The sequence below is a fragment of the Leptodactylus fuscus genome, chromosome 9 (assembly GCF_031893055.1).
Source record: "Leptodactylus fuscus isolate aLepFus1 chromosome 9, aLepFus1.hap2, whole genome shotgun sequence".
NCBI lineage: Eukaryota > Metazoa > Chordata > Amphibia > Anura > Leptodactylidae > Leptodactylus > Leptodactylus fuscus.
This window is the reverse complement of record NC_134273.1, coordinates 48,516,669-48,588,757: the sequence shown is the minus strand read 5'-3', so window position 1 is coordinate 48,588,757 and position 72,089 is coordinate 48,516,669. Positions and strand designations below refer to the sequence as shown.

General features: G+C 43.1%; 1 protein-coding gene across 1 annotated transcript; it reads left to right on the top strand.

The window, feature by feature from the left end:
- Positions 1 to 26,036: 26,036 nt before the first annotated feature.
- Positions 26,037 to 70,753, top strand: FAM234B (family with sequence similarity 234 member B). Its single transcript, XM_075286337.1, has 13 exons — positions 26,037 to 26,097; positions 35,566 to 35,961; positions 44,074 to 44,169; positions 44,415 to 44,603; positions 47,218 to 47,348; positions 48,824 to 48,971; positions 57,686 to 57,827; positions 59,834 to 59,977; positions 67,860 to 67,941; positions 68,360 to 68,515; positions 68,628 to 68,748; positions 69,090 to 69,319; positions 70,342 to 70,753. Exons 1-13 carry the CDS (start codon positions 26,037 to 26,039, stop codon positions 70,354 to 70,356), a joined length of 1,911 nt encoding a protein of 636 aa, XP_075142438.1. The 3' UTR covers positions 70,357 to 70,753.
- The last annotated feature ends 1,336 nt before the right edge of the window (positions 70,754 to 72,089 follow it).

Sequence of the window (72,089 nt, the reverse complement as noted above, 5' to 3'; positions counted from 1 at the left end):
CAGATTTAGATGTTTGGTATCTGGACAACGTCATGTTTGCAGAGCCTCTAAGATGCCAGAAAAGTTGAATCCCCTAGGGAGTGACCCCATTTTAAAAACTGCACCCCTCAAAGAATTTATCAAGAGGAGTAGTGAGCATTAGTATCCCTGACATGAATGTACAGCAGATGGTGTACTGAGTACATTGGGAATACTAAATTCTCTACTATTTCCCCAGTAGCTCCTTTTATTGGGAAAATGGTCACTCTTGGGGTCAATTCTGGTGTCTTTTCTCCGGTAAGCCCTATATCTGGTTTGTACACTGATATACGCTTGCACAGCTTATACAGTACATTCCCCTTCTGACACAGCCAGATTTGTTCTAATGATTTGACGACTTTTGGGGTTTTTGTCTTCACATTATTTAAGCTATATTTTTTTATTTTTCTGGTGATGTAACCGTATGTGGGCTTGCATGTTTGCGGGATGAGATGTATTTTGTAATGACACCATTTTTGGGTACTTATAACTTATTGACTATTTTTTTTATTACCATATATACTCGAGTATAAGCCGACCTGAATATAAGCCGAGGCCCCTAATTTTACCACAAAAAACTGGGAAAACTTATTGACTTGAGTATAAGCCTAGGGGGGAAATGCAGCAGCTACTGGAAAATTTCAAAAATTAAAATGGTCTGAATTTTTGGGTGCAGTAGTTGCTGGGTACTATAGATACTTTTTTTGAACGTCCTGCCCTAATTGTTTACAATGGGAGGCAGAATGAAGGAAGAATCAGCTGGTTGAATGGACTGTGATAACTGTGTAAGCACTGTGACCCCATTCTCTGTTTATACAATGTCGTTCATCTCATAGAGGCTATGTAATGTAACTTCAGCCTCATCCTATACACATCTATGTAACAAGGCTGGAATTACATCACACGGTCACTATAAATAGACAGCGTGTGATATAAACAGGCACAATAGCACCTTCACATAGCTGGTAAGTGAGAAGTCGTTGAGGATAGATCATCCATAAAAATGATCTGGAAAACTCCTTAAAGAGGACCTTTCATCAGATCGGGCACAGGCAGTTCTATATACTGCTGGAAAGCTGACAGTGCGCTGAATTCAGCGCACTGTCAGCTTTCCCGATCTGTGCCCCGGGTAAAGCGCTATCGGTCCCGGTACCGTAGCTCTTTACAGTCAGAAGGGCGTTTCTGACACTTAGCCAGGGACGCCCTTCTGCCCAGCAGCGCCTACCGCGCTGTAGAGTGTGTGCGGGGAGGAACGTCCCCTCCCTCTGCTCACACAGCTCGTCCATAGACGAGTATTATCAGGAGGGGAGGGGGGAGTTCCTCCCCGCTCCACAGCACAGCGCGATAGGCACTGCTGCACAGAAGGGTGTCCCTGGCTAACTGTCAGAAACTTCCTTCTGACTGTAAAGAGCTACGGTATCGGGACCGATAGCGCTTTACCCGGGGCACAGATTGACAGATTGGCATAGAACTGCCTGTACCCAATCTGATGAAAGGTCCTCTTTAAGCCTAAGACCCCATGTGGCATCCTGCAGCAAAAAAGCACTGCAGGACAAACCGCGGCACTGATACATCATGTTTCTTCCTGCAGCCCTTTGGTTCAATTATATCTAAACTGCCGTTTCCATAGGTACGTATGCTACAGTTTCCAAAACCGCAGCTGTTTTGGAAATCACAGCGTGTATTTTATTTTACCACAAAGTGGTGATGGGGCTCCACGAGGTGAATACACCATGGGAAACAAACCCAGCATTTTATAGTTCCTGCAACTGAATGGGATTGTAGCAATTCCCATCCACACATTGTGGAAAAATATGCGCAATGGAAATGCTCCGATTTTCAAAATTGTTTTTCGGTTTTGGAAATTGTAGCATGTCAATTAGACCTACGACAACACCGACAGCTTCCCTATAGGTATAATAGATGCAAAAAGTCCACACCCTCTGCGGACCTTCTGTAAAAAGCACTGCGGGAAAAAAAAACAATGCGTTACTGCCGCAGTTTTTCCTGCAGTGCTGTTTTGTTGCAGCTCACTACATGGGGCTTTAGTCTTAATAAAGCCCAAGCGTCAGCTTAGATAAATTAATTGTCCCCCTCATAGTATGCCCCTGATTTCCTCTGACAAAAATACTGCATCCCTAATGGTCCCTTATATAAATAACCTTCCCCCTTGTATTCATAATAATGCCTCCTGATAACTCTTATATAAATGAGCCATCCCCTTTTTTTCCTCCAACCCCCCCCCCCCCCCCGGCAGCACCCCACACAATCAGTACCCGGCAGCTCGGTGGGCCCCCTCATGAACTTGGGGCCACTGCACTTGACTGGATTTGCCAGGTGCTGACGCCAGCACTGACTGGGGCACCTATCAGCCCGGGGTCACTAGCCAGACCATAGTCTGCAGAAAATGCATCAGGGCAGCCCCCCCCCCCCCCACCACAGGGAGTACCACGTGGGCATTATTATTGTGCAACAGCTTGGATGTTGTGGTAAAACGTGGAGCTCCGACCAGGAGCAAAAGGCAAATTCATTAGGAGCACAGTGGCAATCAACTGAAGTATGTCATTTAGCATTTTATACTTGGTGACTTTTTAAACCCTAGATGATAATACCACCATAAAAATACTTGGGCCTAAAGGTAAACCGCCATTCTATTGCAAACAGTATCCAGCACCAAACGTGACGTTTTCTTTAAAACTTAGCTTTTATTTTAGGCATTTAAAAAGCCATACATCATCGCATCTTTCGGTTAGTACATATCATATCAGGAACTATTCACTGACGCGTTTCGAGGATGTATGATCCTCTTAGTCGTAGCCTGACACAATACCACATAAGCCTCCATTATAAAGGCCTCAGGCTATCCGAATTAAATCAGAAACACCTGAAGCCCCAAATGGAGCAATACAATGAAACCTAAAAAAATGTACTAAACTGATGATAATATGAATAAAAACAACAATAAAAAGAACTTTCACCCAAAAGAGGAAAACGGAAAAAAAACGCTAATAGCCTATGAGATTGTATACATACGGCGTTATGGTAAAAGAAAAAGAAAACCCATCTGCCCTTGATAAAGATGGCTCGCAAGTCTATAACAAATGCACTACGCATGCACTAGAGGAATCCCCTGGTTCCGTATAATTCATAACAAAAAGGCAACTCCTAACACCTATTTGCCCTCAATAAAGATGGCTCCAGGAGACTCAAAAACTACATAGCGCATGCGTACCTAAAGATCGCCCATACAAACTAGCTGGAGGGACAGCACTCATATCATCTAGCCTCATAACTACTACTATCCAGAATCCAAAACCGGACACACAAGACAGGTAAGTTGAAATAAAAATAATAAAGAAAAAGAAAACTTCAAAGCAGAAAACATTAACATCAATCATACCAATACCAGACTGGTTTAGTATATATATGCCAAATCATTCCTCCGGTTTAGACCTGCAGGTTGTCTGGTACCTAACTTGAAGATCCAGAAAGCCTCTCTGACTCTAAGTCTATGCTCCCAATTGACCCCTCTAATTGGTTTGTGTATCTTCTCAATCACTTTAAATGCTAGTGAGGTACAATCTCCCTGATGTTCTTGTATAAAATGTTTAGATACTCCAGTAGCTTTCCCAGATTTAGGATTATGTATGCTCTGAATATGTTCGGATATTCTCGTTTTGACGGGTCTGGTTGTGCTTCCCACATAGTGCAACTGACACCGAGTACATGTTATCAAATAAACAGAAAATTCTGTGTTGCAATTTACAAAATCTTTGATGTCATATTTATGTAAACCAGCTGCATCCATGAAGAAGTTACTCTTCTCTGCATATTTACACATTCGGCACCTGCTCGCCCCACATCTAAAAAAACCCCTTGAGATGCAACCATGTATCAGACCTGGAAGTGATGTTACTTAAATATAGACTGGGGGACAGATGATTCCCTAATGTTTTACCACGTCTACCCACAAAATTACAGCCACCTGACAGCATCTCATATAATTCATCATCTTGATATAAGATGGGCAAGTTCCTTTTAATAATTCTTACCACATCCTCATAATCTTGGCTGTATCTAGTGGAAAAATATAGGGGTGACTCCTTTCCAGATGTTTTTTTTATATTGTTATTATCCAAAAGCATAGCTTTCCTATCCGTATCCATAGCTATACGCTTTGCTCTCTTTAGCGACCAATCCGGGTATCCCCGCTGTTTAAGTCTCCCCCAAGTCTCCTGTGCTTGCATCTCAAAATCTGCCTCATCTGTGCATGCTCATCGTACTCTCTTGAATTCACCAACCGGCAGAGCTTTTAGAGTGTGTCGAGGATGTGCACTGTGAGCATGAAGAATCGTGTTGCCTGCAAGTTCCTTGCGGTACATGCATGCTGACACCCTTCCACTCACACAATCCCCTGTGAGTGTGACATCAAGAAAATTCATTCTCTGTCTTTCTGTCTGATACGTAAATTTTAAATTAAGAGGATTGTTGTTAATGTAACTAACAAATTCTGGAATTGATGATTGTTCTCCGGACCAAACAATAAGAGTATCATCAATGTACCTGCAATAATGGGCTATAGCCTCTTTAAATGGATTATTATCACTAAACAGGTATCTCTCCTCCCACCATGCCATAACTATATTCGCAAGAGATGGTGAGAATTTCGAGCCCATTGGGGCACCACAGATTTGAATATAATAATTGCGATCAAACATAAAATAGTTATGTGTGAGGAGGTATCTAATAACAGTGATGATAAACTCGCATTGTTCGTCTGTCATTTTTGAATATTTGACCAAGTGATATTCCACCGCTTGCTCTGCCACCTCATGCGGTATCATTGAATACAGGGAAACGACATCACACGAAAGCCAGGTGTACTCCCCCCTCCACCGGAAGTCCTCAAAAATTCTGAGGACCTCCTTGGTGTCCCTTATAAATCCAGGGACCCTAGTGGCCAAGGGTTGTAAAATTTTATCAACCCATTGGCAAACTTTTTCGTTAAGGGAATTAATCCCAGATATAATCGGCCTAAGTGGAGGGGGGAGCACACCTTTGTGGACCTTCGGGAGGCCGTGGAACAGGGGCACTACAGGTGACTCATTTTTTAAATGTTTTAAATCCTTTTCCGAAAACATACCAATGTGTACTCCTTCAAGCAATAATTTATCAAGTTTTTTTGAAAAAACATCAGTAGGATCAAACTGAAGCAATCTATAAGTTGATACATCATTCAAAATGTTGTAAACTGCTCTCTCATAATCAGAGGCGTCCAGGACGACAACCAACCCCCCTTTGTCTGCCATTTTTATTATTAAATTAGAATTTTCCTCTAGTTTTTTAAGACTCATTTTCTCTAAACTCGTCAGATTATTTTTTAACTAAACTGTAGATTTTTGACTATAAAGTCTAATTAGTTCTTTTTCCACGGCATTTTGAAATTGTTCTATAGGTGTCGTCCTGGAAGCCAACGGATAAAATCTAGGGTTGTTCACGTCAACACTCGTATCTATATCAATTTGATATTCATGTTTGTCATCCGACAACATTTGCAACATTGTTCTTTAAATGAAAATTGGTTGAAGTTGCTATTGTCAGTTGATGACAAGCCTTGACATCTGATTTTTTGCACTACCATAGAAATGTTTTTTTTTTTTTAATGTAGATTGTGAGCCCCACATAGAGCTCACAATGTACATTTTTCCCTATCAGTATGTCTTTTTTTGGAATATGGGATGGAAATCCATGCAAACACGGGGAGAACATACAAACTCCTTGCAGATGGTTTTTTGCCCATGGCGGGATTTGAACACCAGGACTCCAGCGCTGCAGGGCTGCAGTGCTAACCACTGAACCACCGTGTGGCCCCACCATAGAAATGTTTTTTGACTGTCATATTGTGAATAAATTTATTCAAATCCAGAAGAGTGCAAACAGACTGAAATTACTCCAGGGAACATAACTTAGACCCTTTGATAATAGAGAAATGTCACTTTGCGTAAGTTGAAAGGATGATAAATTAAGTACACTTGCACTATCTGTGCCTATAAATTTATCACTTGAAAAATTTTCACGATCTAGATCCTGTTGTTCCTGCGAGCGTGATAGCGAGTGTATCTTCTTGTTATGTTTACGTCCTGCTCTGTGTCGTCTTCTTCTATTTTTTTTTGCAAGTTTGTTTGTAATTGTTGTGGACGTGATTCCCTTATGTCCCTCGATACTTTTTTTGGGTTCCGCGTGCCTCTAAAAAACTTCCCATGCTGGTATTGGGATCCCCGTCCGACATATCTGTATCGTATTCGGTTGAACTAAAAGACACCCTTCTATCCATGCGTCTATTATTGCGTTGCCGCTTGCGGCTAGAAAAATTCTTTAAAATAGATCTTGGAGTAGATGAAAAGTCTTGATTCCACCTGTAAACTTGTTTCTCTAGATAATCTTGTTTATCAATTGTTTATTAGGGGCAGATGGGTTTTCTTTTTCTTTTACCATAACGCCGTATGTATACAATCTCATAGGCTATTAGCGTTTTTTTCCGTTTTCCTCTTTTGGGTGAAAGTTTGCATGGTAACATGTATAATGGTCATTTTCTCCTTTTTTCTTCTTTTTTTCAGAGATGATTATTCTATTGGATTTTTTTTTTTAAAGTTATTTCCATACACATACAAAAGAGACACATTTTTGCAATTATAGCACTTATCTTTCAGGTGAATGTAAAATATATATGTACTAGCTGTAGAGATGAGCGAACACTAAAATGTTCGAGGTTCGAAATTCGATTCGAACAGCCGCTCAATGTTTGTGTGTTCGAACGGGTTTCGAACCCCATTATAGTCTATGGGGAACAGAGACTATAATGGGACAGAACTCGTTAAGGGGGAAACCCAAATCCGTGTCTGGAGGGTCACCAAGTCCACTATGACACCCCAGGAAATGATGCCAACACCTCTGGAATGACACTGGGACAGCAGGGGAAGCATGTCTGGGGGCATCTAACACACCAAAGACCCTCTATTACCCCAACATCACAGCCTAACAACTACACACTTTACACACTCAATACCACCTCTCTGACAGTAGGAAAACACCTTGAAACATGTGTATTTGGCACTTGCAGTGAGGAGAGCTTGTCACCAGCAGTGAATTTGGCCCTTGTAGTAAGTTAAGGTTGGCACCAACATTTGTTTTGAAAATCAGGGTGGATTGAGCCTCTAACCAGCAGAGTTTGGGCAAATTCATGGTGGAGGGAGCCTCTAAAAACCCCAGTTTGGACCAATTCATGGTGGAGGGAGCCTCTAAAAACCCCAGTTTGGACCAATTCATGGTGGAGGGAGCCTCTAAAAACCCCAGTTTGGACCAATTCATGGTGGAGGGAGCCTCTAAAAAACCCAGTTTGGACCAATTCATGGTGGAGGGAGCCTCTAACCAGCCCAGTTTGGGCAAATTCATGGTGGAGGGAGCCTCTAACCAGCCCAGTTTGGACCAATTCATGGTGGAGGGAGCCTCTAACCAGCCCAGTTTGGACCAATTCATGGTGGAGGGAGCCTCTAAAAAACCCAGTTTGGACCAATTCATGGTGGAAGGAGCCTCTAAAAAACCCAGTTTGGACCAATTCATGGTGGAGGGAGCCTCTAACCAGCCCAGTTTGGACCAATTCATGGTGGAGGGAGCCTCTAACCAGCCCAGTTTGGACCAATTCATGGTGGAGGGAGCCTCTAACCAGCCCAGTTTGGACCAATTCATGATGGAGGGAGCCTCTAAACAGCCCAGTTTGGGCAAATTCATGGTGGAGGGAGCCTCTAACCAGCCCAGTTTGGACCAATTAATGGTGGAGGGAGCCTCTAACCAGCCCAGTTTGGGCAAATTCATGGTGGAGGGAGTCTCTAAAAAACCCATTTTGGACCAATTCATGGTGGAGGGAGCCTCTAAAACCCCAGTTTGGACCAATTCATGATGGAGGGAGCCTCTAAACAGCCCAGTTTGGGCAAATTCATGGTGGAGGGAGCCTCTAACCAGCCCAGTTTGGGCAAATTCATGGTGGAGGGAGCCTCTAACCAGCCCAGTTTGGGCAAATTCATGGTGGAGGGAGCCTCTAACCAGCCCAGTTTGGACCAATTCATGGTGGAGGGAGCCTCTAAAAAACCCAGTTTGGACCAATTCATGGTGGAGGGAGCCTCTAAAAAACCCAGTTTGGACCAATTCATGGTGGAGGGAGCCTCTAACCAGCCCAGTTTGGACCAATTCATGATGGAGGGAGCCTCTAACCAGCCCAGTTTGGACCAATTCATGGTGGAGGGAGCCTCTAACCAGCCCAGTTTGGACCAATTCATGGTGGAGGGAGCCTCTAAAAAACCCAGTTTGGACCAATTCATGGTGGAGGGAGCCTCTAAAAACCCCAGTTTGGACCAATTCATGATGGAGGGAGCCTCTAAACAGCCCAGTTTGGGCAAATTCATGGTGGAGGGAGCCTCTAAAAACCCCAGTTTGGACCAATTCATGGTGGAGGGAGCCTCTAAAAACCCCAGTTTGGACCAATTCATGGTGGAGGGAGCCTCTAAAAACCCCAGTTTGGACCAATTCATGGTGGAGGGAGCCTCTAAAAAACCCAGTTTGGACCAATTCATGGTGGAGGGAGCCTCTAAAAAACCCAGTTTGGACCAATTCATGGTGGAGGGAGCCTCTAAAACCCCAGTTTGGACCAATTCATGATGGAGGGAGCCTCTAAACAGCCCAGTTTGGGCAAATTCATGGTGGAGGGAGCCTCTAAAAACCCCAGTTTGGACCAATTCATGGTGGAGGGAGCCTCTAAAAACCCCAGTTTGGACCAATTCATGGTGGAGGGAGCCTCTAAACAGCCCAGTTTGGGCAAATTCATGGTGGAGGGAGCCTCTAACCAGCCCAGTTTGGGCAAATTCATGGTGGAGGGAGCCTCTAACCAGCCCAGTTTGGGCAAATTCATGGTGGAGGGAGCCTCTAAAAACCCCAGTTTGGACCAATTCATGGTGGAGGGAGCCTCTAAAAACCCCAGTTTGGACCAATTCATTGTGGAGGGAGCCTCTAAACAGCCCAGTTTGGACCAATTCATGATGGAGGGAGCCTCTAAAAACCCCAGTTTGGACCAATTCATGGTGTAGGGAGCCTCTAAACAGCCCAGTTTGGACCAATTCATGGTGGAGGGAGCCTCTAACCAGCAGAGTTGTGGGAAAGCAGGGTGGAGGGAGCCTCTAACCAGCAGAGTTGGTGGAAATCAGGGTGGAGGGAGCCTCTAACCAGCAGAGTTGTGGGAAAGCAGGGTGGAGGGAGCCTCTAACCAGCAGAGTTGGTGGAAATCAGGGTGGAGGGAGCCTCTAACCAGCAGAGTTGTGGGAAAGCAGGGTGGAGGGAGCCTCTAACCAGCAGAGTTGTGGGAAAGCAGGGTGGAGGGAGCCTCTAACCAGCAGAGTTGTGGGAAAGCAGGGTGGAGGGAGCCTCTAACCAGCAGAGTTGGTGGAAATCAGGGTGGAGGGAGCCTCTAACCAGCAGAGTTGGGGGAAATCAGGGTGGAGGGAGCCTAGTATTAGCAGAATTGTGCAACGCTTATGGTGGATGAGTATGAGGATGCGGAGGAATTGGAGAGGTTGAGTACAGACATGGAGTTTCATGTTGGGGTGCTTTACACAGGTGGGCACAAAAATGAAGGCTCTATCCAGTGGTGGTTCATTTTTATCAAAGTGAGCCGGTCGGCACTCTCAGCTGACAGATGGGTGTGCTTGTCAGTGATGATGCCACCGGCTGCACTGAACACCCTCTCAGATAGGACGCTGGCGGCAGGACAGGACAGCACCTCCAAGGCATATAGGGCAAGTTCAAGCCACAGGTCCAACTTCGACACCCAATACGTGTAGGGCGCAGAGGGGTCGGAGAGGACAGGGCTGTGGTTGGAAAGGTATTCCCGCAACATGCGCCTATACTTCTCACGCCTGGTGACACTAGGACCCTCCGTGGCGGCACTTTGGCGAGGGGGTGCCATCAAGGTGTCCCAGACCTTAGACAGTGTGCCCCTTGTTTGTGTGGACCGGTGAGAACTTGGTTGCCTACTGGAGGAACTGCCCTCCCTGCCGCCAACGTCACATGCTGGAAACATCTCCATCATATTCTGCATCAATTGCCTGTGGCAAGCATTGATGCGATTGGCCCTCCCCTCTACCCCGGAATAAAAGACGAGATGTTGTTTTTATACCGGGGGTCAAGGATAGCAAAGATCCAGTACTGGTTGTCCTCCATGATTTTGACAATACGCTTGTCGGTTGTAAAGCACCCCAACATGAACTCAGCCATGTCTGCCACAGTGTTAGTTGGCATGACTCCTCTGGCCCCACCGGAAAGTTCAATCTCCATTTCCTCCTCATACTCCATGTCTACCCATCCGCGCTGCAACAATGGGACGATTCGAAGTTGCCCGGAAGCCTCCTGTATCACCATCACATCATCGGACAACTCTTCTTCCTCCTCCTCCTCCTCCTCCTCCTCCTCCTCCATTAAACGCGATGAAGCGGACAGATGTGTGGACCTACTCTCCAGCTGTGACGGATCGGATGCTATCCCTGACTCCTCTGTGTGATCTGAGTTATCCCTGATGTCAATCAGGGATTCTCTCAGAACACACAAGAGCGGGATTGTAAGGCTCACCATCGCATCCTCAGAGCTCACCCTCCTTGTGGACTCCTCAAAGACCCGTAGGATGTCACAAAGGTCTCTCATCCATGGCCACTCATGGATGTGAAACTGAGGCAGCTGACTTTGTGGCACCCTAGGGTTTTGTAGCTGGTATTCCATCAAAGGTCTCTGCTGCTCAACCACTCTATTCAACATCTGAAACGTTGAGTTCCAGCGTGTGGGGACGTCGCACAAAAGCCGGTGTTGTGGCACATGCAGGCGTTGCTGGAGAGATTTTAAGCTAGCAGCGGCTACTGTCGACTTGCGAAAGTGGGCGCACATGCGCCGCACTTTCACCAGTAGCTCTGGAACATTGGGGTAGCTCTTTAGGAAACGTTGCACCACTAGGTTGAAGACGTGGGCCAGGCATGGAACATGTTGGAGTCCGGCAAGCTCCAGAGCTGCTACCAGGTTCCGGCCGTTATCACAAACGACCATGCCTGGGCCCAGGTGCAGCGGCTCAAACCATATTGCCGTCTCATCGAGGAGGGCATCCCTCACCTCGGAGGCAGTGTGCTGTCTGTCCCCCAAGCTGATCAGCTTTAGCACAGCCTGCTGACGTCTACCAACGCCAGTGCTGCAACGTTTCCAACTCGTAGCTGGGGTCAATCTAACAGCGGAGGAGGAGGCGGTGGCGGAGGAGGAAGCGGTAGAGGAGGAGGAGGAGGGGGGTGTTCTTCTCGTGTCCCTGCCAGGAATGTTAGGCGGGGAGACGAGGTACACCAGGCCAGTTTGGGAAGCAGTCCCAGCCTCAACTACATTCACCCAGTGTGCCGTCAGTGAAATGTAGCGTCCCTGTCCGCATGCACTTGTCCACGCGTCGGTGGTCAAGTGGACCTTTGTGCAAAGCGCGGAACTAAGGGCCCGCCTGATGTTGAGTGACACGTGCTGGTGCAAGGCGGGGACGGCACACTGGGAGAAGTAGTGACGGCTAGGGACGGCATAGCGAGGTGCCGCAGTTGCCATCAGGTCCAGGAAGGCGGGAGTTTCAACAAGCCGGAACGCCAACATCTCCTGGGCCAGCAGTTTAGCGATGTTGGCTTTCAAGGCTTGCGCGTGTGGGTGGTTAGCAGTGTATTTCTGCCGCCGCTCTAATGTCTGAGAGATGGTGGGTTGTTGTAAAGAAGCCTTTGATGGTGCAGGAGAAGGAGATAAGACAGGAACGGGGAGGATGAGGAAGAAGTCAACAAAGTGGCGGAGGCAGATGAAGTGGTGTCCTGGCTCGTCCTCTGGAGTGCATCGCCAGCACAGTCAGCAGTGGCAGTGGCAGAGGCAGTGGCGTGAACGGCAGGCGGCCTTTGTTGCTGCCTGCCACTGATTCCAGTGCTTGGATTCCAAATGACGGCGCATTGAAGTGGTGGACAGGTTGCTCTTCTCAGAGCCCCTAATCAATTTCGAGAGGCAAATTGTGCAGACAACACTATATATCTGTCCTCGGCGCATTCCTTGAAAAAACTCCACACCTTCGAGAAACGTGCCCTCGAGGTGGGAGTTTTTCGGGGCTGGGTACGAACTGGAACATCTTGGGAGATTCCGGGTGTGGCCTGGCTTCGCCTAAGCTGCTGACCTCTGCCTCTGCCTCTAGCTACCCTTTTTGGTGCTGCACCTGCCTCAACATCCACACTACTTTCCCTGCTTGACATCCCCCCTGTCCAGGTCGGGTCAGTGTCCTCATCATCCACCACTTCCTCTTCCAACTCCTGTGTCATCTCCTCCTCCCGCACAATGCGCCGGTCAACTGGATGCCCTGACGGCAACTGCGTCACATCATCGTCGATGAGGGTGGGTTGCTGGTCATCCACCACCAAATCGAACGGAGATGGAGGAGACTCTAGTGTTTGAGCATCTGGACACAGATGCTCCTCTGTTAGGTTCGTGGAATCGTGACGTGGAGGGGCAGGTTGAGGGACAATGAAAGGAGCGGAGAACAGCTCTGGGGAGCAGGGACAGTTGGGGTTATTGTTCTGTGAAGCTTGGGAATTTTGGGAGGAAGGAGGACAAGACTGTTGGGTAATAGGAGGAGAGGAGGCAGAGTCTGAGAAATGAGGGTATTTATAACCCCAATATATTCTTTGAATTACCAGTCAGAAACTGGCACTATATACCAGTAGCAAGAAATGAGGGTATTTGTAACCCCAATATATTCTTTGAATTCCCAGTCAGACAATGGCACTATATACCAGTAGCAAAAATTGTGGGTGCACGTAACCCCAATATATTCTTTGAATTACCAGTCAGAAACTGGCACTATATGGCAGTAGCAAGAAATGAGGGTATTTATAACCCCAATATATTCTTTGAATTACCAGTCAGAAACTGGCACTATATACCAGTAGCAAGAAATGAGGGTATTTATAACCCCAATATATTCTTTGAATTCCCAGTCAGACAATGGCACTATATACCAGTAGCAAAAATTGTGGGTGCACGTAACCCCAATATATTCTTTGAATTACCAGTCAGAAACTGGCACTATATGGCAGTAGCAAGAAATGAGGGTATTTATAACCCCAATATATTCTTTGAATTACCAGTCAGAAACTGGCACTATATGGCAGTAGCAAGAAATGAGGGTATTTGTAACCCCAATATATTCTTTGAATTCCCAGTCAGACAATGGCACTATATACCAGTAGCAAGAAATGAGGGTATTTATAACCCCAATATATTCTTTGAATTCCCAGTCAGACAATGGCACTATATACCAGTAGCAAGAAATGAGGGTATTTATAACCCCAATATATTCTTTGAATTCCCAGTCAGACAATGGCACTATATACCAGTAGCAAGAAATGAGGGTATTTGTAACCCCAATATATTCTTTGAATTCCCAGTCAGACAATGGCACTATATACCAGTAGCAAAAATTGTGGGTGCACGTAACCCCAATATATTCTTTGAATTACCAGTCAGAAACTGGCACTATATGGCAGTAGCAAGAAATGAGGGTATTTATAACCCCAATATATTCTTTGAATTACCAGTCAGAAACTGGCACTATATGGCAGTAGCAAGAAATGAGGGTATTTGTAACCCCAATATATTCTTTGAATTCCCAGTCAGACAATGGCACTATATACCAGTAGCAAGAAATGAGGGTATTTATAACCCCAATATATTCTTTGAATTCCCAGTCAGACAATGGCACTATATACCAGTAGCAAGAAATGAGGGTATTTATAACCCCAATATATTCTTTGAATTCCCAGTCAGACAATGGCACTATATACCAGTAGCAAGAAATGAGGGTATTTGTAACCCCAATATATTCTTTGAATTCCCAGTCAGACAATGGCACTATATACCAGTAGCAAGAAATGAGGGTATTTATAACCCCAATATATTCTTTGAATTCCCAGTCAGACAATGGCACTATATACCAGTAGCAATAATTGTGGGTGCACGTAACCCCAATATATTCTTTGAATTCCCAGTCAGAAACTGGCACTATATACCAGTAGCAAGAAATGAGGGTATTTGTAACCCCAATATATTCTTTGAATTCCCAGTCAGACAATGGCACTATATACCAGTAGCAAGAAATAAGGGTATTTATAACCCCAATATATTCTTTGAATTCCCAGTCAGACAATGGCACTATATGGCAGTAGCAAAAATAGTGGGTGTATATAGCCCCAATTCTATTGCTAGGGGACTTGCAGGGTATTTCTGGGGTGAAGGTGGGGGGGCACACCGTTGGAACGGGGATTTGGGGTGTATATATGGGGTATACGGGAATACACTGTCAGTGTATTCCTTTCAGGATCCTGGGAAAGCTGGGTTGCGGCGATTGAGCCTGTCAGTGCCATGTTACACTGACAAGCTTCTCCCTGGAATTTAGCTCTTATAAGAGCTGTTGGTTGTCTTCTCCTTCCTATCCTAGCCTGTCCCTGCCTACCCAGAATCTAAGCCCTAGCTAACTGGACGGAAACCTCCGTCCCCAGTGAATTGCAAGCTCAGAATGACGCGAACCTGGGCGGCGCTGTTCTTTTAAATTAGAGGTCAAATGTTTTCGGCAGCCAATGGGTTTTGCCTACTTTTTTCAACGTCACCGGTGTCGTAGTTCCTGTCCCACCTACCCTGCGCTGTTATTGGAGCAAAAAAGGCGCCAGGGAAGGTGGGAGGGGAATCGAGTAATGGCGCACTTTACCACGCGGTGTTTGATTCGAACATGCTGAACATGAGTTCGATAGAACACTGTTCGCTCATCTCTAACTAGCTGGTACCCGCGACTTCGTCTGCGGTGATTGTAGAAGTGGGTATATACAGGCGTGGGTAAGGTTTTCGTACTGTGTATAAGGGATGGGATATGAAATGTAAGTTTGTATCTTGTTTTTGCTCTAATTCAGAGAATATGTGAGACTTTTGTGTTGAAGTTAACTTGTATTTGAGCTGCTATACGGTGTCGTGAGAAACTTTACATAGTGACTTTGGGACAGAAGTATTTTAAGTTAACCCTTTCCCGCCGATGGCATTTTTTGATTTGACTCCCCTCCTTCCAAACCCCATAACTTTTTTATTTCTCCGCTCCCCGAGCCATATGAGGTCTTAATTTTTCCTGGGACATATTTTTCTTCCTGATGCCACCATTATTTATTCTATATAATGTACTGGGAAGCAGGGAAAAAATTCAGAATGGGGTGGATTTGATGAAAAAATGCATTTCTGCGATTTTCTTACGGGCTTTGGTTTTACGGCGTTCATTGTGCAACCAAAATGACATGTCCCCTGTATTCTGTGTTTCGTTACGATTCCGGGGATACCAAATTTATATGGTTTCATTTACATTTTGACCCCTTAAAAAAAATCCAAAACTGTGTTAAATTTTTTTTTTTTTTTTGAAAAGTCGCCATATTCCGACAGCCGTAAGTTTTTTATACGTGCGTGTATGGGGATTTATAGGGTGTCTTTTTTTGCGGGGCCGGGTGTACTTTGTAGTTCTACCATTTTCGGGAAATGTTATTGCTTTGATCACTTTGTATTCAAATTTTTATCAGAATCAAAACAGTGAAAAAATGGCGGTGTGGCACTTTTGACCATTTTTCCCGCTACGGCGTTTACTGAACAGGAAAAATATTTGTATAGCTTTGTAGAGTGGGCGATTTCGGACGTGGGGATACCTAACATGTATGTGTTTCACGGTATTTAACTACTTTTATATGTGTTCTAGGGAAAGGGGGGTGATCTGAATTTTTAATCCTTTTTAATTTTTTTTTATATTTTTTTACTTTTTTTAAACTTTTTTTTTTGCATGCATTAGACCTCCTAGGGGTATTGACATGGGTGGGCAGTGTCGCGGATTGTCAGAGCGGTGGGGGTCGGCAAACATGGCTGCTCCGGAGCGTTAAAGAGAGCCTCCTGGAGTATCTTTAAGGTGAGGGGTAAAGTGGTAAAGTATCTGTATATGTGATTGTGTGGGGTTAGGGGCTAAGCTGTAGAGGGTAATAGGAATTTTGGGGCTTGCTATGGTCCAAAGTGTGTGAGATTGCAGAGATGGTGGTGTGAGTTTGGGTTTTGTGGGGGTCCTGGCACAAACATATGTGCACTATTGTGACGAAAAGTAGCCTATTGCGCAATTGGGTGTATTAGCTATGTTTGTGGAAAATTTCAGCCAAATCGGTGGAGCGGGTTTTGCGTGATTGAGGAACAAACATCCGAACATCCAAAACTCACAAACCCACAAACTTTCACATTTATAATATTAATAGGATATAAGAAATGTACAACATTATTGTGGATTCTAGGATTTTTCTTTTTATTGTTTTTATTCATATTATCATCAGTTTAGTACATTTTTTTAGGTTTCATTGTATTGCTCCATTTGGGGCTTCAGGTGTTTCTGATTTAATTCGGATAGCCTGAGGCCTTTATAATGGAGGCTTATGTGGTATTGTGTCAGGCTACGACTAAGAGGATCATACATCCTCGAAACGCGTCAGTGAATAGTTCCTGATATGATTTGTACTAACCGAAAGATGCGATGATGTATGGCTTTTTTTTTTTTTAAATGTAGATTGTGAGCCCCACATAGAGCTCACAATGTACATTTTTCCCTATCAGTATGTCTTTTTTTTTGGTCACATTTAAAAGGATAGGTTGGTCACAGTATGGCTTTTTAAATGCCTAAAATAAAAGCTAAGTTTTAAATAAAACGTCACGTTTGGTGCTGGATACTGTTTGTATATTGGCTGCTAACCTACACCGATGGAGTTTTGAAACACTGCACAGGTGAAGATTCATCATACCATAATAACAGGCAAAGTAAGTGGGCTGTGATTTCCCTTTCCTATTCCCTCAATCTTTTCGCCATTCTATTACGGTGTAAGCCTCAGAGTCTGGGCTCCGATCGGGGGTGTCAAAAATTATCATGATATCTATGCAATGAGCGCAGCATTCCAGTGCCACCTTTCTTCTGCTCCGTCTGGCATTCTTCTTCTCTTACATGAGACTACAGCAAAATGGCCAACGGACTTGCACAGTTGGCTGTTTTGCGGTAGTCTCCTGCATGAAAAGGAGTGAAAAGGAGGAGAATGCCGGATGGACCAGAAGAAAGGCGGCACTGGAATGCTTCTCTCATAGCACATAGCATAAAGAAAAAAAAATAAGAAAAATTCAAAAATTGCAGAGTGGACCCTCAAGATAAAGGAAATAGATGAATAGCCTTTATAAAGTCTATTCCAATGTGCAATTAGTTTAAACCCATTTTTTTAAATGATGAATCCCTATAATCTTAAAGGGATTCTACCATTAAGATCAAATTAATTTTTTCTCGTTGACACGTAGGAATAGCAGTAACAAAGGCTATACTTCTCCTACCTTTAGATGTCTTCTCCATTCGGTATAAATCTCGGTTTTCGTCGGTATGCAAATGAGTTATCTTGCACCACTGGGGGTGGGCCCCAGCGCTCAAACAGCACTGGGGGTGTCCCCAATGCTGTGAGAGAAGTCTCCAGGGTCGCCTCCATCTTCTACAAGTACAAGAAAGTTATATATGTGGGTGCTTGGGCACAAATTAGGGCTCAGAACGGAAGGAGTTCTGCACTTTTTAGCTTTCGGACTATAGATTTATAGGGACTTTCTGGACGCCATGTTGTTTTTGCAGAGGCCTGGAGGTGCCAGTAAATTGGCATTCCCCAAAAAATAACCACATTTTGTAGGGGCAATTTTAGTGTCTCAGCAAATGTGACATGGTGTCCAAAACAGAACTAAATTTGCGGTCCAAAAGCACATAGCGTTCCTTCACAACTGCACCCTATGTTCCCAAACGGCACTTTATGCCTACATGTATGACACTGGTGTACCTAGGATAACGTACAGTGGGGCAAAAAAGTATTTAGTCAGTCACCAATAGTGCAAGTTCCACCACTTAAAAAGATGAGAGGCGTCTGTAATTTACATCATAGGTAGACCTCAACTATGAGAGACAAAATGAGAAAACAAATCCAGAAAATCACATTGTCTGATTTTGTAAGAATTTATTTGCAAATTATGGTGGAAAATAAGTATTTGGTCAGTAACAAAATTTCATCTCAATACTTTGTTCTATATCCTTTGTTGGCAATGACAGAGGTCAAACGTTTTCTGTAAGTCTTCACAAGGTTGGCACACACTGTTGTTGGTACGTTGGCCCATTCCTCCATGCAGATCTCCTCTAGAGCAGTGATGTTTTGGGGCTGTCGCTCGGCAACACAGACTTTCAACTCCCTCCAAAGGTTTTCTATAGGGTTGAGATCTGGAGACTGGCTAGGCGACTCCAGGACCTTGAAATGCTTCTTACAAAGCCACTCCTTCGTTGCCCTGGCGGTGTGCTTTGGATCATTGTCATGTTGAAAGACCCAGCCATGTTTCATCTTCAATGCCCTTGCTGATGGAAGGAGGTTTGCACTCAAAATCTCACGATACATGGCCCCATTCATTCTTTCATGTACCCGGATCAGTCGTCCTGGCCCCTTTGCAGAGAAACAGCCCCAAAGCATGATGTTTCCACCCCCATGGTTTATAGTAGGTATGGTGTTTGATGGATGCAACTCAGTATTCTTTTTCCTCCAAACACGAAAAGTTGTGTTTCTACCAAACAGTTCCAGTTTGGTTTCATCAGACCATAGGACATTCTCCCAATACTCTTCTGGATCATCCAAATGCTCTCTAGCAAACTTCAGACGGGCCCGGACATGTACTGGCTTAAGCAGTGGGACACGTCTGGCACTGCAGGATCTGAGTCCCTGGCGGCGTAGTGTGTTACTGATGGTAGGCTTTGTTACATTGGTCCCAGCTCTCTGCAGTTCATTCACTAGGTCCCCCCGCGTGGTTCTGGGATTTTTGCTCACCGTTCTTGTGATCATTTTGACCCCACGGGGTGAGATTTTTCGTGGAGCCCCAGATCGAGGGAGATTATCAGTGGTCTTGTATGTCTTCCATTTTCTAATTATTGCTCCCACAGTTGATTTCTTCAATCCAAGCTGGTTGCCTATTGCAGATTCAGTCTTCCCAGCCTGGTGCAGGGCTACAATTTTGTTTCTGGTGTCCTTTGACAGCTCTTTGGTCTTCACCATAGTGGAGTTTGGAGTCTGACTGTTTGAGGGTGTGCACAGGTGTCTTTTTATACTGATAACAAGTTTAAACAGGTGCCATTACTACAGGTAATGAAAAAAACTTTGCAAGTCTTCAGTAGGTGATACCTTTTTTAATGGCTAACTCATAATGATGACAGAATATGACGTTTCGAAGCTTTCCTCTGAGCTTCTTCTTCAGATATAACTAAAAAACACTCTGTAGAGGCTGCATATTTATAACTGGACACAGGGCTAGAATTACAGGAGGGAGGGGGGAAGAGGCTTATTACTATATACTTATAACAACAAACAATCAATTGCCAGATCCCCCAGTTCTTATCTTAATGGCTGTCTTAATGATGTGTATAAAAAGACATAAACCCACGTGAGATGTTCATCCCATTGTCCAACGTCTGGAATAGGGTCATGGCCTTGTACTCATAAATCAGTCGCTGTTTCCTTGATTTAAAGTTCCCTTTTAAGATCAAGATTTTCATGTCATTGATGATGCTGTGGTGTTCCTGGCAAAAATGATTTGGCACGGGAAGATCAGTTCTCTGTTGTTTGATTGTATGGCGATGTGAATTAATTCTCATTCTGAGTTTCTGACCAGTCTCTCCAACATACAGATTTTCAGTGGAACATTTGGTGCAAATGATCAAATACACCACATTAGGTGTGTTACAGGTGAACGTACCTGGGATTTTATATTCCCTGTTAGAGTTTGGTATCTCTATCTTGTCAGTGGTCAGTATGTGGGGGCAGGTTTTGCACCTCTTCTATCCACATGGGAATGTTCCTTTGTTAGTTGGAGGTGACAGAGAGCTGCTAATAATCATATTCCTGAGGTTTGGTGGCTGTCTGTAGCATAGGAGAGGGGGGTCAGAAAATATGGATTTTAGACGGTTGTCTTTTTGCAGTAGTGGATGTAATTTGCGTGTGATTCCTCTCAGCGTCTCCAGGTGGGGGTTGTATGTGACAACCAGGGGTACCCGAGTGTTCTCCTGTTTGGTATTGTATTTTAATAACTCCGATCTTGGTATCCTGGTCCCAACACATGAGATGATCGGTCTCCCTGGGTTCCCAGGTTTGTGCAGTTTTGGAAGCATATAAAAAGTCCCTGTCCTTGGACTTGCTGGTATGAGGCTGCTTAGGCTTATTGCTCCATCAGATAGGCCGGAGATAACCTTTTTTAGTTTTTTGGAGTACTCCACTGTGGGGTCTGAATCCAACTTGGAGTAGTAGTGTGTGTCATTCAGCTGTCTGTGTGCCTCCTGTATGTAGTCTGATGTGTGCACCAGAGCCACCAGGATACCAAGATCGGAGTTATTAAAATACAATACCAAACAGGAGAACAGTAGTGCTGGGTTCGAATCCCGCCAGGAACAACATCTGCAAAGAGTTTGTATGTTCTCCCCGTGTTTGCTTGGATTTCCTCCCATTCTACAAAGACATACTGATAGGAAAAAAAAAAAAAAAACAGAGAAGGGTGAGATTCTACTAGTGGCCACATATGACCAAGCAGCTACATTGAATCATGGAATATCTTGAAAACATCAAGTCATTGGTTGGAGATAGGCCAGGGGTTTCCTACCGAAGGGGTCCTAACCTGCGCGATGAGCTAGTACATAGCCATCTTAGCCCTGTATCATCTGACGTGACATGGTTAGGTCAAGGGGCCCAGAAGACCATAGTTTGCTTTGCATGCTGTAGAGCCTGTAGCTTTGTCCAGAGGGGAACCATAATATCAACCAATTTATTAACTGTAAGACCACCGGAGTGATTTACGTTATTACCTGCTCCTGCCGACTCCAATATGTGAGTAAAACCACAAGGTAGTTCCGCAGGAGCATCAGGGAGAACGCCAATGATATTTCTAGACGTGAAGCTACATCGGTTTCTCGTCATATTTGGGATTTTCATGTACTTGTTGGGTAGATTAATAATAAGGGGGATCTACTTACTGGGTCTCCAATGGTGCTGTTGTTTTACGTGATCATCTCTTTATACCTGGTTGGGATGATACCGCGACTAGCAGCCAGTGGTTTCTATGGATGCTTTGGCACTGCTGTTTACAGCTTCTTAGATACGCCCGCTGTGGGCGGGCTTGGTCACGCGTCATTGGGGGAGTGTGCACCACAATTGGGTACACCCCTGTATTATGCTGCAGGATCGGGTGAGGGCGGGGGTGATTTAAACCCCGAATTGCTGTGGGGCTGATGCGGCTTCACACCACAGCCGACCGGCCCACTGAGCATGTCGTGCTCGCTATGTCTATGCAGGTTGCGGACCGCTACCGCATCCTGTGTTAAGTCCTCTTTAGCCTCTGATGAACTGGCTAATACCAGTTGAAACGTGTCAGGCCTTGGAACTTCACTTAGCAATTGTGTGCTTGTCTGTCACCTATGTGACTGAATGATCTATGATTGTGATTGGATAGACCTAGTTATGGGGATGTAATGTAGGCCCTCAAGTCAGTGGTTAGCTAGGGCCCAAGATCGGTCTTTTACTGGTCTTAGCTAGTGTTTTGTGTGTGTTTGGCCTTGTATTGAGCACTTTGTTGGTGGGGTGTAGGTGTGTGACAAATATTAACCCACTCCTGACCATTGGGGTATCCTGGGTTTATTTTTCTCTTACTAGCCTGTAACATAAAAAAACAAAAAAACTTGATAGTCTTCAGTAGTTGATACCTTTTTAATGGCTAACTCATAATGATGACAGATTACGACGTTTCGGACCTCTAGGGTCCTTTATCAAGTAAATTTAAAACATTTCTGAAGGATGCATATTTATATACAGAAAGGGCACATAGGGTGTTAGAATTCCAGGAGGAGAGGGGGTTGTTAGTAATTGGTAGAGACAATGTAAACACTTACAGGTCCTTATCAGTTCACAGGTTTCTGCAAAGTGACATAAAACCATGTGACAAATTTAACCCCCTCTCCAGTGTTTGGAGCAAGGTCATAAATTTACACTCATGAATGCGTCGTTCTTTGTTTGATCTGAAATTCCCTCCCAAAACTAAAACTTTCATGTGATCAGTCATATTATGATCCTCATTGCAGAAATGTTTTGATACGGGAAGGTCCATTCTTCGTTCTTTAATTGTATGGCGATGTGAGTTCATGCGCATTCTAAGTTGCTGTCCGGTCTCTCCAACATACAGATTATCAGTGGAACATTTGATGCATATTATTAAATACACTACATTGGGTGTGCTGCAGGTGAACGTACCTGGGATTTTATATTCTTTGTTAGAGTTTGGTATCTCTATCCTGTCAGTGGTCAGTATGTGTGGACAGGTTTTGCACCTTCCTGTCTGCATGGAAATGTTCCTGTGTTAGTTGGAGGTGACAGTGAGCTCTTGACAACCATATTCCTGAGGTTTGGTGGCTGTCTGTAGCACAGGAGAGGGGGATATGGAAATATGGATGTTAGATGGTTGTCTTTTTGTAGTAGTGGATGTAGTTTGCGTGTGATACCTCTTAGCGTCTCCAGGTGTGGGTTATATGTGACAACCAGGGGCACCCAATTGTTTTCCTTTTTGGTATTGTATCTTAATAAATCCGATCTTGGTATATACGTGCATACCCAGCTGTATATCCACCCCACGGTCCAGCTACTGGAGAGGGGCTGCCAGCAGTGTCCCTCGTCAGTAGCAGCAAGGGGCGAGGACGTGCATACCCAGCTGCGTGTGTAGTCCACAGTCCAGGTACTGGAGAGGGGCTGCCAGCACTGCCTCTCGTCACTAGCGGCAGAGGATGTAGACATGCATACCCAGCTGGGTCTCTAGTCCACAGTCCAGGTACTGTAGAGGGGATGTCACCAATGTCCTTCGTCATTATGAGTAGGGGACGTGGGCTAGGATGTGGATACCCAGCTGTATATCCACTCCACAGTCCAGGTACTGGAGAGGGGCTGCCAGCAGCAGCAGGGGACATAGCTGAAGCATGTGGATAACCAGCTGGGTATCCACTTCAGAGCCCAGGTACCGGAGAGATTCATTCAGCAAACAATTTACTCTTCCTCCTTATACTCCTACAACCCCAGCCCCTAATTCTGCATGTGAAATTTTATTTATACATATATTTCCCCATATATATTCCCCCCCCAGGGGGTTGCTACTCAATTTTTTAGGGCTCCCCCCAAGGGCCTGAAAATTAATGTTTTAGGGCTCCCCCCCAAGGGCCTGAAAATTAATGTTTTAGGGCTCCCCCCAAGGGCCTGAAAATTAATGTTTTAGGGCTTCCCCCCAAGGGCCTGAAAATTAATGTTTTAGGGCTTCCCCCCAAGGGCCTGAAAATTAATGTTTTAGGGCTCACCCCAAGGGCCTGAAAATTAATGTTTTAGGGCTCACCCCAAGGGCCTGAAAATTAATGTTTTAGGGCTCACCCCAAGGGCCTGAAAATTAATGTTTTAGGGCTCACCCCAAGGGCCTGAAAATTAATGTTTTAGGGCTCACCCCAAGGGCCTGAAAATTAATGTTTTAGGGCTTCCCCCCAAGGGCCTGAAAATTAATGTTTTAGGGCTCACCCCAAGGGCCTGAAAATTAATGTTTTAGGGCTCACCCCAAGGGCCTGAAAATTAATGTTTTAGGGCTCACCCCAAGGGCCTGAAAATTAATGTTTTAGGGCTCACCCCAAGGGCCTGAAAATTAATGTTTTAGGGCTCACCCCAAGGGCCTGAAAATTAATGTTTTAGGGCTTCCCCCCAAGGGCCTGAAAATTAATGTTTTAGGGCTCACCCCAAGGGCCTGAAAATTAATGTTTTAGGGCTTCCCCCCAAGGGCCTGAAAATTAATGTTTTAGGGCTTCCCCCCAAGGGCCTGAAAATTAATGTTTTAGGGCTCACCCCAAGGGCCTGAAAATTAATGTTTTAGGGCTCACCCCAAGGGCCTGAAAATTAATGTTTTAGGGCTCACCCCAAGGGCCTGAAAAATAATGTTTTAGGGCTCACCCCAAGGGCCTGAAAATTAATGTTTTAGGGCTCACCCCAAGGGCCTGAAAATTAATGTTTTAGGGCTCACCCCAAGGGCCTGAAAATTAATGTTTTAGGGCTCATCCCAAGGGCCTGAAAATTAATGTTTTAGGGCTCCCCCCAAGGGCCTGAAAATTAATGTTTTAGGGCTTCCCCCCAAGGGCCTGAAAATTAATGTTTTAGGGCTTCCCCCCAAGGGCCTGAAAATTAATGTTTTAGGGCTCACCCCAAGGGCCTGAAAATTAATGTTTTAGGGCTCACCCCAAGGGCCTGAAAATTAATGTTTTAGGGCTCACCCCAAGGGCCTGAAAATTAATGTTTTAGGGCTCACCCCAAGGGCCTGAAAATTAATGTTTTAGGGCTCATCCCAAGGGCCTGAAAATTAATGTTTTAGGGCTCACCCCAAAAGCCAAAAAATGAAACACTGCTTCTGCATGGCTCTAGTCACCAAAAGGGCCAAAAAATGAAACACTGCTGCTGCATGGCTCTAGTCACCAAAAGGGCCAAAAAATGAAACACTGCTGCTGCATGGCTCTAGTCACCCCAAGGGCCAAAAAATGAAACACTGCTGCTGCATGGCTCTAGTCACCCCAAGGGCCAAAAAAATGAAACACTGCTGCTGCATGGCTCTAGTCACCCCAAGGGCCAAAAAATGAAACACTGCTGCTGCATGGCTCTAGTCACCAAAAGGGCCAAAAAATGAAACACTGCTGCTGCATGGCTCTAGTCACCCCAAGGGCCAAAAAATGAAACACTGCTGCTGCATGGCTCTAGTCACCCCAAGGGCCAAAAAAATGAAACATTGCTGCTGCATGGCTCTAGTCACCAAAAGGGCATAAAACACTGCTTTTTAAAGGCTGTACCCACTCCAAGGGCCAAAAGCACTGTAGTTTAAAGGCTCCACTCACTCCAAGGGCCAAAATCACTGTTGGTGCAAGGCTCTACTCATGCCAAGGGCAAAAAGCACTGTATTTTAAAGGCTCAACTCACTCCAAGGGCCAAAAACACTGTATTTTAAAGGGTCTACTCACTCCAAGGACCAAAACACTGCTTTTTAAAGGCTCAACTCACCCAAAGGGCCAACAATATTTTTTCGAACAGTCGAATATTGAGATGCTATTCGGAACAAATAACAAACATCGAAAATTTTACTGTTCGCTCATCTCTAATTATAAACACGTGTCAAGTCATTATAAGCAATAAGAAAATGCAAAAGTGCTAGAATAAAGGCTCAGGCTGGGTTCACACCAGTGCTTGAGCTCCATTTGGGGTTTCCATCCCCAAACCCGCTTAAAAATAACGGAGAGAAAAGCGCTGCTCTCCACATTTTTCAGACGGAAACATGGTGGACCCTAGTGAGTCCCAAGCAGTTCCCCCAAACGCAGGTGTGATCCTAGCATCAGTCCTATAAACTAAAACCCTGCCCTAGGCGCCCTCCAATATGTAGTGGCCCACTACCATTGTCACAAGTAAACTATTCCATATTAGCCTGGAGCAAAGGATACAATGTACCATTCACAGAGCACATAATCCACCCTGATGTAGCGTACACAGTAAAAGTAAAAATAATTCATAATAGTGTATGTTGTGTATACGGCCAGAACCACAGAAGCCATACATGTGTAGGTATACATTGCAGATGTCTAGCTAGTGGCAGAGGTCACGTACAGCAGAATTCCGAACACATCTCGCGCTAACACACTCTTTCACTAGGATTTGCTCGCTACGATTGTTATAGCACTTCCTGTCTTTGCCCTCAAACTACAATTCCCAGGAGCGCCAGCGGCGCGCATGCGTAGTTTTACCCCATTGAGTATGGCTACGGTGCTGTCCAGAGCCCTGAAGCTGCCAGGTGAGTGTTGATATAACGGTGCGTTCCTTTGGTTTGTGTGTTCGGCGGTGTATGATCTCACTGTAGATGAGGAGCTCTCCGAGTGGAGAGGCTCACCAGGGGATATAACTCTTTGTAGTCTCCTTTTATATACATTGTGCTTTATATAGATTGTGCTATAGATTATTATTGCTCCATATAATATAGGCATACATACACGTGTCTGTGTACTCAGGATGGAGTGTACTCATGATAAAATGGCGCAGCAGTTTGCAGGCATCTCCATGTAATGACTAGACTAGGCAGGTGTCTTGGAAAGCTTCTCTGTCATTATTCACATAGTCCAGTAGCACGTCTGCTTACTTCAGTCTCCTTGCATGAACTGATCACAACTGCCCCCCAGCTGACACTATTACTACCCCAAGCTGCCATTACTACTGCCATTTCTGCCCACAGCTGCTTTCCTTCCATTTGCTATGCTTGCCCTCAGATGTCATCCCTGCAAGGTTTGCCTACATAGATACAAATATTACACACAATCCAGGGTATAAATGCCATAACTTCCCTACAGTATGACTCTCATTCTGTCAGAAATCATGATGTCTCCAGTGTGACCTGCCATTGTCCCTGAGAGATCAGCCAAATCACATCCTGTACCCAGTTGCCTTATGTATGATTTATGCAAGTACTTTTTATCTTTATACACATCTGGTTGATTTCTGAGACTGAATATATGTTCCATTCATCTGAATGGGGTATAGATTTTTGCAAGTTCCTTGCAGATAACTGGGGCATGTGAATTTACCCTTGAGGCGGCAAGAAACATGGACCTACCCACTATTCTGTCAGCAGGTGGTGTTCAGCGTGATGGCGATCATTCATCATCTCTTGTGCCTGGCCCTTGATGTCACTGTTAATTAGGACTATATCACATGTGGCTTTTTCCTTTAGGCTAGGGATCCACATTGCAGAAATGCAGTTTTTTTTTTGTTGCAGATTTTACTGCAGGATTTTTTGAGGCAAAGTACAGAATGGCTACAAAAGGAAAGGTAAATATATAGAAAGCTGTTATGCTTCTCCCTTCTGCTTGAAGAGGACCTTTCATGTGGTTTTATATACCACAAGAAAGCCGACAGTGCGCTGAATTCAGTGCACTGTCAGCTTTTCCCCCGCGAGAAGAACTATCGGTGCCATTACTGATAGCTCTTCACTGTCATCACTGAGCGGTTAAGAATGCCCCCTCTGACAGTATAGCGCTATGGACACTACTGTCAGGCTGGGCGTTCCTCACAGATTGTCAGAAATGTCCATCTGACAGTGAAGAGCTATTGGTAATGGCACTGATAGCTCTTCCTCCGGGGCACATAACGGGAAAGCCGACAATGCGCTGAACTCAGCGCACTGTCGGCTTTCTAGCGATATATAAAACCGCGTGTGCCCGAGGACAGGAAAGGCCACTCCTGGCTTTGCATCAAAGAATCGCAGCAAAATCTGCAACCAAAAAAAGTTGTGTTTCTGAAATGTGGGGCTTTAGCCTTACTGATCTTACTTTTGGATCAACTGAACAGGAATGTATGTTATAGTAAGTTCACTCAGTTTTTTGCAGGCAGATTTAAAAACTTCCTAACTCTCCCATTCACTTCAATGAGAGTCAAGCAATTTTTTTTCTTCTAGCTGATTTTTGAATTCTTTAGGTGAAGTTTGCCTTGCAAACACCATTGAAATGAGACGAAAAAATGCTATTAGTGTATATAACACACATATACCGTACAAACACATGTTTTCTCAGATATATTCCTTTTTTGAAGTACATTATCTTCTTAGCTCATGTAAAAACTGAAGGGTCGGCTGTGTCTTTGTGCCTTTTAAGTGATTTATGTAAGTGACATATCTGGAGCAGATTTTTCTGCTTAGTATTTCCAGTTCATTCTGTACAGAGGGTGGTATGTTTTTGATGTGCACAGTTAGTGTTTTTATGTCCTCAGATGTAAAAGCAGCTTTTTGACTCCATGTGTAAAATGGAAGAAGAGATTTATCCCTTGCATGTACAGGTGTATCACCGGATCGACAGGCAGAGCTGGGAATGTTAGTGGAATGTTCCTGAAACTTTCCGTTATATCTTCTTTATTTAATTATGCATACATGGCCTGCACTCACCAAGAACTTCACCCCAACCCATTTTCTGACCATGTGACATTAATAGATAAGTGCCATCAGACTTGCTTGTGGTTTCAATGCTTTTTCTTATGGCTTTCTGTAACATACTTTTGCTTATTGAGTAATGTCCAAAAATGTGTCTCTGCTGATGTTTTAGGATTTAGGAACTAGTATTAGCAATATGTGCTTGCCTAGAATGGGAAAAGCAACTATATGTTAGTACTTATAGAATTTTGGATCATCACAAATTCTGTATTCAGCAAGGAATCGCGTTAAGGCCTTGAGTCTTAGGGCTAGTTCACACGTGAACTGCCCGCGCGGGTTTTGACACAGAGAGAGCCGCGGCGAGCCGCGTCTCTCTCTTGTCAAAACCCGCCCGCCGCGACCATCGCTGTCGCGGCTTAACCCTCTGCTGTCGGCTCAAATGAATGAGCCGACATAGGAGGGAGCTGCCGGGGGCGGAAGCCGCGCGGCTGAGCCTGCGCGGCTTCCGCCTGAAGAAAGGACATGTCCTTTCTTTTCTCCGCTAGCAGCAGCTCGCCGCTAGCGGAGAACAGAAGCCCGGCGGTCTCCATAGACCACCATTAAGGGGAGGTTTTGGACGCGAAATCCGCTGTCAAAAACCTCCCCTTATACTCACGTGTGAACTAGCCCTTATTCAGTATTCCAAGGCCTACCAGAGTGGGGGTGAATCCATTGGATTGAAACGGATTTGTCTAAGGCCTAAACTTTAAACCAGGTATATGGACTTTGCTGCAAGTCAGCAGTGATGGGAATAGAGGCCACAAACATGGCAGAGGAAAAAAAGGACGCTAAACTTGGAAGGCCCAAGGATGCGAGCCAGCTAGAGAAATAACACACTGAGTTATAGTCATGGCAGTAGCCTCCATCCTTATGCCATTTCTTCTTGTTTGTGAAAATACCAATGCTATTTCTTCTTAACAAGAGCTGGTTTGTAGATGTTTTTCTTAGGCTCCAGAATCTCTCTTCTGGATCTAAGAAGCGGCCACAATAAAATGGCCGCAGACATGCGTAGTCGACTCTGCCCAATGGCACAGCCAACTGCTCATTCATGATGTTTAAATCCAGAAGAAACCATCGGAAGAAGACATCGCGAAGAGGCGATGAAGACAGAGACAGAAGAAGACAGAGACTGTCGCTGGAGAGTTTTCTCGCAGCACAGGGAACGCCTCCAGTGCTGTGAGAAAAGTCATTTGCATACCAAAGAAAACCGGGATATCTACGGAACGGCGGCACGGTGAAGACTTCTAAAGGTGGGAGAAGTAGCCTTTCTTAACCCCTTAAGGACACAGCCCAAAAGTGCGTTAAGGACCAGGCCTCTTTTTTCAAATCTGACGTCACTTTAAATGGCAATAACTTTGAGACGCTTTAAGTTACACAAGTGATTTTGAGACTGTTTTTTCGTAACACATTATACTTCATGTTAGTGGTAAACACTAATCAATATTTTTGTATTTATTTATTTAAAAAAAATAGGAAATTTGATGGAAATTTGGAAAAAATTGCAATTTTCAAAATGTGAAATTCTCTGCTTTTCAGGCAGATAGTCATACCACCCAAATACATGAATAAATATTATCTACCGTATCTCTGCTTTATATTGGCATCATCTTTTGATGGTCTTTTAATTTATTTTGGATGTCACAAGGCTTACAAGTGTAACAGCGATTTTCCAGATTTACAAGAAAAATCCCCAAACTAATTTTTTAGGGACGAATTTAGTTCTGAAAGGAATTATAAAGGCCTATATAATAGAAACCCCCATAAATCACCCCATTTTCAAAACTCCACCCCTCAAATCATTCAAAACAACATTTGGGATGTTTGTTAACCCTTTAAGCATTTCATAAGAATAAAAATAATATGAAGGTCAAATTAAGAAATTTAATTTTTTTTTCACTAATACATTCATTTAGACCTAAAATTAACACATTCACAAAGGGTTAAAGGAGAAAAAAAACTGTCATCTGACAGTTTATCATGCAATTTATCCCATGCACAGAAATACCCCACATGTGGGTGTAAACTGATTTTTGGGCAGACGGCAGTGCATGGAAGGGAAGGAGCGATGCAGGGTGTTTGAACAGCAGATTTTGCTGGAATAATTTTCAGGCAGCATGTCTCATTTGCAGAGACCCTAGAGTACCAAAACAATAGAAACCCCATAAAAGTGACCCCATTTTAAAAACTACAGCCCTCACGGAGTTCATCAAGGGGTATAGTGACCTTTTTGACCCTATAGTTGTTTCACAGATTTTACTAACATTGGGATGTGTAAATGAAAATTGACTAAAATGTTACTTTATCCCCAAAGTTTTCATTTTCACAAGGGGCTAAAGGAGAAAAAGCCCCCACAGTTTGTTAAACAATTTCTCCTGAAGACGGCAATACCTCATATGTGGTCGGAATCTGTTGTATGGGAACATGGCGGGGCTTGGAATGGAAAGAGCGCTATTTGGCTTTTAAAGGGCAGATTTTGCTTGAATAATTTTCAGGTGCCATGTTGCATTTGCAGAGCCCCTAGATTACCAATACCATGGAAACCCCCTAAAAGTGACCCCATTTTGGAAACTACACCCCTTAAAGAATTTATCTAGAAGTTTGGTGAGCATTTTGACCTCACAGCTATTTCACAGAGTTTATTAACATTCGGACATGAAAATGAAAAATTACTTTTTTTCCTATAAATCGTCCATTTAGGGCCATATTTTTAATTAGAAAATCAGATAGAGAATTAAAAGCCCCCCCCCATTTGTTACACATTTTCTCCTGAACATGGCAATACCCCATATGTGGCCATAATCTGCTGTATGGGTACATGGCGGGGCTCAGAATGGAAAGAGGGCTATTTGGCTTTTGAGGGCAGTATTCTGGTGCCATGTCGCATTTGCAGAGCCCCTAACGTACCAATACAATGAAAAACCCTCAAAAGTGACCCCGTTTTAGAAACTAAACCCGTCAAGGAATAAATCAAGGGGTATTATCATTTTGAGCTTAAAAATGCTTCCAAAAAATGTATGTACAAAATGAAAATTGAAATTTTGAAAGAAATATTCCATTTCGGTGCCCAATATGTTGCACCCACTTTGTGTTGTCAGAGACCTGCACTCCTAAAACTATTAAGTGGGCGATCCCGAGGGTCAAAAAATCATATATGTGGGTGTTAACTGCTGCTTGGGCACACAGCAGGTCTCAGAAGCGAAGGAGCACTGTGCTTTTTAGCTTTAGGGGTACAGATTTAGAGGGACTTTCTGGGGGCCATGTTGTTTTTGCAGAGCCCTGGAGGTGCCAGTGAACTGGAATTCCCCAAGAAGCGACCCCATTTTGTAAGGGCAATTTTAGGGTCTCTGCAAAAGTGTCATGGCATCCAAAAAAAAACAAAAAACCCCGTCTAAGTCTGTGCTCCAAATAACCCTTCTTCCCTTCTGTGTTCAGCTGTGCCCTAATATCAGTTACCCACATATGACATTATGTACATTATCCTGGGTACACCAGTATCATACATGTGCCCTCACATCAGAATATACCACATATGACATTACGTATGTTATCCCGGGTACACCAGTGTCATACATGTGACATAAACTGCAATTTGGGCACACGGCAGGGCACAGAAGGGAAGGAGCGCGATGCAGTTTTTGTAGTGCAGATTTGGATGTTTGGTATCTGGACGCCATTTCATGTTTGTAGAGCCTGTAAAGTACCAGAAAAGTGGATTCCCCAAAGGATTGATCCCATTTTGAAAACTGCACCCCTCAAAGAATGTATCAGGGGGTGTAGTGAGTATTAGTATGCCAGACGTGAATGCACAGCGGATGGCGAAGAGGGAATATATAAGCTGTGCGGAGGACATTGCAAGCACCAAATTCCCTACTATGTCCCAGTAGCTCCTATGATTGGAGGAGTCACTTTGGGGGTCACTTCTGGTGTCTTTTCCCTCATAAACTGTAAATATGGGGTGTCCCTTGATATTCGCTCGCACAGCTTATATATTCCCTTCCTGCCGCAGCCAGTTGTGTTCTAATAATTTGGGGATTTTTTTTTTTTTTTGTCTTCACGTTATGCAAGGTATATTGTCTTTATTTTTCTGGTGACGTAGCTATATAAGGACTTGTTGTTTGCGGGATGAGATGCATTTTGTAATGACACCATTTTTGGGTGCCTACACCTTGTTGAATACTTTTTATTAACTCTTTCTTGCTGTATTTAAAAAAAAAAAAAAATTAAAAATAAAAAAAATCAATTTTGATATTGCATTTTACCTTTTAAATTTTTCGCCATGCAACGTACAGTATAAGTAACATGTGACCTGTATTCTGCGGATTGGTACAGTTACGGCGATACCTCATTTATATTATTTTTTTATGCGATACTAATTCTGCAGAACAAAAACACATTTGGGGACGTAAATAATTGATTTTTGCATCGCCATCTTCTGAGAGGCGTAACATTTTTATTTTTTGGTTGACAGTGATGGTTGAGGGCTTATTTTTTGCAGGACAACCTGTGCTTTTTATTGGTACTGTTGTGGTGTACGTATGAGTTTTTGATCACTTTTATAGTATATTTTGTAAGATGTGATGGCGAAAAATCATTACTTCCGACGGGTTTTTTCCGTTTTTTTTCCGCCGTTCACCGTGTATATTGTTTCAGTTTTGTTTGTACAGATTGTTACAGACACGACGATACCAAATATGTATTGTTTTTATTAATTTTTAGGTTTTTTTTTTTTAATAATTCATTTTCTATAGAAAATAGGGAATTTAGGTTTTTTATAACTTTATTAATTAATTTTTTTTTTTCAAACACTTAGTTTTTTTGCACTTTTTTTTCACTTTTTCATGTGTCCATTTAGGACACCTCTATCAGCAATGCTTTGATTGCTAATAGTGTGATGCTCTGTGAGACACAGCATGCACATGTCTCACAGTGCATCACAGGAAGTCAGGCTGTGCAGACGCACAGCCTGACGTCGGAAGGTCCTGGCAGGATCAGCCAGGTATGTGGGGGCTCCGAGAAGCCTGGGGTCACTGGCCAGACCACTTGCTACATACTACAGACACCGGCACCCCCCGATCTCATTTGGGGGTTAAAAAGATTGCGAAACCCTTTCAATGCGGTGATCATGTATGATCATCGCATTGAAAGGGTTAAAACCTCCGATCGGTAAAATTACCGACTGTAAGTGCTAACACCCGGTTCCGTCTTCTTCATCCACGCCTCTTCTTCCTCCGATGTCCTTGGGTCCCGTCCTCCTCCGGCGCTCGCGAACTGACATTGATAAAAAAAAAAAATGGCCTGGGCGCATGTGCAGTAGCATGCGGCTTCTACTACGGCTACTGCGCATGCGCCCAGGCCATTTTTTTTTTTTTTATCAATATCAGTTCGCGAGCGCTGGAGGAGGACGGGACCCGAGGACATCGGAGGAAGAGGAGGCGTGGATGAAGAAGACGGCGCACCCTGAATGCCCGCCCAGCGTGCACGATGCGTAAGTAGATCACATTCTTTTTTTAGGGCATTATTTTAAAACGGGGGAGTAGTTTAATATAACATTTACGGTGCCTGAATAGCCTTTTTAAAGGCTATTCACGCATATGTGGGGCTCTATCAGCATGATTTTGCTGATAGAGCCCCTTTAAAGCTGTACACAGGAGTGGACCCAAACCGCAGGTTCCTGGTTATGGAGGTTTGACTTAGAAAGACTTTTATTTCTCTTAGCTAGTATTTCTTTCTATCACTTTGCTATTTAGCTTAGGTTTTTTTTTAATCAGTTTCCATTATTGATTGTAAACTTTGTTTTTATGACATTACATTTTTTTTTTTTTTTTGCTTAAATGAATGTCTGGATGTTATAGTATTACAGGTGGTCAAAGGCAATGCTCTCCAATGCTATTATTAGCCGACATAATGCAGTTATTGTGATCAAGTAAGGTAATATTTGCCTATCTCAGATAAACACTCTGTAGGAACAATGCATCCATTGTAAGTTTTTGAAGAGTTTAACCCATAACGTGCACACTGCTTTGTTTGGGCCTTAAAGGGATACTTCTTATCAAGTCATGGCAAATTACTAGGCTATGTTATCACTTTATCAGTGGGATTCCCTTAGGTCACACTCCAACTTGAATGGTTCTGTACTACTACTACAGTTCAGTCCACAGTTTGGTGGCTAAATGTCACTGTATAGAGTAAAACTGTAAAGTGGAAATGACACTACACCAGTATTGTATCCTCTTCATACTCCAGATGAAAGAATGCCTTCACTTTGTCATAACAACCCTTTAACGGGATTCTACTATTAAAACACATTTTTTTCTCGTTGACACGTAGGAATATCCTTAAGAAATGCTGTTCTTCTCCTACCTTTAGATGTCTTCTCCGCGCCGCCGTTTGGTATAAATCCTGGCTTTCGTCGGTATGCAAATGAGTTCTCTCGCAGCACTGGGGGCGGTCCCTATTGCTCAAACAGCACCGGGAGTGTCCCCAATTCTGCGAGAGCAATTTCCAGAACCGCCTCCATCTTCTTCAGGAGCGTCCTCTTTACGCGTCTTCTTACTTACACAGTAAGTAAGCGGCCATTTTCTTTTGGCCTAGACGTTTGACCGTCAGCTCCGGAAGAAGATGCGTGAACAGGACGTTCCTGAAGAAGATGGAGGTGGTGCTGGAGATTTCTCTCGCAACATTGGGTGCTGTTTGAGCGCTAGGGACCGCCACCAGTGCTGCGAGAGAACTCATTTGCATACCGATGAAAACCGGGATTTCTACCGAACGGCGACGTGGAGAAGACATCTAAAGGTAGGAGAAGAATAGCCTTTCTTGAGGCTATTCCTATGTGTCAACTAGAAAAAATGTGTTTTAATGGTAGAATCCCTTTAAATTATAAAAATCCATGTTACATTTGATCCCAGCTGTCAAAAGAGGAGATTAGCTGTTTGTCTTATACCCACTCCTTCCAAGTATGCACAACTCAGCGGACATGATTGTATGGTATGTATCTGTGTGTGTTTAAGAATTATACTCTATGCACAACCTTAGCCTTACAAGCAGACTTACAAATGTAAGGATGGTAGGTGTATGCAGTGCTTATGCTGAGCATTCACTGCAAGAGTCTACTGGATTATTTTGGATTACTTGGTCTCTCAAGCTCTTGTTCTTGTGTGCTTTGTGTAAGTTGGGATGTTTAGGCTGGAAGGAGTGTGGTGTAAGACCAAACAAAATCTTGCCTCCTTGTATCGCTCTACAACATACAGAAGTGCCAGTATTAGTGGCATTTTGTTGCTTAAGATTATATAATTGCCTTCTGTTTTTTAGGGAAGAAGTCCCATGACCCCAGAGAATATGACCCCCTTACCCAAGCTGATAGTGATGAGAGTGAAGATGACCTTGTCATTAACATCCAGCAAAATGGAGTTCAGAATGGAAAGGGCAGTCGAGGTACAGCCCAAGATCATGACTCAGATGTTGAAGGAATGTCAAAGAGGGTCCAACAGCGGCCGGTAGATAATAAACAGGATGGTCTATCTACTACGGGAGCCCTGGAACCAGAACTAAAGCCACCATTCTCTTTGATGTCATACGTGCGGACCACAGTCTTTCTTCTGACTGTTATCGTCTCAATGGTAATGGTGCTGGTTTGTGCTTTCCTTATCCCTTGCCCTATGAATAGTCAGCACAACATGTGGACACTTCATATTGGCTATGACACAGGTAAGCACTGTGATTTTGGTTTAGGGGTTTGTTTTGTCAGTTTTATATAATTGTTTAGGTTTAGTATTCCATCTGTAAGCTTGAAGCTTTTTTAAAGACACCACATCCGAAGGACCTTAATGGCTACAGACCTGTAGCATTGACTTTCCACTTGATGAAGGTTGTAGAAAGACTGGTTCTGACACATCTCCACCCTCTAGTGAGCTCTGCTATGGACCCTCTACAGTTTGCCTATTGGACGGGCATTGGGGTGGATGATCCATCATCCATCTTCTTCAGAGTTCTTTGTGATCTTGAGAAACCAGGGAACACTGTGAGAATAATGCTTTTTGACTTTTCCAGTGCTTTTAACACCATTCAGCCAGGGCTACTGAGAAACAAGCTGGACCTTGCTGGAGTGGACCATCACCTGTCTAACTGGATCCTAGACTACCTCACAAACAGACCTCAGTATGTGAGAAACTGGGGCTATGTGTCTGACACTGTGATCTGTAGTACAGGGGCACCACAATTCGACTTCAGGTGCAACTCATCTAGCTGTTACTTACAAAAGTACTCTGCAATAGTAGGCAGGGAGTAAAGAGAATTAAACCGGAATTTTGTGGAATGGTGCCAGCAGAACCACCTTAGCAATAATGAGGGGAAGACCAATGAGATGGTGGTAGACTTTAGTAAACGGCGACGTGCTCCAAATCTGGTGGACATTCAGGGGACAGGCATTGAGATAATCAACAGCTATAAGTTCCTGGGTGTATTCCTCAAAAACAAGCTAGATTGAGAGGATCACCTGGATGCACTGCACAGAAAGGGTCACAGTAGGCTCTACCTGCTCAGGAGGCTGAGGTTATTTGGAGTCCAAGGGGCAGTTCTTAGGGCTTTTTTCAGTAGATTCGACAGGCTGATTATAAGGGCCAGCTCTGTCCTGAGGAGCCCCATAGACCCAGTACAGGTGGTGGGTGACAGAAGGATACAGTCAGTGGTGAGTTCTATGCTGGAGAATAACTGCCATTCCATGTATGAGACCGTGACAGCCCTAGGCAGTACTGTCAGCAACCGACTACATCACCCAAAGTGTGAGAAGGAGCGCTGTCGGCAGTCCTTCCTCCCAACTGCGGTTAGGCTATATAATCAACACCAAGCTAAGTGTAGAGCACTCCACACAGAGAACTAAAATGGTCCTAAACTTTTTTTTGCCATGACTCTTACTATCTTTTTTTATCTTTTTGTTCTGGGCTTTTATATGTTGTTTTTCTTGTACTATTATTGTATTATCTATGCTGCTGTAACACACTGAATTTCCCCATGGTGGAACTATTAAAGGATTATCTTATCTTATCTTAAAGAAAGCATTAAAATTACTGACCCCTAACAAAAAGTTTTATTGCTCTCAAAAAGAGAGACAAAATAAATGTATTCCAATTATAGTACAAGGCTGAAAAAAATAAAAGGAATGTTATAAAGCAATCCTTTGGGACAACCTAGGATATGTTCACACAAAATTTTTTACAGGCTGATTTTGTTCATTGAAACAGATTTTCTGTTGTTGGGGGCAGCACCCCTGGGAGCACATGCTGTCAGTTCCAAATTAAAAACAAAATAATTGCCGAGCTCGGGAGAACACAAAGCCACACATACTCGGATGTATATCTAAATGTTCTGTCATTTATTACATGTCACTTAGCTTTTATAGAGGAATAATAGCTGTATGCTAATTTAGACATAACAAACTACATCACATACAAATATGAATTATCATTGGTCAGAATACAGAATGGATGTTTACAAACTATGAATACGTGCATAAGCAATACATGAGTTAACACATGATTGTCCGTGTCATCCATTTTAGTTCTAATCATGCTAGCACAATGCTCAAAGATGGACGGTCTGTCTTTGATCCTTAGAACTAGTTTAGACTATTCTCATATCTAATGGACATTCTGTGTCTTGTTACAGAACATGAGAAACTAAGTAATAGTTATGAGAAACTCAGAAACATTCCAACCTTTTTCTTAAATATGATAAGAAAGCACACTTGCAAGTCTCTCACAGTAGCTGCGTGACAGAGACAAGACGTTAGTAAAAGCAATATGGAATATACGCAGACAAGATGGCGGAATGCTAATCTCTCTCTTTACAAAGATATTTTTCCCCTCACACTGTGGACAATAATGTAAACTGTATATGGATGGCGGATTGTAGGAATAATTGTTCTTCTGAATTTACTCCCAATGAATCATTATAACTTAAAGGAATTCTATTATTAAAATGCTATTTTGTCTCACTAACATGTAGGAATAGTCTTAAGAAAGGCTATTCTTCTCCTACCTTTAGATGTCTTCCCCGTGTCGCCATTTGGTTGAAATCTCAGTTTTCTTTAGTATGCAAATAAGTTCTCTCACAGCATTGGGGGCGGTCCTCAGCACTCAAACAGCACTGGGGTGTTCCCAGTGCTGTGAGAGAAGTCTCCAGCGCTGCCTCCATCTTCATCTGGAACGGCCTCTCTCCGCATCTTCTTATCTTCTTCCGGCGCTGGGTTCAAACTTCTACGCATGTGCAGTCGGCTCTGCCATCGGGCCCTGGGCAGAGCCAACTGCACATGCCTGCGACCTTTTTTTTGTGACCGCTTATGCGAGCATACTGCGCATGCGCAGTACGCTCCTGTAGTTGAACGGAGTACAGAGCGTAAGTGGCCACAATGTGGCCGCGGGCATGTGCAGTTGGCTTTGCCCGAGGCCCGATAGCAGAGCCGACTGCGCATGCGTAGAAGTTTGAACCCAGCACCGAAAGAAGGCGCGGAGAGAGGCCGTTCCAGACGAAGATGGAGGTGGAGATTTCTCTCGCAGCATTGGGGACGCCCCCAGTGCTGTTTGAGCGCTGGGGATCGCCCCCAGTGCTGCGAGAGAACTCATTTGCATACCGAAGAAAACCGGGATTTCTACCAAACGGTGGCACAGAGAAGACATCTAAAGGTAGAAGAATAGTCTTTATTAAGGCTATTCCTATGTGTTAGTGAGAAAAAATATCATTTTAATTATAGAATCTCTTTAACGCCTTAATGCTCTGGTCAGTAATAGTACGTCCTCGCAAGTAGCACTTTCGCGCTCAGCTCAGTACTATTGCCAGTCGCTCCGCTCCGATCGGGGGTATTAACCCTCTCGATGCCGCGGACACGTCCCCGACATCGAGAGAGTTTTGGTAAGTGTGCCCCCCCTGGGCACCCCCCGTAGCGAGATCGTGGGGGGTGCCCTGATGAATTTTATGTAGCCTGGGGTCTGGTTAGTGACCCCGGGCTGCTAGGACCCCAGCTTACCTGTTTGACCCTTCCGTAATGCCCGGAAGTGTGTCTATGTGTCTGCATAGACACACTTCCTCTATAGCCTGCAATACATGTGTATTACAGGCTATAGTACTGAACCAGCAATCAGAGTATTGCTGGTCTAAGTATACGAATAGGACAAATAAAAAATGTGAAAAAAGTGTAAAAAAATAAAATAAAATAAAAAAATCATAAAGTGTTGAAATAAATAAATAAAGCCTCAAAATTCCCTTTTTCTATATCAAATGAGTTAAATAAAAAAAAAAACTAAAAATTAATAAAAACAATGCATATTTGGTATCGCCGCGTCCATAACAACCTGTACCATAAAACTAAAACATTATTTCATTTATATGGTAAACTCCCACCGGAAATAATGATTTTTTGCCATCTCACCTTAAAAAATATACTATAAAAAGTGATCAAAAAGTTTTATGTACACCAAAACAGTACCAATGAAAAGCACAGGTTGTCCCGCAAAAAATAAGCCCTCAACTAACTCTGCCAATCGAAAAATAAAATTGTTGCGCATCTCTGAAGATGGCGATGCAAAAAACATCGATTTATGTCCCCAAATGGGTTTTTGTTCGGCAAAATTACTAACGCGTAAAAAACCCTATAAATGAGGTATCACCGTAATTGTACCGACCCGCAGAATAAAGCTTACATGATACTTATGCTATACGCCATGTGGAAAAACATTCAACAAGTAAAATGCAATGCCAGAATTGTTTGTTTTTTTTATCCAGCAAAATAGAGTTAATAGTCAATAAGTTATAGGCACCCAAAAATGGTGTCATTACAAAATGCATCATATCCCGGACAAATACAAGCACTCATATGGCCACATCAACACAAAAATAAAAAAAATATAGCTTGAATAATGTGAAGACAAAAAAACCCCAAAATTGCCAAATGCATCAGGAGGGAATATATAAGCAGTGCGAGCGTATATCAGGGTACAGACCAGTTTTGCAGCTTACAAGAGAAAAAACAATAGAAGAGACCCCCAAAGTGACCCCCCCCCCAAAAAAAATCATAGGAGCTACTGGGACATAGTAGGGAATTTGGTGCTTCCAATGTCCTCCGCACAGCTTACCTACCTCTTCACTACCTCTTCACCATCTGCTGTGCATTCCCGTCTGGGATACTAATACTCACTACACCCCCTGATAAATTCTTTGAGGGGTGCAGTTTCCAAAATGGGGTCCCTTGTGGGGGCTTCCCACTATTGTGGTACTTCTAGGGCTCTGTAAATGCGACATGGTGTCTGAAAACCATCCTAATGAAATTGCTGCCCAAAATCCCTAAAGGTGCTCTTTGATTTCTGAGGACACATATTGAGTCACGTCGCACAGCAGGGCCACATATGGGATATTTCTACAATCTGCAGAATCAGAGAAATAAATATTATGGAATGTTTTGCTGTTAACCCCTTCTTTGTTACAGAAAAATGTGGTTTGAAATGGAAAATGTGCATAAAAAGGTAACATTTGGAAATTTCACCTTCATTTTGCATTAATTTCTGTGGAACACCTAAAGGGTTAATAAAGTTCCTATATACAATTTTGAATAGTTTGTGTAAGGAACCATTGAAGGATAACTTTTGATTTCTGGCAGTATTTATGTCATAAATACATCTTGGTAGGAAGCTTCCATAACAATAGGTCCATGTATCCGTATATACTCGAGTATAAGCCAAATTTTTCAGCACAGTTTTTGTGCTGAAAAAGCCCCCCTCGAGTCTCTAGGCTGAATTCCAAGTGGGGGAAAAAAAAACCCAGTCCTCAAGCTCAGGAAAGGGGCAGACAGACAACCAAAACACCCCCTCCCCTTCCCAAGAACCCAGCAAGTACTGCACCCAAAAACTCAGACCATTTTAATTTTTGAAATTTTCTAGTAGCTGCTGCATTTCCCCCCTTGGCTTATACTCGAGTCAATAAGTTTTCCCAGTTTTTTTGTGGTAAAATTAGGGTCCTCGGCTTATATCCGGGTCGGCTTATACTCGAGTATATACGGTAATTCACTGGTACTGGAATCTGGTCTTCCCTCCCTCCATCCCCCCTTTCCCTCTGTTATATGTATATATGTCTATGTTAACATCTCCTGAGACTCTAACACTGACATTTGGGATGTTTTTCTTTAAACTGACATATATTGCTTATTTCTGTGCTTACAATATTTTGCCAAGAGTTTGAAGGTATGAAATCCTGAATTCTTTCTCCCTTTTCCTTTCTTCTGTATTGAGAACTTTTCCTGCCTCTCACTGAATGTTATTGTGTATGGGGCTGTGTAATTAGCCTATTTAGATACAAAAAAAGACTACAAAGTTGTTGTGAACAATTTCCATGTATACTATACAGGAATAGGAAAGCTTGTCCACCAACTTCAATTCAGAAGCCTTCCAGGAGAACTGAATGCGCATGCGCGCACCCTAGTAGTGACCTATGTAACACCAGACTCTTCAAAACCTGCTGCTTAGCACACAGCAGGCCTCGTGCACTGGAGCCCACCTGTGCCTGGTTTCCATTCGGGGATTACGTTCCCCATTCTGCTTGAAAATATGCAGAGAGAAAAGTCCTCCAAGCAAGCAGGACTTTTCGCTTTGCATTTTCCGGGCAGAGACCCAGCGGTCCTCATTATAATTTATGGTGACCATGGGTAAGACCCTTTTTTTTTTTTTTTTTCTCAGTTTTTATATTGGATGTTTTTCAAAATTACAATACATCATATTCAAAATTAGAACAATAAGACAGCACCTCAACAGGTTATAATGTCACACAACAAGAAATGATCCAAAATTTTACAAAGTATACTACCAAATTTATTAATGACTCAATTACTGCCAAAATATCAAACGTTGTCTGAAAGTATAGTTACACTTTAAGCGGATATTTTCCCAGGCTTTTCTCTTGCCTCATGTATGGCACTTATCCTCTGGCTAGCGATGAGTGAAAGTTAGGCCCTGCTGCATGAGTAGTGGTGATACAAGCTGCATAGAGACATGCATAAAGGCTTGTACTTAAACACTTGACATTCAGTTGGTCCTGAGAATAACTGTATAGTAACCTATACACAGATAGAATACAAAAAGAGTTATAAATAGAGTTGAGCGAGTACTGTTCGGATCAGCCGATCCGAACAGCACGCACGCATTGAAATCAATGCACGGAGCGGGTTAAGCGGCCGGCTGACGTCAAACTGGAAGCACCAGGTGCTTCCATTCATTTCAATGCGTGCATGCTGTTTGGATCGGCTGATCCGAACAGTACTCGCTCAACTCTAGTTATAAATAGTGCATATCGATGTGTTATCCATTTATATGTATGGCCTGGTACCCATTCCTCTTGCTAGAAGACACTGGTGAGTATATTGTACTGTACACCAATCCTGTGTTGTTGACCACATGTCCTCTCCATATGTATACTGTATACAAGTCCACATAACTCCATAGTATAAATAGCTTAGTTGCATATTTCTTGCTTTGGAGTTGAAATACTTTTACATTGTTTCTGTTCTGATGTTATGTAAACTTCAGAGTTGTGTATACTGTAAATACATGCTGCAGGATTTCTTGTAGTTACTAGGAATGGCAAATAGAACATCATAGTTTTCTACAAGACGAAGAACATGCTGATCCTTTAAAGGAATCCTATCATTCAAACACAATTTTTTCTAGGTACCACGTCAGAGTAGCCTTAAGAAAGGCTATTCTTCTCCTACCTTTCATTGTCTTCTCCATGCCGCCATTGGCCTGTAATCCCAGTTTTTGTTGTTATGCAAATGAGTTCTCTCACAGCACTGGGGGCATCCCCAATGCTGCGAGAGAACTCTCTAGCGAAGCCTCCATCTTTTTCAAGAACCCGCCTCTTTGCGCGTCTTCTTCCGTCCTGGGTTTTCAATTTTCTAGACCTCGGGCAGCGCTGACTGCTCATGCCCAGGCCACAAGAAAATGGCCACTTACACTGTAAGCGGCCATTTTCTTGTGGCCCAGGCATGCGCAGTTGGCTCTGCTCGAGGCCTAGAAAATTGAAAACCCAGGACGGAAGAAGACGCGCAGAGAGGCGGGTTCCTGTAGAAGATGGAGGCTTCACTGGAGAGTTCTCTCGCAGCATTGGGGACACCCCCAGTGCTGCGAGAGAACTCATTTGCATACCGACAAAAACTGAGATTACAGGCGAATGGCGGCGTGGAGAAGAAAACGAAAGGTAGGAGAAGAATAGCTTTTCTTAAGGTTATTCTGATGTGGTACCTAGAAAATATTGTGTTTGAATGATAGGATCCCTTTAAAGGGAATTTGTCATTCACTTCAGACATCTTGTTATAGTGTAGGAGGAGCTGAGCTGACTGATTGTATAATTTTGTTAGAAAAGATTCAGTATAACTTTAACCATTTAAGTACCTTCTATATTTAGGAGTCCAGTGGAAGGTCATATCAGTGGTTGAGGAATATATGCACAGTCATAGAGGGAAGGCTGTCCATTACTGACAGGTCCGCCCACTGAAAACTATATATTCATCTGCTCAGCTCCTGTTGGGGTGTAACGTGCTCAGTGTAGCTTGAACAGTGTTTTCAATGTGACAAATTCTCTTTTATGGTACCCTCCCAGAAAATCTAAAAATGTTTTTTTTTTTTTTTTTTTTTCTTTTTTGTACAGAGGGTCACTTTTATCAGTGAAAACTAATTAATCCTTCTTTTTTCTGCAAGTTAAACAATTTATATTGCTATAGATAGATTTAGAATGTTTACATAACATTGTTATAGTTTCCCATTTTCATTTTGTGTTTTCTAGAATTTCCCTCACCTCTGGAGCTATTTGATGTGAATAAGGATGGCCAACCAGATATACTGCTGACATTCTTGTCTTCCAGCATAAGCGGACCACAGGGTAAGCTGAAATTGACCTATCCCTGAAGCAAAATGTTCATAATGAAATGTAGAGGATAATATGTTGTTGTTCCAAACCTGCTAATGTGATTGATGGATATGTTGTGAAGTAAAAGACCCTTAATAGAGTATATGGAGATGATGAAACCCCCCAAAAAAGAGTATATGGAGAGGGGTTTTCTACTTTACATTTATGTCTTTTACTAGAATGGAAGCAATGCGTTTTTTTCTATATACACTTTGCAGATGTCGTGAAGCAGCCTCCTTATCTGGCTGTTCTGTCTGGTAATAGTGGAAGTGTATTGTGGAGCAGACACATCAAGGAGTATCTGCGGAGCATTCAGTGCGGACAACTGTTCCTAAAGCTAGAACAGAATGCCACATGTCTTCTGACAGGAACTTACAAGCTGCTGAGTCTGATCTCTGCTTCTACAGGTAGAGAATGCTTTTAATATGTAATTCTATATGACCCTGGGGCTCACAATGTTTTTGATGCATTGCAGTTGACTGTAATCATATAAAATGAAGGCTCATTTTTGCTGTGGCACCGCAGTAAAGCCGTTTACCGTTCACTTTTATAGTGTGAAAGAAGTAATTGAATATTTAAAAAAAAAAAAAAAAAAAAGAGCATATGTTCTGGTTCACACTGAGTAACACACAAAGGAAGTGGACATGTAGCCTTGGCCTCATGGTTATGTCCCTACCGAATCTATAAGCTAAGACTGAATCCCTGGTGAAGCAGGTACATTCCTCGGTGATTCCTTTGAGTTAGGGTCCCCAACCCACTACCTTCTGCACAAGTGGAGCAGGGCATGGTGTACTTGCTGTACTACATACAGATAGGCTGGTTGAGATGCTGTATGCTGCCTATTTTAAATAAAGGGGTCCTTAAAATTTGGTCCAGAATCACATGCTATATGAAATGAGACCAAGTAGTTTGAAAAGTTAATGACAATATAAATAGAATATGTTATGTATTCTCTTACATTCATCTACTATTCATTCATGAAAAGTTGTTCTATAACTGGAAGTACACTTTAAAGGGGTTCTATCATTGGGAAAAGTCATTTTTTAGCTAAGCACATACTTGCATAGCTTTTAGAAAGGCTATTCCACACCTACCTTTTGTATGTAAATTGCCTCAGTGGTTTTTGAATGAGCCAGTTTTTATTCACATGCTAATTAGCCTCCAGTCAGCACAGGAAGTTCCCCCGCAGCACTCATCTCTGCTATTCTTTGCTATCCGTGTGTGCAAGCAGGAAGTCAGCAGCAGCAGACTGTGCTGCATGCATTCATTGGAAAGAATAGCACAGAGGGTGCACGATGAGACTTCCGGGGTGCACCAAGAGGCTAATTAGCATATGAATAAAAACGGGCTCATTCAAAAACCACTAAGGCGATTTACATGCAAAAGGTATGTGTGGAATAGCCTTTCTAAAGGCTATGCAAGTATGTGCTTATGAAACCAAAAAAAAAAAATATACCGTATTTTTCGGACTATAAGACGCACCTAGGTTTTAGAGGAGGAAAATAGGGAAAAAAAATTTTGAAGCAAAAACTGGTAAAATATTTAATATATGGGAGTTGTAGTTTTGCAACAGCTGCAAGGCCACATTGACAGGTGACCCTGCAGCTGTACGGGGATGCATAGAGCGTTTTTTTTTTGCGGGGCCAGCTGTACTTTTTAGTTATACCATTTTGGGGGATATCTATTGCTTAGATCACCTTGTATTGAAAAAAAAAAACAGGAGGTGATTTAGAACTTTTATTTATTTCATATTTTTAAAGCTTTTTTTTTTTTTTTTTTTTTTAACTATTTTATTCCCCCCCGGGGGCTTGAACCTGCGGTCACTTGATCGGAAGTCCCATAAACGGCAATACAACTGTATTGCCGTCTATGGGACATTCTGTCTATTAGTATTACGGCTGGTCATAGAGACCAGCCGCAATACTAATATAGCCGTGACAGGCCGGGGAGCCTCATTAGGCTCCCGGCTGTCACCCGAACAGGTCGGCTCCTGCGATATCGCTGCGCAGGAGCCGGCCTGCAACGTCACAGGTACGGGGCCGGTGGGGACCGGCCCCGGGGGAGAAGGGGCCACGCTGTACTAGAGAGGCGGATGCCGGGGAGGGATAGACGCCGGGGCCTGAGACATCGCTACGATCCTCTGCCCTGCATGAAGCCAGCGGCGGGGGGACGGAGGAGCGGAATAGCATCACCCCTGCCGCTGCTGGCTTCATGCAGGGCAGAGGATCGTAGTGATGTCTCAGGCCCCGGCGTCTATCACTTGCCGGCTTCCGCCTCTCTAGTACAGCGGATGCCAGGCGCCACCTTCAGACTATAAGACGCACCCTTCTTTTCCCCAAAAATTTTGGGGAAAAAAAGTGCGTCTTATAGTCCGAAAAATACGGTATAGGGCACAAAATGAAGGTAGATAACAGAATTACTATAAAACTTATGCCAAAATAAGGCAAAACCACCCAAAATGAAATTTTTAAATTATATCAAATTTTATTGAAAATAGTTAAAAAAACATGAAAACACATAACAAGTAAACACGAGGGAAAAGTACATCTAAATAAAAAAAGCATGTAGGTAGACATGGCATTCAATGTAAACAATAATGAAAGGGTTTATACAATCATCAAATACTGCATACCAAATACCGCCTATATAATTACATGTGAATGCAGCTAGAATAATGATCCAGGTAGTACATGAAGTAATACATAAATAAACCCTTTAAAAGTAAAAAGAGTAAACTAGTGACAAAACATTACCATATCATGCAGACGCGCCCCAACGCACGTTTTGCCTTCTCTGGCTTCATCAGGGGGATGAAGCCTGGCTTTGCATTGTTCTCCAGTACTCATATTTTTATAGCTTGCTCTCAGTATTATTATTCACTGCTGAATATTTTGTGTACATAATGATGTATTGAAATGGTGTGAAGGATGGCCTGACAGAAAATATTATTTGATTATTATATTTATTTTTGTGAGAATTGAACTGTGAAGTAATGATTTGTTTTTTATGTCTGTTCTTAAGGTGAAACTTTATGGACCATGAGTCTAAGTCATGTGTCAAGCGGAACGGTAGCAGCCCCTGCTGTAATTCTGCCAGATCTGGATGATGACCTAACTAATGACTTGCTTGTTCTTACAATTGGGGAAAATCAGGTTAAGTGCATGAACTAGGAGGGTATTGGAGATTAGTCTTTGTCAATTTAAAGTGAATATTTGCATTTACTCAACTTCTTTCTTAGGCCTTATGCACCCTTGGACTGTACATATCAAGGGTGTTCCGAATTTTAACTAAAAGCACGAAGATGACACTTGGATGACATCGGAATGCCTTCTGTCTTACATTGATTTTAAGGGGGAGTTTCCAATATTTTTTCACAGGGCTGTATAGGACTTGCTCTATAATAATCTGAATGGAAGGAATTATGGGAACACGCTTAGTATGTATACTCAGTCGTGTGCATGAAGCTTTAAAGTGTGGAAGACTAAAGTGATTCTGTATTGTTCTTATATTTGTTCTTGTTACTGTTCTCATATTTTTCTTCTCTTAGGGTGATTCACGGGCAGCCAATTTGTTGCAGAAGTCTGTAACTGCCCCAATTAGTTGAATGGGACTTGCAGATATTCATGTTTTTGCTACAAATCTAATTCTATTCAGATTTAAATTTCAGCAAAAATCTATCATGTGCCATCATTCACGTTGTCTCCATTTATATAGCTCAAGTGCGCTAAATGCAAACTTTTAGGAAGAGGTAGGGTGCATTGGTATACCCTGGTAAACTACCCTGATTGTGGCATGCATATTTTCTGGAAATCACTGTAAGCCATAGTTTTAGTCCACTGTTTCTTAAAAATTGCACTCAGAGGCCATGATTTATTAGTTTAAAATTTAACCAGTCTGAAAATACAACAGATCACAGTGGCTGAAGCTGGATGATAAATTTGATATATCTCTAGCCTGTCTAGTCTACATAAATACAACCACTAATTTTGGCGCATCTGAGCGTATTTAAGCCACACCCCTTATTCTGAGAATCCACATGTCTTACAAAATAAAATTTAGCCCAAACTTGATGCACTACATTGAGACAAGTTGCGCTAAATATTCACCACATTTATGCCACTGTATAGTCGTAACCACAATGGTAAATCTGCACCAAAAACTATAAGGCCGGGGCACCATGAAGTGCCACGTTTTTTTCCGCGACATTTTACAGTCATTGCAAAGTGAATGGGATTCTGGCTAATCCCATCCGCACACTGCAGAAAAATATCCGCAGCAGACATGTTGTGAATTGCATTTATACCTACAGGAACACTGGCGTTTTCCATATATATGTACGAGTAATTGAATCAAAAAGTCATCAGTTTTCCTCTTTCCACTTTTTGTGAAAACTGCTGTGGGAAAAAAATGCGACATGTTTCCAACTGTGGCTCGCTATGAGGGAGCTTAGTCTAATATGTAAATATAGACTAACTTTTTGTCATATGTGTAAAATGGTCTCATTACAAAAATGCTGACAAATATACAGAATGTTTGTCATGAGTATGTCCAAGCTATATTCATTGAAGATATTATATATCACTCACTGAGGAAGAAATATCCTCATATGATTCAATTTCTTATGCAGCCAAATCTCGGATTCCTTTTGGTGTCGGGCCGCACTGGAAATCCATTGGGTGAATTAGTAAAATACAACATCACAGGAGAAGGAAAACTTTTAGGACCACAGGCGTATTACACAAGCCAGGGGGCTATGTATATCCTTTTTGGCTTTGGTAAGCTTCTTTCTTCTATTTGAATAGAATCACATCACATAAACAAAGAACTACATATATCGGTATTTTAAAGCTGGGGTGTGAGTGTGAAGCTTTCTCACTTATTTCACTGGTCTCCCACAGCACCATGGGTATAGGGCGGACACTAGGAGAATGAAAAGCTGTCAGCTCTGCCTCTGGGCTATACCCTTCTCACAGACACTGTGCTAGTCAGTTTGAACCTAATGTCTTAAGAGGCAGTCATGACCTGACTCGTGTCTTTCTGTCTTAAATCGTTTTTATTTTCTTTCAGGTGCAGGGGGGTCTTCAGTGTGTACGCCACACTAGTGGCACCCCCCTGCTAGCGCAGCGATTTGCGTGTCACTCAGTGTTTGCTGCAGCGGCGGCCGGATATTCCGGTGACTCCACTCCCATGTACGAGGTTCCACCGAGGGGGTGACCCTGCGGCACCTGAAGACACCAGATAGGGTGAGCATAAGAAGATTTCTACATGGGTGAGTATGCCTGCTCCCTCTCCCCTTCCCCTCCTATGCTGGCCATAGTAGTATTTTTTTTTTCCCTGATCGTCGCTCAGTCGTCAGCTTCTAGGGATCCCCTTGGACACACTCATAGTTCCAGTTCCCAGAGCCCCGACGAAAGGACCTGGAAGTCTTCCTACAGTTCACTGTCCTCCGTCCCTTACTCTGGGCACTTCCAGATAGGGCCTCAACTCCAAGGGGTGGATCTCTGCCTGCCCTTGCTCGCTCTGCTTCCCTGGAGACACTTCTGACTCCGACCCAGAGCATCAGCTAGGCTCATCTTTATCTGCTGCTAAGCGGGAACTCATCCAAGCGGTAGAGATACCCTACAGATATATTGAGGACCTGGACCCATCCTTTCAAGTGGACATCTCCTTCCGCTATTGGGTATATGATCACAGGCTTCTCCCTGGACCATCCTCTGTGTTCAGCTGTAAGTCGGATGTCCTCTCCCTCCACGCATCTGCGTGTCTCCAAAGTGAAAGGTGACATCAGTTTTGCCAAGCTATGCTGTGACACATGTCTCTATTTTCCCCTGGTTAGCAATGAGGAACATGCAAGGTGAAAGAAGCAGGGTACTCTAGTGGTGCAATCGGTTAGCACATGGTACTTATATTTCTGTACCTAGTGAGCGCTGGCCAGCCTGCCCTTAGATGTTTTCTGCCAGTCGCCCCATGTTTCCCTTTCTATTATTTAGACCCTCCCCACAGTGGATCTTGTGATGGCTAGGCTCTCCAAAGCTTCTGTTCTGCCTTCTGCAGACCCTGACTCCTTCAGTGATTCCCTTGGGATGAGTATGAATTGCTTCTGTGTCATTATTTGCAATGCAGAAGTGATACATAGCATTGTCCTAATGCTGGCTGTCATATTGCTGCAAGAGGAGTGGAGAACCAAAAGTCCGTTAAGGGAGAACCACGCACACTGGTGTGTATAGGAAGATGGTAAACCAGTGTCCAATTTTATACGATTAATTGAGTGGTTAGAAATACAGCATATAGTACGACGCGTTTCGGGCCTTACACTGGCCCTTTCTCAAGTGCAAAAAACGAGAGCTGTAAGATGATACAATAAAAAATAATAAATAAAAACATTAACATGAAAAGTAAAAGTTATAAAGGGACCATCAAGGTATGATCAAACAAAAGGGCGTCTGGCCCATTAGAGTACATTAACCTATATTAAAGTATGCGTATGTATACATTTAAAAGAAAGCATAAGTTGGTTTAGACATTCTGTAAAAAATTAATTAGATAACAGACGTCTAGCTCAAATAGTCTATGGGAAGAATATGCAAATCTGCCTTCCATGATGTAATTAAGAAGACAGTTGCTGCCTCATTGTTGCAAACCAATAGAGGGCGCTCACTGGAATGTGCAAGCCTGTCTTAAGACAGGATTCCAGTGAAATAACCCAATAATGGCTGCTCCCTTTAGCCTCATGCCCGACCTTCCAAGAGGCCTTTGTTTAGCAATGACGCTGGGATTAATACCAGGTATAGTCTCTCAATCGAGGACAGCTGTTTCGATCTGGTTGGATCTCTTCAGCCCGATGTAGAGAGGACTATAACCTGGTAGAGGTGAGAGGCTTAGACAGGGTTCGGGGGATATTGTCACTCCTTAGGGAGAGACCACCATATAGGTGTGTGGAGACTTGTTAAGCCTTTAGCACTCCACTTTGCTCAAATAGTGTGACTATATTAAGTGTGACATTAGGCATACAGCATAAATTAAAAATTATATATGCAAGTAAAAATATAGGTAAAAGTGTGCCATATCTTACAATAATCAAAATGATAATCCAACTGGTGGATAGTCAACACCCACAGCCGATATTATATCATAAATAAATAAAAAATGAATAAATAACAGTAGTAAGAGAGACATGCAACACAGTTGCAGACTGCACTTTGAATGAATACAAATTGATACAAATAGCATTAATGTTTGCCAAATACAGAAGAAATTTAAAATTTCCCACCACTCGGTTGCTAATAAGTCAACGGCAGAAGAGAGGGGAAAGGGGGGGGGAATTAATTAGCACATACATGAATGGTAAAATATGGGTGACTGAGCATATGAGGAATTGAGAATAAGGTACTAGTAGGTCACATTCATGAATTATGTTCATAGATCCCACTTGTAAATCACATTTAAAAGAAGGGAGGGAAAGGGTGAAATGTTCACCCAAGTACCACATCCTTCCTCACAATATCTGCAGAACGTGGACAAAATGTAGTAAAGCTTAACAAAATACAATAAGACATAAATTACCAGGTCCCGTCAGGTCAGACACTTGTCCACCTGACGGCAACCTGAGTATTTAACACATTGGTAGACGTGGGCGGGAAACTGCTTCCCGCGTGCGCGTCTCTGCTTGTCGCCCCACCAAGTGAAGTATGCGAGTGACAGCGTCCTATGGAACCTAGGGCGCATGTGTGAACCAGTATATGTGCGCATGCGCACTCCAGAGAGACCATTCGCTGACAGCGTAAGTTGTCAGCCGTAACTTCATACTATGGTAATAAGAATGCCGATCAGTGGGATTGTGAATAGATCGGTTGTTAGCCGCAATTAGGAAAAGGGTCGGCTGTCAGCCGCAACTTGGGCAATAGTAGAGGGCACTTCATTGTCAATCCTGGGATAGTGGTGATGCCAAACTTGTCAGCCCATGGATGACTGCTAAGCAGACAGAGAATGGCTATCCAACAGATGAGAGACCGCCTACACCAAAACAAAACTGAGTCTGTGGGGGTTAAAACACCAAAGAATTCATTATTAGCCTTTTATTCTTATGAGTGTCATTTAATGATGAAAGACTGTTAACTATTAGGGGACCACCTGAATTAAACAAAATCTGCAGGGGTTAAATTCCTAGGGAAATTGGTAATTATGAAATTATTGACTTTCTATTATTATGGGTATTATTAAAAAGGTGTCCAACAAAACAAAAAAATGATGTAGGGAACTCATTTGGTTACGTCCTCTGAGGCGATGTTAAGGCCTGCTGGATGAAGGATATTTAGTCTAAACATCCAGTACATTTCCCGTCTTTTGAGGGGGAATGCAACCTGTCAGTTTCTATTGGAGGGATGGTATTAATTGGTATGACTTTGAAACCTGTGAAGTTTTTGTTGTGATAAGCTAGGGTATGACGGGAAAAACTATGCTTGATGTAACCATTATTGACATTGGATCTGTGTTTGCAGATGCGTTCTCTTAGGGCCCTAGTGGTCCTACCCATGTACTGGAGGCCACAAGGGCACTCCAGTACATAGATTACCCGGGAGGAGGAACAATCAAGGTGATATTGCAACTCAAATGTCTCCCTAGTGGCAAAACTATAAATATGATGTAATTGGTGACCAATCGATGTACAACATTTGCAGCATTTTCCCCCACATTTAAAACTGCCCCTAGATGTTTCTGCTTGGATACTATTGGATGAGGTCACTGATCTCAATCTGCTGGGGAGTAGAATGTTTTTGAATGTGATTTACAAGTGGGATCTATGAACATCATTCATGAATGTGACCTACTAGTACCTTATTCTCAATTCCTCATATGTTCAGTCACCCATATTTTACCATTCATGTATGTGCTATTTAATTTCCCCCCCTTTCCCCTCTCTTCTGCCGTTGACTTTTTATTAGCAATCGAGTGGTGGGAAATTTTAAACTTTGTTTCTTCTGTATTCAGCAAACATTAATGTTATTTGTATCAATTTGTATTCATTCAAAGTGCAGTCTGCAACTGTGTTGCATGTCTCTCTTACTACTATTACTTATTCATTTTTTATTTATTTATGATATAATATCGGCTGTGGGTGTTGACTATCCACCAGTTGGATTATCATTTTAATTATTGTAAGATATGGCACACTTTTACCTATATTTAATTTTTTACAGAATGTCTAAACCAACTTATGCTTTCTTTTAAATGTATACATACGCATACTTTAATATATGTTAATATACTCTAATGGGTCAGACGCCCTTTTGTTTGCTTATACCTTGATGGTCCCTTTATAACTTTTACTTTTCATGTTTATGTTTTTATTTATTATTTTTTATTGTATCATCTTACAACTCTCGTTTTTTGCTCTTGAGAAAGGGCCAGTGTAAGGCCCGAAACGCGTCGTACTATATGCTGTATTTCTAACCACTCAATAAATCGTATAAAATTGGACTCTGGTTTACCATCTTCCTATACACACTAGTGTGCGCGGTTCTCCCTTAACGGACCTTTGGTCCTCGACTCCTCTTCAGTACCTCCCCCAGTCCTCCGGTGACGGATTGAACTGCTGCCACTCTCACCCTAATACAATTTCAAGCGTTATGACTGTTCACACTGTTCTACGTCAATACTTATCCAGTTTTAAATTAATTTTGTACTCTTAAATACTACACTTAGTGCGCTCGGTGTCCTTGTTTTGTTTAATATTGCTGCAAGAAGGTGGCTTCCCTTCCCAGAGTGGCCTTCATAGTGGCTGACTTCTCCCTGCAGCTTTCCTTTGCTGCCTCTTGGATCAGCAAGGCCAGCTTTTCCTGGGCCATACAGCTAAAGTCAAACCTCCCAGATGCAGCTTTCCTCCAGGACTACCAGCTGCCTGTCTCTGAAATCCTGAACGCTTCCAAGTTCCTGGCAATGCCTCCAGATCTGCTGAGGTGGCCGCCACCATTTGGATTTGTTTTTGCAACACTGAGTCTGCTTCCAAGAAAGCGGTCGTGACCCTTCTCCCTATCCAGGTTGCACAGGGCGGAATTTTTCTGTCTAGGGCCCTGTGAGGCTTATCCCTCTGGCTACAGGAGATATAGTTCTTCCTCCCTCCGAGGTGTTCTAAGCACCAGCTGTACTCCTGTTCCAGGAAGCTTTCTTTGAAGCCCAGATCTGCCTGTGATCTTATACCAAGTCGTCCAGGCCTTCCTCTTCTACCCCTCCTCGGCATAAAGGTTTCCCCCAACTTGGTGCCCCTCAGGTGGCTGGACGTCTGGCCCTGGGCACTGTGCTCTCAGCTGTTTTTATGTGTTTGCGGTGGTCCCGTGACCTGTTCTGTTGTCGCTCTCCCCTTTGGGGTGGCCTCTTCCCCTTGGTTATTTTACCTAGGTGATGGCGTCTGTCGTGGCCTTCCTACACTGAAGTGTGAGGCGCTCTAGAGATGTTGCCGTGTTCCTTACTTGGATGACCTCCTGATGCGGCCACTCCAGGACAGACACTCTGACCAGCTTGTTGGATCATCTTGGTCCTTCCTTGCCAGTTCCACTAGCTCATCTGTGAAGAAGGGTCTTGTCTTGTGCCCTCTAGCACATGGAATACGGGACTTGATCCACGGTTGTGGTTCTCTTCCCGGAGGCCAAGATTTTGAGGTCCGCTGTATCTCACCTTTCCCTTTCAGGCGCTCTCTTGTCTTCTACATTTTACTTTACTGACCCACTGGAACAGATCTCCAGCTGGCCTTTACTGCCTGATTCTCTCTCCTCCTCATTTTCTCCGAGAAGACCAGTGACGTATCTCCTCGTCAGGAACTTCCCAGGGAGGTCCTTCTTCCCCTCTGTTGGTAGGTGATTCCCTCTGACACCAGTCTCCACGGCTGGGGAGTGGTCTTCGGTGATTTGACTGTTCAGAGCCTCTGGTCCCGCCCGAGTCCTCCCTCTGGTTCAAACTGCTGGAATCCAGGGCTATCTTATTTGTCCGGTTTCATGGACCTGTCTTCTCCAGGAACTGTCCAGTCTGACCACTTGTCCGTGGTCGCCTACTTGAGCCCTCAGTGAGGCACCAGGACCTGTGTGGCCTTACTAGCAGCCTTCCAATTTCTTCTTTGCGTGGAGCACCAAGTTCCAGCTCATTGATGGTCCACCTTCTGTCTGGCATGGTCCAGTGGGTGGCAGCCCACTTGAGCCTTAAAATTTTTTTTTTGCTCCAGGCGAGGGTCGCTTATCAGCAAGTCTTCAACTGTGCTTCTGCTATGGCATGACAGATGTCGACTTTTTTCGCCTCTTTCTGGATCCACAACGTCCAGTTACATTGCTAGGTCTCTTGACCTTCAGGCCATCACTGCTTAAACTCTTGTGAGTTCGGATTTTCACCTTCCCTTCCTCTTTTGCCTTGGGTCCTCAAGAATCTCGACATCTAGGTGGTTCTTAGCTATCCTGGTGGCATCAGTTTGGCCCTGCTGGGCCTTGTACATGGATCTCCTGTTCCTGCAGGTGGATGCTCCTCATCCTCTTCCTTTGCAAGTCCACCTTATGTCTCAAGGACCGCTGTTCCTCCCATCCTTGACTCTGCTGTTGAATCTGAAGTGTGAGGTATTGTGGTGTTTTTTCGGAGTTTGCTGTCCTGACCATTCTGAAGGCCCGGAATTTCTGGTAAGCTAAGATCTGTCATTGCAAATGGACGTTTTTCATCCACCATTGTGATAGTAACTGTTCTTAATAGATCTTCTCCAGCCCTTCTGTATCAGGGTCTTAGTCTTCCCTTTTAAGGCATTCCTATTGGATTGGAGCTATTGCTCTGCCCCCTCCCCCCCCCCCCCCCCCAAAGTCCTCCCTTGGAGATGTGGGATTTTGCCACATCCTTGAGATGCTTTATGTTCCCCTTTTGAGTTTTTGATGATATCCCTCTTCACCTTCTGTCCTGGAAAATCGACTTTCTTTTAGCCATATCCTCCACCCACAGGGGTCCGGAGCTGACTGCTGTTTTTTCAGCAGCCTGCCTTTTTGGTACTCCACAAGGTTGAGGTTGTCCTTCATCCTCCACAGTCTTTTTTTCCTAGGGTGGTTTTCCTCCCTCTGCATCAAGGACTTGGTTAACTCTCTTTTGGCTCGGTCCCCAGGCATCCATGTGAGTGCTTGCTCTTCCTTGTCCGGTTGTTGTCTGGGTGATTTGGGTCTATATTGTCCCTCTCTGACCCTTTCTGTTGTTTGGATGTTTTGTTTGTTTTCCCTGAGGGACCTTGCTAGGGCCTGCCTGCTTCCAGGGGTTCCATCTTCCGATGGCTTTGACCTGCGATTGAGTCCTTTTGGTTTGAAGTCAGGGCTCTTCCATGTGCCTGCTCTCTCCTCTAGAGGTGTTAGAGCTCCCTAGGCCATTGGAAACAGTCGTCTCACTGAGCCCCCATCTACTCTGCTGGTTTGGGTTATAAGTTTCTGTAAGCATCTGAGCACTAGGGGTCTGCATGGTCCTGTTATTCCCACCCACTGGGGTGCTGTGTCCCCCAGTGAAATAAGCGAGAAATTGGGATTTTTGTATTCGTCGTCCTTTTCTCGTTCGACAATCCTTTTCTCGTTGTATTCACTTGGGGACACTGTTGGACACAGGGGTCGCTGGGGGACACAGTTCCCACCCTTGTTTTTTCTCTTTTTTTTTTTTTTTTTTTTTTTTTTTTTTATGTAGATTGTGAGCCCCACACAGAGCTCACAATGTACATTTTTCCCTATAAGTATGTCTTTGGAATATGGGATGGAAATCCATGCAAACACGGGGAGGACATACAAACTCCTTGCAGATGGTTTTTTGCCCTTGGTGGGATTTGAACACCAGGATTGCAAGGCTGCAGTACTAACCACTGAGCCACCGTGTGGCCCCCCCCCTTGTTTTTTCTCTGCACAAGTTGTTTTGATTCCTTTTCGGGTGCAGGACTTATTGGTGTTTGTTGGTTCCGTGCTCTCTTTTTGGTTTCTGGTGTCTTTCTCCTACTGCTGTGGTACAAACTGACTAGCACAGTGTCTGCGAGAAGGGTATAGCCCAGAGGCGGAGTCCACAGCTTTTCTTTTTCCTACTGTCGGCTTCCTGGTGGCCAGGTCTATACCCATGGTGCTGTGTCTCCCAGTGAATACAACGAAAAAATAATTTTACAGTGAGTACAAAAATCCAATTTTTATTGGTCCAAAGGCCATATGGTCAGATTAACTATTACACAGAACCTCAATAAAATTTTAATAACATGACTATTTCCTACTTATAGCACTATCCCCCAAAATGCGGTTTATGTATTGTATGCTGAAAAGGTAGAATGGAGTTTCCTTCTTTGGAAATTAAATGGAATTTATTTTTTAGTAAGCCATCCTTATCTGCAGTAAAATTTATGCGCATACTACCTACAAATTCTCATTTGGATATATTGTGATGGTAGACACAACTATATAAACTATATGCTATATCTGTTCTCCGTGTCATTAATAACTTTTGATCTTCTTCTTAGGGAATATCCAGGCTGTTGCATTAAGGGACATTTACGCACAGGCTAAAATTGGAGTTAATTTTCCAAGTGTTCTCCAGAGGATTGATCCAGATTGGGAAAAGAGGAGATCAGTCAATCACTCTAAACCAATCAATGTGTACAGGTATCTACTTGTTAATCATAATTGCTACCCTAAAGCTGGCTATACAGCTGCTGGTTAAACACTTGTTTGGTCAACAGCTATTCCTTCCAAACCCCTTAGGCTGAGAATGCATGTGTCCTCAGTGGAGAGCATGGTAAAAAAGATAAGATGTTAAAATTTAACATGCTCAATCTTTTTTTCCTATAAAATCACTCATAGTGGAAAACCATTCCACCATTGTGGTGATACCACAAATGAGTGTTTGCTACAATGCATCAATCTATGCAATTTGCACTGTTCCCTCTTGCACCTCACACTAAAGCTGCCTTCACACGGAGTGACGCAGGGCTTGTAAAAATCCTCATTCACAGCCGTACACACGAGCGCTGCGGAAGGCTCCCGAACACTTCCCATTCACTTCAATGGGAGTGCTCGTAAAAACAGTCATTTTCAGTACTGAAAAAAAAGCCTCCTATTGATTTCAATGGGTTCTGCTAGCTTGTTTTTTCGCTACCGGCACCAATTGAAGTCGATAGGAGGCTTTTTTTCAGTGCTGAAAATTCAGCGCCAAATAAAGCGCCCTTTTCCTCCGTGTGAATGGACCCTAAACTGCACTAAAACATTTCTACTAGCTGATCATCTCTGCTCGATAATGATATTCAACCACTGAATGTATATGACAAGGCTTTCATTCACTGACTGCAAATGGTGATCTTAAGATTGGTAATGAGTTGTAAAGTGTATTGGAAAGTTATTTAAAGAGGACTTTTCATCAGATTGGGCACATGCAGTTCTACATACTGCTGGAAAGCTGACAGTGTGCTGAATTCAGCGCACTGTCGGCTTTTCCGATCTGCGCACCGGGTAAAGTACTATCGGTCCCGGTACCGTAGCGCTTTACAGTCAGAAGGGCGTTTCTGACAGTTAGCCAGGGACGCCCTTCTACACTATACTGCTATACCGCCTATCGCACTGTACTGTGTGAGCGGGGAGGAACACCCCCCCCCCTCCCTCTCCTGATAATACTTGTCTATGGACGAGCTGTGTGAGAAGAGGGAGGGGGCATTCCTCCCCGTTTCACACAGTACAGCGCAATAGGCGCTGCTGGGCAGAAGGGCGTCCCTGGCTAACTGTCAGAGACGCCCTTCTGACACTAAAGCGCTATGGTCCCGGGACCGATAGCGCTTTACACCGGGCACAGATCAGGAAAGCCAACAGTGCGCTGAATTCAGCGCACTGTCAGCTTTCCAGCAGTATGTAGAACTGCCTGTGCCCAATCTGATGAAAGGTCCTCTTTAAGCATTAATTAAATAATACTGATTAATACGCTGTCCCATATAACTGCAGCATAATATAGGTACAGGTCCATGTAACTAATAACAAAAATGTACCGTATATAATCGAGTATAAGCCGAATCAAGTCAAGCAAAAAAGAATAAAACATTTTTTTGTTAAACTTTATTGGGAAGGGGGGGGGGTCTATGACCAGCCGCAATAGTAATATATAAAATCTCCTATAAAATAGTGAAAAAGAAAAAAAAAATAGAAGCTTTAAAAAATATAATAAAGAAATAAAGTAAATAAAAGTTCTAAATCCCTCCTTTCCCTAGAATAAATATAAAAGTAGAAAATTACTGTGAAACACATACACATTAGGAATCCCTGTGTCTGAAAGTGCCCGGTCTACTGAATATAGGGGATCTGCAGTGCTCCTCTTCTGTCAGGAAGTATGTTATGTTAAACTGCCACAATTTTTACCATTTTTACAGATTCTTATCAGCCTTAGCCATATACTGTACATTTGAAAAGTGTATATGTGGACATTTCCATTGCTGCTTAGATAGCACCATTAGCCATTATAGAGGGAAAAGGTAAAACATTCCCAATAAATGTTCCAAATTATGGACAGAATCTGTTTCAATCCATCTTTATGGTTGGACAGATAGAAGGGTTATTGGTTGTTTCTAGTTTGGTGCAAGTGTCTTCTTCATCAGATCAACGTATAAGATTTTCTTGTTCTTTTACAGTTCTGGGGTACAATTTCTTCAGACTGTTCCAGTCTATCTCAGTAACTTCAGTGATCTACTTGTCACGACGAAGGAGGCTGTAACTCTTGTGAGGGGACAAGATCTTGAGCAGAGATGGAGCAGAAAGCTGAGCAATATTTATAGGTCTGTAGACAAGGATTTGCAGTTTCCTCTATATTTTGATCTAGTAGGTTTACAACATTTAGGTTTTTATATACTATTGGTTCATTATTTGGTTTCTCCCTGTGAATGTTAGCAAATAATAAGTCAAGGAGCAGCTAGACAATCCAATTGGATTTCAACTATTTTATTAAAGAATACACCTTGAGAGTAGTGGTCATTCGTATAACTGTATACACACTTGGGGTCACCTTATATACAGGTCCGCTTTTCATCTCTCTAATAAGTCTTTGGATACACTATGTTGGATTCATTCAGGACCAACAAAATTGAAGTAACTGCCCTGAGGTGACTAAACTAATAATAGTATGGAAAAAAAAATCACAAATGCAATAGAATAAAATAAATTATGCTTATACCCAAGAGATAAAATGAGATCTTGTATTGTGCAAAAGTTTTAGGCAGGTGTGCTGCAAAGTAAGAATATTTTCAAAATTTTCGAAGTGTTCATAGCTTATTTCTGTCAGTTAACGAAATGCAAAGTGAATGAACAAAAAATAAATCTAAATCACTTAGTTTTCTCGGTACACTTTTACATTTGCTACCGGTTTTGAAGAATCTCAGCAGTCAGGTTGTTCCAGACATCGTAAAGAACTAAGCACATGGTTGGTGAGATCAGGGCTCTCTGCGGACCATATCATAACTTCTAGGGCTCCTCCTCCAAAGGCTAGTCACACCAAATATTGATTTAATTTACATTTATCTTTTGTTAAGTTGCTTCATTTTGTTAATTGACAAAAATAAACTTTCTATTTTTAGAAGCATTCTTACTTTGATACATTTTTTCACATCTACCTAAAACTATTGCCCATTACTTTATTAACCACATAAGGTCCTGCTACCTAAAGACCGGACCATTGCCAAAATACGTCCGGTCTTTACTAACGCCTACCACCCCCCTTTCCCCCCCAATAACGTCCAGTCAGACTCAGCTCTAACTTGACGTTTTAACCCTTTCAGTCGAGCTGTAAAACATACTCGGCAGATCCCTTTTGATCACGCCGTAATATCTGCTGATCGTTACCCCCCGCGGTGAGATCAGGGGGTGCCTGTATCAGTTAAAGGCAGGCTGGGATCTGGCCAGCGATCCAAGGCTGCCCGGAGCCTCCACATACCTGGTGATCCTGCCAGGACCTTCTGATGTCATGCTGTGTGTCTGCACAGCCTGACATCCTGCTATGCTCTGTGAGACACGTGCATGCTGTTTCTCACAGAGCATGATAATATCAGCAATCAAAGTATTGCTGAATCAAGTGTCCTAAATGGACACATGAAAAAGTGGAAAAAAAAGTAAAAAAAAAAAAAGTATATGAAAAAAATTAATAAAGTTATAAAGCCCAAAAATCCATTTTTCTCTATAGAAAATGAATTATATAAATAAAGCACTAAAATTAATAAAAACAATGCATAGTTGGTATCGCCGCATCCGTAACAATCTGTACAATAAAACTGAAATAATATTTAATGTACACGGTGAACATCGGGAAAAGAAAACAAAAAAACCCGCTGGAAGTAATGATTTTTCGCCATCTCACCTTACAAAATATGCTATAAAAAGTGATCAAAAAGTCATATGTACCCCACAACAGTACCAATAAAAAGCACAGATTGTCCCGCAAAAAATAAGCCTTCAACCAACACTGTCAACCGAAAAATAAAAATGTTACGCCTCTCAGAAGATGGCAATGCAAAAACATTGATTTATGTCCCCAAATGTGTTTTTATTCTACAGAATTAGTATCGCATAAAAAAATATAAATGAGGTATCGCCATAATCGTACGAACCCGCAGAATAAAGGCCAGATGTTACTTATACTGTACGTTGCATGGCGGAAAATTAAAAAGGTAAAATGCAATGCCAGAATTGATTTTATTTTTTTAAATTCAGCAAGAAAGAGTTAATAAAATGTATTCATTAAGTTGTAGGCACCAAAAAATGATGTCATTACAAAATGCATCTCATCCCACAAACAACAAGCCCTTATATGGCCACGTCACCAGAAAAATAAAGAAAATATAGAATCTCGCAATGTGAAGACAAAAAAAACAAAATCGCCAAATTATTATAATACAACTGGCTGCGGTGGGAAGGAAATATATAAGCGGTGCGAGCGTATATCAGCGGACAACCCAGATTTAAAGCTTATGAGGGAAAAGACACCAGAAGTGACTCCGAGTGACCCTCCCCCAATCATAGGAGCTACTGGGACATAGTAGGGAATTTGGTTTTTGCAATGTCCTCCGCACAGCTTGCAAATTCCCTCTTCACCATCCGCTGTACAGTCACATCTGGGATACTAATACTCACTACACTCCCTGATAAATTCTTTGAGGGGTGCAGTTTTCAAACTGGGGTCACTCCTTTGGGGAATCCACTTTTCTGGTACCTTACAGACTCTACAAACATGACATGACGCCCAGATACCAAACATCCAAATCTGTACTCCAAAAGCTGCATCGCGCTCCTTCCCTTCTGCGCCCTGCTGTGCACCCAAACTGCAGTTTATGCCACATGTATGACACTGGTGTACCCCGGATAATGTACATAATGTCATATGTGGGTATAGACTGATATTGGGGAACAGCCGGACACAGAAGAGAAGAAGGGTTATTGGGTTTTTGGAGCACAGACGGTTTGGTTTCTGGATGCCATGACACATTTGCAGAGCTGAAACGCCAGTAAAGTGGAATCCCCTGATATGAGACCTTATTTTGAAAACTACACCCCTGAACGATTTATCCAGGGGTACAGAGAGCATTTTTAACCCCAAGTGTTGCTATAGCTTATTATCCATAAATGAATGCGAAGCTGATTGTGAAAGGTGAAAAATAACAATTTTTCCAGGAATACTTATTATTATTATTATTATTATTATTATTATTATTTATATAGCACCATTAATTCCATGGTGCTTTACATTTGGGGGTTACATACAATACACAGAATATACAGGTAGATATAATACTAACAATGACCAACTGGCACATTGGGGTAGAGGGCCCTTCCCGCGAGGGCTTACAATCTATGAGGGAAGTGGGATAGAGACAGGAGAGGTGGGAGACTGTTCAGATGGCAGTGTGGTGATTGTTTTATTGGAGGTTGTAGGCCTTCCTGAATAAGTGAGTCTTCAGGGCCTTCTAGAAGGCTGTGATTGTGGGGGTCAGTCTTATGTGTCTTGGTAAGGAGTTCCAGAGTATGGGGGATGCACGAGAGAAATCTTGGAGACGGTTGTGTGAGGAGCAGATGAGAGCAGAGCGGAGTAGGAGGTCATTGGAGGATCTGAGGTTACATGTGGGCAGGTAGCGGGAGATTAGTTCAGGGATATATGGAGGGGAGAGGTTGTGGATCGTTTTGAATGTTAACGTTAGTAGCTTGAACTCAATTCACTGGGCTTTGGGTAACCAGTGGAGGGATTGGCAGAGGGGAGCAGCCGATGAAGATCGGGGGGTGAGGTGAATTAAATGAGCAGTGCAGTTTAAGGTGGACTGGAGGTGGGGACGAGGGTGTTTGCTGGGAGTCCATGGAGGAGGGTGTTGCAGTAGTCTAAGCGGGAGACTGAAGGCCTGGACAAGCATCTTAGTGGTTTCAGGAGTGAGGAAGGATCTGATTCAGTGGATGTTCTTGATTTGGAGGCGGCAGGAAATGTTGAGGTTTTGAATGTGTGACTTGAAGAATAGGTCGGAGTCCAGTGTTACCCCAAGGCATCGGGCCCGTGGAACAGGGGTAATTGTGGTTCTGTTAACTTTGATAGATGGGTCAGGTGGATCGGCCATATGGGGTTGGGTGAAGATGATGAACTCTGTTTTCTCCATGTTGAATTTGAGAAAGTGGGAGGAGAGGAAGGAGCCTACAGCTGCTAAACAATCTGGAACTCTGGCCAGCAGGGAGGTAATGTCTGGTCCATAGATGTATATTTGGGTGTCATCGGCATAGCAATGGTATTGAAAACCATGAGATTCTATGAGTTGGCCCAGGGCAAGGGTGTAGATGGAGAACAGGAGGGGTCCTAGGACGGAGCCTTGGGGGACACCTACAGAGAGAGGGCGTGGTGAGGAGGTGATGTGCGAGTGGGAGACGCTGAATGTGCAGTCGGTGAGGTATGAGGAGATCCAGGAAAGGACCAGGTCTGACATGCCAAGGGATAAGAGAATTTCTAACAGAAGGGAGTGGTCAACTGTGTCAAAGGCAGAGCAGAGGTCAAGGAGGAGGAGGACAGAGTGATGGCGTTTGACTTTGGCGGTTAGAAGGTCATTAGTGACTTTTGTTAGGGCAGTTTCAGTGGCGTGACGGGGTCTGAAGCCTGACTGTAGTCTGTCAAAGAGCAGGTTGGACGAGAGATAGGAGGAGAGTTCTGAGTGGACGTGCTGCTCAAGCAGTTTTGAGGCGTAAGGTAGCAGTGAGATGGGACGATAGTTGGCTGGAGAGGACGGGTCGAGGTACGGTTTCTTAAGTATAGGTGTCACTGTGGTGTCTTTGAAGGCAGAGGGGAAGGATCCATTGGCTAGAGATAGGTTGAAGAGATGGGTTAGGGCCGGAGTAATGACTTCAGTGAGTTTGGGGATGAGATGTGACTGGATCCGGTCAAGTGCGCAGGAGGTGAAGTGGGATTTGGAGATTAGGGAGGAGAGTTTTTCCTCATTGATGGTGGAGAAACAGGTCAAGGATGATGCGCAGTGAGCAGTTCGGTGGAGGGGTTGTCGGCGGAGTAGGGTGAGACGGTCTCTGATGGTGTCAATTTTAGTTTTGTAGTAAGGGGCAAAGTCGTCAGCTGAGATAAGAGATGTCGGAGGGGGCACAGGAGGACGGAGGAGGGAGTTGAAGGTGGTGAATAGCTGTTTGGGATTGCGAAAGAGTGCAGATTTGAGTGTGGTGAAGTAGACCTGCTTTGCAGAGGTGAGTGCGTTCTTCAATGTGAGAACTGCCTCTTTTTAACTGAGGAAGTCCTCCTGGGAGTGGCTTATTTTCCAGAGGCGTTCTGCAACCCGCGAGGCACGTCTCAGTTTTTTAGTCAGGTCGTGTGTGCCAGGGTTGCCTATTGATCGGTCAGGCTCTGGTGCTTGTGTACAGGGCTACAGAGTCAAGGGCTGAGGTAATGGTGGTGTTATAGAAGGAAGCAGCGGCGTCTGTGTCCTGGAGTCAGTATATGTCAGTGAGTGGTAGGAGAGAGTCTGAAAGGGTGCAGGCGTCAAGGCGGTTGAGGTTCCTGCGGGGGCGTGTTGGTTTAGAAGTTGTGGTCAGATAGCGTGGATGGAGAATTAGAGAGGCTGCATATGGAGCAGAGGCGGGTGAATATGAGGTCTAGCGTGTGCCCCTTTTATGTGGGTGGCAGAGGAGGACCATTGGGAGAGACCAAAGGAGGCGGTGAGGGACAGGAGACGGGAAGCAGGGGGGTGGTCTGCGTTAATGGGTATGTTGAAATCGCCCATGTTGATGGTGGGGGTGTCTGTGGATAGGACGTGTGTGAGCCAGGTGGTGAAGTGGTCAATGAAGGCAGCAGTAGGTCCCGGTGGGCGATATATGACGGCCAGTTGGAGGTTGGAATACGTCATTTCAGTGCATAATATGTTGTGCCCGACTTGTATCAGAGATGAACGCTCTAAAAACTGTTGTGGCCAGGATACCCGCTTAACAGTTTTTGGAGTGTCTCTGCTGACATAAGCTGTGCACAACATGTTGCACACTGAAATGATGAATCTCTGGAAAATGTTCATTTTTAACTTCTCATTATCAGTTGTGATTTAATTTCAAGGGTTAAAAATGCTCGCTACGCCACTTGATAAATCCCATCAATGGGGTAGTGTCCAAAATGGGAGGAAATGTCTGCGGATTCCACTTTATTGGCAATTCAGGGGCTTTGCAAAAGTGGCATGACGTCCAAAAAAACAAACTGTGCTTCAAAAACCAAAATAGCGCTCCTTCCCTTCTGTGCCCAGCTGTACCCAAACAGCTGTTTCTACCCACATATGGCATTAAGTACGTTATCCGGGGTACACCAGTGTCATACATGTAGGCATACACCGCTATTTGGGTACACAGCAGGGCGCAGATGTGAAGGAGCGATATGTGCTTTTGGAGTGCAGATTTAGATTCTTCGTTTTTGGACACCATGTCACATTTGCAGAGACCCTAAAATTGCCTCTACAGAATGGGGTCACTTCTTGATGAATTCCAGTTTACTGGCACCTGCAAAAACAACATGGCGCCCCGAAAGTCCCTCTAACTCTGTACCCCAATATCTAAAAAGCGCAGTGCTCCTTCCCTTCTGAGCCCTGCTGTGTGCTCAAACAGCAGATTACACCCACATATATAATTTTTTACCCCTCGGGATGGCCCCTTAATAGTTTTAGGAGTGCAGGTCTCTGACAACACAAACTGGGTGCAATGTATTGGGCACCGACATGGCAAATTTCTTTAAAAATTTCAATTTTCATTTTGTACATTTATTTTTTGGAAGCATTTTAGGCTCAAAATGATAATACCCCTTGATTCATTCCTTGACGGGTTTAGTTTCTAAAATGGGGTCACTTTTGACGGGTTTCCATTGTATTGATACTTTAGGGCCTCAGCAAATGCAACATGGCACCAGAAAACTATTTCAGCAACATCTGTCCTCCAAAAACCAAATAGCACTCTTTTCATTCTGAGCCCCACCATGTACCCATACAGCAGATTATGGCCACATATGAGGTATTGCTGTGTTCAGGAAAAATTGAATAACAAACTGTGGTGTGTTTTTAATTCTTTAACTACTTGCAAGAATTAAAAATAAAGCGCTAAATGGACAATTTAATTGAAAAGGTAATTTTTCATTTTTATGTCCCAATGTTAATAAAATCTGTGAAACAGCTGTAGGGTCAAAATGCTCACTATACCCTTTGAGATATTCTATGGGGCCTGTATTTTCCAAATGGGGTCACTTTTAGGGGGTTTCTGCTGTATTGGTACTCTAGGGGCTCTGCAAATGCGACATGGCACCTAAAAATTATTCCAGCAAAATCTGCCATCCAAAAGCAAAATAGCGCTCCTTCCATTCCAAGCCCCGCCATATTCCCATGCAGCAGATTATGGCCACATATGGGGTATTGCAGTGTTCAGGAGAAATTGTTTAACAAACTGTGGGGGGCTTTTATTCCTTTAACCCCTTGTGAAAATGAAAACTTTGGGGATAAAGTGACATTTTAGTCATTTTTCATTTAAACATCCCAATGTTAATGAAATCTGTGAAACATCTGTGAAAATAGGACAAAAAAAAAATGCACTTACGACATGGCCGCCATTCGTGTTTTACTTGTTTTGTGTGACTACATGTCGTAAGTGCGTTTTTTTGTCCTATTTTTCTTGGTTTCTTGTGTAAGATGGATATTATGCACCTTGTCTTATTAAAAGTTATGTTTCATTAACCTCACATGTTCTGGATGCTGAATTACAATTTGTGCTTTTGTCCATCTCGGCCTAGACCGGGAGGTTTTTGGCTTTTCGTGCACCAGAACCATGTGTTTTTACTGATTTCCATTCATATTTGCCGGGGCTGTGGAGTTGCGTTCCTTTTTTCAATTTTGTAGAGGTTGCACCTTGTTGCTATCAAGACCCCTATGTTCTCTCTTGTCCTCAAACCCTGACTACAATTAAAAATGATGAAAATGATAAAAATTTGTAAAGCTTAAAATAAGTCCCTTAAAGAAATCAGAATATAGAGAGTAAAAACAAGGCATTCATGAATAAGGTTATCCAACATATATAGAGAAAATGCCATGATGAAGCCTGTATAGTGTTTCTTAAGTGTGATGTATGTATATATTTATGGTATTATAGCGTGTATGCTAACATTTATACCTCTTCCTACAGCCATCCACAGCCTGGTTACTTCAACAGTGATGGAAACCTGGATTTCTTCATACAGATTAAGAGCAGTACCACTGAAAAAAAGGTATAATTGTTAGTCCTAGAATTTAAATAATATATATATATATATATATATATATATATATATATATATATATATATATATAGTTCAGCCTCACTTTCGGAATACAGTATAGTACTTGACACCACTAGATAAGGACTATTATCACTAGATTATAGTTTATGCATATAAGTCTATGTCAGATATGACTTGAGTGGTCACAGTCTGGTGTGCCACGTCATTGCTGCTGGCTTCTAAACAAGACCATTGAGGAACCAAAGGGACATTGCGTTGGAGCAGTGGCGGACTTAACAGATGAGTAACGTGTTTTTGGATAATTACATATTCTGCAGTCAGGTTCCATTTCTCTACATAGAACCACAGCCCTAAGAGAAATTCAGCACTTATGTGCTTGTGTTTTACCTGCTGGCTATTATTTCAGCTGATCATCATTGATGGCTCCACAAGTGACTCACTGTGGGAATGGGAGATTTCATGGCACAAACAAGAAAAAGAAACTGAGGCGATCTCTCTACTAACTGCTGATGGAAAATCTGTGTTCCTTTTCTGGGGAGGAGTGTTTTTGGGTAACAGCTCTGTAAGTTCTGGTGTAAATGTGTTGATTTAATTACCATTTTTAGTAACAACCAAATAATCTACAAATTGTTTCTTCCCTTCACTCTACTGCTGTGTATTTCTTTGCTGCACAGCACATGCCATATAGAAAATCAGACATTCCATGGAGCCGTCATTTGTATTTGCTCTGCCCTACCTATCCCAGAGTTGTTCTGGATCTCTTCAATGTTTCTTCAAGTATTGTTGCTTCCGCTGGTAAGTTTTGATGCATAAATGGTAGATAACATTTAGGCTACATGCACATGACTGTTGCATATGAGTCAGTGAAAATAGAATAGAATGGTCTTTTTCACAGACCCAACCATTTGATTGTAGAGCAAGACTGAATCACAAAATGGACAGGAACAGCACTTGTGAGTTTTTTAGCTTGTTCTTTCAGCTCCCACTTAGACGCACGAAAAAAAAAAAAACAACTGTTGAAAAATACTCTTGTTAGCATGAGGCCTTACTGAGTCATTTGTGACCAATGCAATTCATTTTTTGCATATATCTTCACATTAAAATCTGTTCACACAGCTTTGTTTGTGTATCCTCAGCTGGGATCAGAGAACTGGAGAAGGATGCTCTCCTCGCTATCATGACTGCCGAATCGGAGCAGAGCACATCAGGCAATATGTCTCGAAACCTGACTATAAGCAAAGTGGGCATGAGATGGGCTCTGTCCAACAATCGAGCTCTGTCTCTAGGAGGTTCAACTATAAGGCCCAAGATAGAGGATATTAAAAAAATTCTTTCTAGATTGAAGTTCAGTTCACTTCCTCAAAGGGTAAGCTTGTATTGATCGTTCTAGATAACAGGAAGAATACAAACTTATGACATAGTAGTGCAGATAATGCCTAGAGAAAAGTCCTTTTCATGTGCGTATGGTTATGTATATCCCTATAATAACTAACTGTATACTATATGAATCCAGCATTTTTATACATTGAAGTTGAGTACGCTTTTTAGAGGATTGCCTTTGGTTCCACAAGTAAAACACTTTCATGTTGAAAAACAAATCTTTTTCCATATATTTAATTTTTTTTATAAAAAAAAAAAAAAGGGCATCTATGTACCACGCCACTTCTTGATCAGCAGTAGCTTCACATGGCGCTACTACTGATCATACAGAAAGATACATCATGATTACGGTGCATAGGACAGTATTGACACATATCAGCCATCATGTTGCCTTCACTATCAACTGGTGACTTCTGTTTGGTGGCCTTTCACATGTAGATTTTGAATGCCAGTGGCTGAACTCTATGAGAGCAGAGAACATGTGAATATATTGCAGTATGGCTTTTATGGGACCACTGTGGTTAATATTCTTTAGAAGAAGTATTGCAACATAATACTAAAGGAAAAGAAAATGGAAGAACATGAACAGTACCCATAGAGCAATATCATACGGGACCATGTGATAAATTAAGTGTAAACAGACTTTTTTGTGTGGTGTATTAGTATGCACATAACTACTTATAGGCTCATAAGTAACTGAAAAAGAAGGGATCCCAGCACTGAAACACATCATTTGACTGTAGATTTTAATATCATGAAATTGTCATCTTATCATTTCTTACTGGGATAGCATAATTTTCTGACATGCGTGCACTTGAGAAGACCTATAATCCACTTTTTAGTGCTGATACAGGCCCTATTTCTTGAGAGGTGATAAGGGCAATATGACTGGCATTCAATTAAAGCACTATCTCAGTTATTAAAGAACTCCAAATATTTCTTGCTACCTTGAATAACAGTGTGTCCTATACTTCTTACTTAAGCAGATTATCTACTACTCTTTTTCAGGTATCATCATCATGAAAAGACCCAAGTCTTCCACATAGGCGATGAAGTGGTTTTTATATTTTTCTCTTACTGTGGACGATATCTATAATCCTAGAAGTACAACTCACAAGAAAAGCCCTGGAGACTGGGACTGATCATAATATGTATTCCTTTCTATTAGTATACAGTCATGAATGTAAGTGTTAGCATCCCTGAAATTTTTCCAGAAAACTAAGTATTTCTCAGAGAAAATGATTGCAATTATAAAATTTTTGTTATAGACATTTACCGTATTTTTCGGACTATAAGAGGCACTTTTTTCCCCCAAATTTGGGGGGAAAAGAAGGGTGCATCTTATAGGCCGAATGTGGCGCCTGGCATCCGCTGTAATAGAGAGGCGGAAGCCGGCAAGTGATAGACGCCATTACAGGTGCCGGGGCCTGAGACATCGCTGTGCTCCTCTGCCCTGCATGAAGCCAGCAGCGGGAGCTGGCTTCATGCAGGGCAGGGCAGCGATGTCTCAGGCCCCGGCGTCTATCCCTCACCGGCATCCGCCTCTCTAGTACAGCGGATGCCGGGTCAGTATCGGTGGCCTCTTCTCCCCCGAACCTGTGCCTCCCCCGTACCTGTAAAGATGCAGGCCGGCTCCTGCGCGGCGATATCGCAGGAGCCGACCTGTTCGGGTGACAGCCGGGAGCCTAATGAGGCTCCCAGGCCTGTCACTGCTGTATTAGTATTGCAGCTGGTCTCTATGACCAGCCGTAATACTAATAGACAGAATGTCCCATAGACGGCAACACAGTTGTATTGCCGTCTATGGGACTTGCAATCAAGCGACCGCAGGTTCAAGCCCCGGGGGGGGAATAAAATAGTAAAAAAAAACAAAAAAAAGCTTTAAAAATATATAATAAAAATATGAAATAAATAAAAGTTCTAAATCACCTCCTGTCCCTAGAATATATATATATATATATATAAAAGTAGAAGATCATATGTCATAAACCACCGTTTTTTTTTTCAATAAAAGGTGATCTAAGCAATAGACATTCCCCAAAATAGTAAACTAAAAAGTACTTCTGGCCCCGCAAAAAAAAAACACTATGCGTCCCCGTACAGCTGCAGGGTCACCTGTCAATGTGGCCTTGCAGCTGTTGCAAAACTACAACTCCCATATATTAAATATTTTACCAGTTTTTGCTTCAAAATTTTTTTTCCCTATTTTCCTCCTCTAAAACCTAGGTGCGTCTTATAGTCCGAAAAATACGGTATCTCCTTTTGTGTGAATTGGAACAACATAAAAAACAGAGGAAACAAAAAGCCAGGTCTCTCATATTTGAAGGGTCCTTCTCCCAACACCAATTTCAAGATCTCTTCACAGGTGTTCGGACTCATTGCTGGCCACTTCAGAGTTCTCCAGCGCTTTGTTTCCTTCCATTTTTGGATGCTTTTTGAATTATGTTAGGGGTCATGTCTTGCTGGAAGACCCACAACCTAGGAAGCAAACCCAGCTTTCTGTTACTGGGCCCTAGATTGAGATCCCAAATCCTTTGATAATCTTCAGATTTCATGACACCTTGCACACATTCAAGACACCAAGTGCAAGAGGCAGCAAGACATCCCCAATACATCTTTGAACCTCCACCATATTTGAGTGTTGGTACTGTGTTCTTTTCTTTGTAAGCCTCACTCTGTTTTCGGTAAACAGTAGAATAATGTGCTTTACTAAAAAAAAAACTCTGTCTTGGTCTTATCTGTCCACAAGATGTTTT

Coding starts and splice junctions, on each gene's coding strand:
- FAM234B (XM_075286337.1), top strand. CDS start 26,037: ATGCGTAGTTTTACCCCATTGAGTATGGCTACGGTGCTGTCCAGAGCC. Junction 59,978..67,859: donor AAGCTGAGCAATATTTATAG/GTCTGTAGACAA, acceptor CTCTTCCTACAG/CCATCCACAGCCTGGTTACT. Junction 67,942..68,359: donor GCAGTACCACTGAAAAAAAG/GTATAATTGTTA, acceptor CTATTATTTCAG/CTGATCATCATTGATGGCTC.